The 72,089-nt window shown below is 37.6% G+C and overlaps 1 long non-coding RNA gene and 1 pseudogene across 1 annotated transcript; both read right to left on the bottom strand.

The window, feature by feature from the left end:
- Positions 1-20,826: 20,826 nt before the first annotated feature.
- LOC149197319 (calmodulin-like protein 3 pseudogene) lies at positions 20,827-21,850 on the bottom strand (annotated as a pseudogene).
- Positions 21,851-51,408: 29,558 nt separating this feature from the next.
- LOC149197318 (uncharacterized) lies at positions 51,409-52,275 on the bottom strand. Its single transcript, XR_016254177.1, has 3 exons — positions 52,003-52,275; positions 51,835-51,904; positions 51,409-51,735 (listed from the first exon to the last, which is right to left on the bottom strand). It is a non-coding gene; the product is annotated as an uncharacterized LOC149197318 (long non-coding RNA).
- Between the last annotated feature and the right edge of the window lie 19,814 nt (positions 52,276-72,089).

The following is a 72,089-nucleotide window of genomic DNA, read 5'->3' as shown; positions in this document are numbered from 1 at the left end:
CAACAAAAATCATTCTGGAAGAAGTTGCGATTACAAATACCTCGGAATTGACTTCAACAAAAATCTAAGTTGGGATGGTTGTAGAAAGAAAAAAACTTTGGGGGGTTAGAAATCATTTTATGCTTTTCAAAATAGGTGTAGAGAGGTAGAGTTATGGGACCAGAAATCTACTTAAACTCTTTTTGGGCTTCTAGTGATTCTGGTGATTCTCTATGGTTGTGAACTATGGGCCAGCAGTACATCTAACATGTAGTGGAGACAAATTGAGAAAATTCAGAAGCATTTGGTTATAAACAAATTCAAGATTGAAAGTGCAATTCCTTATGCTATCTTGTTAAGTGAAACAAGAGCTGCTCCTATTGAAGAAATTTCTATGGTGCGAGTCATAAGGTATTTAAAAAAATTGAGCAAATGGAAGAGGGTAGATGGCCTAAGATTGTCTTCAATGATAAATTGTGCAAAAAAAAATAAAAATAAGAAATTGGATGCATCAAAATAACAAATGGTTTAGTAAATGGGGTATTTTCTTGAACACATGTCCCATAAACAACAAATAGATAAAAGTTTTTGTTATGGATAAGTTCTACAAGTGCACTTGGGATAAGGAGCTAGGAAGAAAGAAAAAGTACTATATTGAAGTGTTTAATCCCACTCACAGTCATCAACCAAAAGCATACATAGAAGCCAATATCTCTTGGAGATACAAAATTCTTATCTAATTCTCATCAACTCCATTGTGAAACAGGGCACTAGAAAAGGCTAAAAGAAGTGTGGGAGGAAAGAGTGTGCATTTTTTGTTCTTCTGGAAAAGTGGAAACAAAAAAACGTTTCATTTTAGAATGTGAAGCCTTCAAAGACAACAGGGAAAGTTATGCACATACGCTGGCAGCTAGCTCTTAGGATAATCTATTTAACGAGGGGTGTTATGCAGATATGCTGGTAGCTAGCTCTTGGAGTAATCTATTTAGTGATGGGTTTGTCAAGAAGTTAGGAGCATTTATTGTGAAGCTTCACATAAAAAAGGATGAATACATCAAGTAGATGAAGAAGCAATATGTCCCATAGCTTATTTTTAACCTCAATGACGTTAACATACTTTCTTTCTTTCGTTCTATCAATAAAATGTTATTATCAAAATTATTTCAACATGCCTCCTGTTTCATCTGCATTCTTGAACTCCATGAAAACAAAGTCAACATATACGATCCAAGCAGGCTATAATTCGTACTGCAAATAACAAATTGCAATCTGCACCGCACAGCTTAACGATCCAGTGGAATTCTGCCCTTATTTAAAGCAATGGATGCACATCAACGTCACATTCACGGGCATCAAAAAAATAAAAAAAAAATAATCTAGATTTGGTTCGGCTAAAAATTCGTTAATTCGAATTGGGTACAGGGTTGTGTGAATATAAAATTTAATGCTTAAAAATAATAATAAAAAAAAATTCCCAGGTCCTTCACCTAGGGACATGTAAGGACTTGCGGTTCTTGACTCGTCCGCCGGTGCGAAGTGCGAAGGTTGGCTAGAGACAAAGTGCGCACGAACTAGTGAAGGTGACCGAGAAAACACTTAGAGCGCGCATGCAAAAAGTGTTGAGGCAAGTCACATATATTTATAAGGGACAAGCTGGGGGGTTCGTTCATAAAAGCGACGGTGGAAGGTTTGTTAGTTTGGGCATTGGCGATGAGTCGACCAAATGGGAAGACAAACGAGGAAGTCGGCTTGGCAAACAAAATGCAGGTCGACCATCAATGGCACGACCACTTATGGAGCTTATATATTATGCGCGTGGATGGATCATTTGAACCATTGATCTTCACACAAAGAACTCGGTCATTCATCAAGGATACAAGAAAGGTGCAAAGAGAAAAGTGAAGCCGCAACAAAGAGTGGCGCAGCTCTATGCGCCCAAACTTGGGCGAGGCCGCACGAGAACATCGCATAAAAGTGTATCGGGTGGAAGGCGTGGGCAAGGAGTGCCCGTTGTTCGGTGAAGGAGGGCACGGTGAAGGTGCCGAGACTTGACACGGGTGTCTCGGGTGGCTCGGTTGAGCGCCTGCCTGTCATGCAAGGATAAATGGTGGAGACTTGGTGGAGTCACCCGCCAGTGCGAAGTTGGTGAACGATGGAACGTTGGTGAAGCCGGGTGAATGGTGGAATGTTGGTGAATCCGGTTGTGCGAAGAGGGTGTCTTGGTGACTTGGTGGAATCACCCACCTGTCGTGCACGAAAACAAGGTTCGGTTGTGAAGTGTGGAAGGCAGCTCGTGTGAGGGCGCGCCCGCCTGACTTGGGCAAAGGATCTTGGTTGGCATACGAAGGTGTGACAAGTTGTAAATTTGGCTAAGTATGAAACTTGGTGTTTCCAAGTATACTTGTAAAGCTTTGTAAACATTATATAATATATTATTCGGGCAGACTCATTGTTCAGGGAGTTGCCCCTCCCTTTATACTGTGCAATTATGTTCTCTTGTATAATTGCTGATGATAATGAATGTGTATGGGTGTTCATTGGTATAAAGGAAACATAATAATTACTTGGTTGAGAAACACAAACTAAGTAGGACATATGGTTAGCCATAGTCCATGAACATAAGTATTGGTAAAAAGAAAGTGTTTGGTGGTGCCACACCTCGCCAAGAGCGGTTGAAAGACTACTACCGTCTCCGGCATCATGACAGATAGTATCAGAGCTCGGTGAAGAGCTTATCGTTGAAGCTGATTCAGGGTTGAAGAAGCTTGACAATTGGTGTTTGAGCAGGGTTGCTCGTGACAGGTACTTGCAGGTGAAGGAAGCTGGTTTCACGTACAAGTGGAACAAGATCTGGTTCATGTTTTGTAAGGAACTTGGAGAAGGCTGAAAGCCAAAGATGGTGGATGAACCTACAACAGGTGAATCTAGCCATAATGCAGGAGAAGTTTTCCGGTACAAAGTGTTGGAACAAATGGGTCGATGGAGTTCTAACTGGGTTTCGATGAAGGCTGAGAACATGAAGATTCGGGAAGGCTGTTCGGAACTAAGGAGGGAACTTGAAGAACTCAAACACCAATGCGGAAGTGCGATAGATGGTGAATTGAAGGAACTTGATGAGGAGATCCGACAAAGTGGTCTTGGTCTTCAAGAGCTCTTGGATGAAAGAGCCTGGTTAAGGAAGAAAAGTGCCATGGTGGAAGCCGAAGTCAAGCAAATTGAGGAAGAGATAAAGAAGAAGCTTCTTGGTAAGAAGGTTGTTGTAATTGAGCAGGAAGAGCTCGACTACATTGACAGGCTGGGAACTCACTACTGAGACAATCCAGAGGATGTTTGGAAGCTTAGTTCTATGGAAGTAGTCAATGGATACTTGGTTGGTGCACTTGAGCAGAATGCGATGGAGGACAAGCTTGAAGGGAATCAAGCTAGACCAGGATTGGGTTGCTTAGAAGAGCCAAGCAAGGAAGTGAAGTACCTTAGGAGGAATGTCAAGTTGGAGCACAAGCCAATTGACACTTCTGAGGCTGAATTCTTGAAGAAGGTTGCTGATGTGAGACACAAGATAAAGCCGACAGAAGGAGGTGATGCCTTGAAGCTGAGTTTTGTGCAGGTGACCGTGAAAGGCAAGAGATTTGTAGCTTTGGTGGATACAGGGGCTACTCATAGCTTCTTGAGTAGGAAGGCAGCAAAGTCTTTTGGGAAGAAAGCTGAAATGGAGAGGGAGTGGAGTGCTTTCAAAGCAGTCAACTCTACCATGAAAGTTGTTATTGGTGTGATGGAGAACACTCAGGTGAGAGTGGGCTCATGGTTTGGAAAGTTGGACTTGAGGATCGTGGACATGGATGATCATTCTATGGTGCTGGGGCAAGATTTCATGAAGCTTGCACAAGCCATACCAATGGTGGACCAGGACATTCTCTTGATCACAGCTGAAGGAAGAACCATGATGGTTCCGATGAATAGAAGGAGTTGCTTGGGGTATAGATCGAGGATGAATTCTATGACTTTGTATCCCAAAGATCCGAATGTGAAGCATGAGGATGTGGAGCAAAGAGGACTTGGGAGTATGACTCAAACAACGAAGGAAGGGAAGTTGATTGACTTCGTTGCAAGAGCGAGGAAGAATGAAGCAAGTGAGAGATCAATCTCACGAACCTTGGAGCACTTGACAGAGACATCTTCTACTGATGATCTTCACAATGGAGTTGCGAAAGAAGGGAGTCCGAGTACTACTTCAAAGGCAGTGGTTGGAGAGGATTATGAAGGTAGAGATCTGGCTGGTATAGTGGATTTTTGCAGGTATGCTATGGGCATATATGACTTTTAGTTGACGAAGGACAAGCTTAGAGAGCTTGGGTGTACATGTGAGGAGATTGAGGCTGTGCACAGATACTTGAGGACACAACATCAATCTGATACATGGGTGGATGAGAGTCAGGGAGGAAACTTCCTGGCCCTCCTTTCTCTATAGACAACCTTGGAGATGGGTTGGTGTAGGGACCTTGATCAGGAGGGGCTGCACCACCTTAAGCAAGGGGCCTTGGAAGGAGGCTTCTTTATGACAGATTGCAGACTTGGATGTAGATGACTAGATGTTGGGATGGAGTCTACATGGGCTGGACATCATGGACAACTAGAGTCGTGGACATCAGGTTGGAGACATGGAGCATGACAGTTATGCAGGAGCATGTGTAGATGTGTCATTCATGGAAATTCTATGGGGAATGCCAAAGCAAAGGATGTTGTGCAGATGCTATTGTGACATGGAGATGTATGAGCCAGTGGAGAGGTTGTACACTCTTGTGCAACAAGGCCATGGGTTGAACATGTTGCAGATGGGATGGAGTTTCCATGGACCTGAGCATGGGAATTGGACAGATTCTTGATGAGTCCGAGATGTAGCAGAAGTCAGGGAAAGACTTATGGTGGCATAAGGATGTGCATTCTTGTGGTTTGGGCGTATGGTTGGATTAGCTACCCAACTAGTTCGAGTCATGAGGGGTACCAATGTGCAGAGGTGTGTCGGCATGAGTTGGATCTACATGAGTTGACATTTGTGCAGACAGATGTCCGTATCAGGTGGAGTATCTTGACAGGCAGACTACAGGATGAGGACGAGACATGATGGAGATGGTAGTTCTACATATGTTGCAGGGATGTTTGCAGTATGTGGAAGAGTTGATATCATGGATAAGACTGTTCGGATATGAAAATCTTGATCTTGGTGGGTGGCTACTAGGATGGTATGTTGTTGAGGACAAAAATGACTTCAGGTGGAGGAGGATGTAAGGACCTGCGGTTCTTGACTCGTCCGCCGGTGCAAAGTGCGAAGGTTGGCTAGAGACAAAGTGCGCACGAACTAGTGAAGGTGACCGAGAAAACACTTAGAGTGCGCATGCAAAAAGTGTTGAGGCAAGTCACATATATATATATATATATAAGGGACAAGCTAGGGGGTTCGTTCATAAAAGCCGACGGTGGAAGGTTTGTTAGTTTGGGCGTTGGCAATGAGCCGACCGAATGGGAAGACAAACGAGGGCGTCGGCTTGGTAAACAAAATGCAGGTCGGCCATCAATGGCACAACCACTTATGGAGCGTATATATTATGCGCGTGGATGGATCATTTGAACCATCGATCTTCACACAACGAACTCGGTCATTCATCAAGGATACAAGAAAGGTGCGAAAAGAAAAGTGAAGCCGCAACAAAGAGTGGCGCAGCTCTATGCGCCCAAACTTGGGCGAGGCCGCACAAGAACATCACATAAAAGTGTATCGGGTGGAAGGCGTGGGCAAGGAGTGCCCGTTGTTCGGTGAAGGAGGGCGCGGTGAAGGCGCCGAGACTTGACACGGGTGTCTCGGGTGGCTCGGGTGAGCGCCCGCCCGTCGTGCAAGGATAAACGGTGGAGACTTGGTGGAGTCGCCCGCCGGTGCGAAGTTGGTGAACGGTGGAACGTTGGTGAAGCTGGGTGAACGGTGGAACGTTGGTGAAGCCGGTTGTGCGAAGAGGGTGTCTTGGTGACTTGGTGGAGTCACCCGCCCGTCGTGCACGAAAACAAGGTTTCGTTGTGAAGTGCAGAAGGCAGCTCGTGTGAGGGTGCGCCCGCCCAACTTGGGCAAAGAATCTTGGTTGGCACATGAAGGTGTGACAAGTTGTAAATTTGGATAAGTATGAAACTTGGTGTTTCCAAGTATACTTGTAAAGCTTTGTAAACATTATATAATATATTATTCAGGCAGACTCATTGTTCAGGGAGTTGCCCCTCCCTTTATACTGTGCAATTGTGTTCTCTTGTATAATTGCCGATGATAATGAATGTGTATGGGTGTTCATTGGTACAAAGGAAACATAATAATTACTTGGTTGAGAAACACAAACTAAGTAGGACATATGGTTAGGCGTAGTCCATGAACATAAGTATTGGTGAAAAGAAAGTGTTCGGTGGTGCCGCACCTCGCCAAGAGTGATTGAAAGACTACTGCCGTCTCTGGCGTCATGACAGGATAGGTCCAATAGTAGATGCTAAGACGACTTCTTGAACTTGCTTAACACTAAAGTTGTTGTCCATAGATGTCCAGACGGAATTAACATTGCTAAGTTATTCTCTTTAAGACCAAAAGATATGCAAAGAAATTAAATACATAAAGGTGACTTGTCAAGAATAGACGGGGAAGAAAGTGCGGGCCTATCAAATATGGCAAATTCAGAAAAAAAAACCTGTCCGATGAAAAATGATGAAAGAGATGGTTAATTCAGAAGAGCCTAGATTAATAAAGTAAAAATGATGAAAGAGATGGTTAATTCAGAATAACCTATATTAATAAAGTAAATGATGAAAGAGAAGGTTAATTTAGAAGGGCCTATATTAATAAAGTTATAATCAGTGGTAAATTATATATAAAAAAAAATATGGAATTTGGTAAAGAATTTTGTGAATATAAAATTTAACATTTTAAAAGTTAAAAATAGAAACTTTTATATTAAAAAATTATATTTTGTATTTAATTTTCTCAAGTTTTTTGGTTAATGAAAATTTTAATATTTAAAAAAATTGAAATTTCTATATTAAAAAGTACAAGTATGTAAATAGTAAATTACATATTAGCAAATATAACAATCAATTTTATATGGTAGAAAATAGTAAGTTTATAGTTACTAAAATAATAAATTTATGTAATAAAGATTAATAAATTTTTATTTATAAATATTTGTAAGATATATAATTTGGTATTTTTTCCCTATTGAATTTTATACATATGTTTTTCAAATTTGGTAACTATGCTTTGTACACTCCAACTTTATGGGTAACAAAATTAAGGTTTGGATGTGTTTCCACATGAGTAGAATGTGCAACATTTAACTAGAAAAACAAAATTAACTTTTGAAAGTGTCTTTTCAACCAGAGCCACTTTAAAAAAACTAAATCTATGAGAAGAGAGATATTAAAATTTATAATTTGAAATAGTTACTCTTTTCTACGAATAATATAGGTTTATGATTTTTTTAATAAAATTATACGACGTCAAAATTATAGTTAGCTCAGGAAGTTTCTCTCCAAGCTTTTTGAGTATAAGAATAAAATCTTAAATCAAACTAAATAATTTGTTTCTTTAGGTCCGATAAATCAAAGTCTCATCTCAATGGACGTTAACCACCACCATTATCATCATATCAAATATAGTTTTAATATTTTTAATTATAAATAATTAATTTAAAAAAATTAAAAGTAAAAATATAAATATTATTTTTTAAATAATTAAAATTTATAAGATTTATATTTCTGAATTTTTTCAATATTGAATTTTAGGTAGTAAAATTTTTTCAAATCGAATTCACTTTAGAATTTTGGAATTTTATAACAATGGAATTAGTTGGAGTGAGTGGAGCGGGATTCGGGAAAGAGTCCGAGAACGTGTGGTATCGAACTAGAGCGCCTTAGGATTCTCGATCCACGCGAAGACAACAGATAAAACGTCAAATACGTGGTAAGAGGTGGGCCCCTCCATGCCGCGTAATTCAAAAATGGCTTTCGTGTGGGACTGTGGACAGGGCTTTCCTTTACTAAAGGCGTGATGCGTATCTTTTTAATCCGTACACGAGTGGTTTTCTCGCAAAATTAATAAAAAGATTAGTAAAATATGAAAGTTTTAGCTATTATTTATTTGGTAAGTGAGATGAGTAAGAGTCATGGGTTTGGAGTATGCTCTAAAACTGCCTCTGCTTGGCTAAGAGCTCGTCTTCTTCGGACGTAAGGAAACAAGTTAACGACCCATGATTGCCTCTGGCAGGAGTGAGAACCTGCTCCCTTGGGGACCCCCTGAGGGGTTATTCCAGGGGGCGTGGTTTTCCTTGATAACAATGATGAATTAACCAACAACCGCGGATAGTAGCCAAAGATGGCTGTCCTCACTGTTGGTTTAACGAACTGAATGTGATAGGTTTTTCCACTCTTTAAAAAAAAAAAAGAAAAAAGGAAAAAAGAAAAAGAGTAAGAGCCACGGGAGCAAATAAATCTTGATCATGTTATACGGTTTTTAAAAATGACCGAGGCACAAAATATTTAATTTATTTTTTTTAATGTATTTGTTTTATTTAATATTATTTTATTTTAATATTAATAAAAGGTAAAAAAATTTCCCGGATCTGGGTGGCATAACCGCTTCCACAGTTATCCATGCAAGAAATTAATGCCCAGTACTGCCAGCTGCTTCCACAGTTATCCATGCAAGAAATTAATGCCCAGTACTGCCAGCTGCAGAGCAGCGTGGCCTCCCGGGACGTTAACTCATGCGAGCAGGGGAAGAGTTTTAATGTGAGATCGGGAGGCGGATTTGCATTTATGCTCTGCGTGGATCGACGCAAAATTCCTCCTGTTATAAACATGCCGCTCCATTGTTTTCTTACCAAGCTTGGTGCTCAGTTGCGCGATTATGGAACTTGGTCTGAGGAGGCTGTGGGTGTTGGTTTAAATTTCGTTCACGGCCACGAGCTCCAAGCCATCTATCTCCAGGGTAATTTCTCCCCTGTTCTGAATTCCTGCTCTCTGTTGTTGTCCGCAAGTTCTGTGGATGCTTATAAGCTCTGTTATACTGTGGCTGTTTACAAGCTCTGTTATTCTGTGGTGTCGGTCGAAAGCTCTGTTGGGCATCCCTCTTGCCTCATTCGTCTCTGTCCTGTTGGTCATCCCGTCCATAACCCATCTCTTGTCTATCACCATGGTTCGCTCGGGTAAGAGGCATTGTCCTGAGGGGCGTCGTGACAATCGCTTGCATCCTCCAGTTGGTCATGCCATGGAAACGGCGCCAGAACCTTTCAATCCCTCTCCCGTCCATGAAGCTGGGCCTTCTGTTGGTTCTGGTCGTAAACCTCTGCCGAATAGTGCTTTCCAAACAACGCACTTTAAGTTTCAAAGTAATCTGCATAGACCCCTGGTCACTGCCCACATCACTCTCATTCTCTCGGAAGAGGAAAACCTTGTCACCCCCTGGCCTGCATTGCCCCTGATCCTTCTCCAAACAGTGAGAATTCTTCGGACAAAGACAGTATGGAGATTTGGGAAAAAGAGAAAGCTGAACAGGAAGCTGGTCTCAACAGTCTTCCTCCCTGGAAGATACAGGACCGACCGCTGAGGACAAGATTCATGGCGAAGCTGATCATACCATAGCAATCCCTGACAGTGACTTAAGCGGCAATGAAGGTTTGAAGACTGGTGATATTGGTCGGGATGAGAAGAAGGACAACGGCCCAGCAAAGGAGAAGTAGCGCCACTTGGGACTGTCTCTTTTTGTTTCGGTTTCTGTTTCAGGCGCGTGGTCAAGTTTCTATGCATTTTTCCTACTGTTTTTTGGCTCCTAGTTGGATTCCTGGTGACACTTTATATGCTGGGTTGCATTGTTTTTTGTATCTCTATGCCGGCTCAGTTCTTCTCCTCAGCAACATTCGTCCTTCTCTATGTCTGATATCTGGTCTCTTGCACTTTGTAACTAGTCTCCTCAGCTTATGTCTGTAATGGGGCAGTTCTGTTTTGTCGAGTGCTGCCATGCCTCAACAATATGTAAAAATATTTTGCCTTTCAGTTAATAGAAGTTAGTATTTGCAGAGAGAAAAAAAAAAAAGGTAAAAAAATTGATAAGACCTTTGCACCGATTCGTAAGGTTTCTATTAAACACTGTTGATCAATTCACATATTTAGTGTCAATCGATAAGAACTATAGTTTATATTATCAAATACAATTGTATTATTTAATATTATTAATAGCTGTTTAAAAAATTTGGATAATTTTTTTAAATAAAACTATAAAATTAAATAAAAATAATGCACAATTGTATATATATATATATATATATATATATATGCCTTTTTTATTTCAAAAATGAGTAGATTTTCTTTTGAATTGTTTTTAGTAAGAACAAAACATTAAGACATAAATTTTTATTTTTTACTTGATATAATATTTTCATTATTCTTACATAAAAAATTGTCAAACTTATTATAATCAATTTCTAATAATGTTTTAAATTTTTTTATAATTTTTTCAAGTTAATTTCTTTGGTGTACATGTTTCTCCTCAATTCAATATAACTAATTTTTAGTATTGTCTTAAATTTTTCATAATTTCTTTGGTGTACATGATACTACTTACGGTTAATGAAATGAATATTGATAATTTAGTAATACAAATTTAAATAATACAATTTCATATAAAATGAATTTGATTTTAATGATAAGTATAAGTTAAATAATAATAGAAATATACAATTTTATATGTGAATTAGGGATGGATTTATATTTTTATATCTTCTTACAGTTTTAATATATACAATTTTATATGTGAATTAGGGATGGATTTATATTTTTATATCTGCTTATAGTTTATCTTAGTTAGGCAAAGTAAGCTTAGTATATATTTTAAAAATATTTATTATTTTAACATAATTTTGATATACAAGTTTTTTATAGTTATAAATAAATAATTTTGAATTAAATAGGTATAAAAGTATTTTTCAATTTAGAAACTTCACAACTTTGGTAATAAAAATGACATCTTTTGTTAAAGGTAAGAGTTATTTAGAAATATTAAAAAAATGTTGGGACACAATGTTATTTCAGTTTAAAAATAAATTTAAATTGGCTTTCTAAATATACCATGTTGCATATAATCTTTCTATATTTCCTCAATTCTTTAAATTGATAAGTGATGCACACCAAGGCTCTTCTTGAGATGGGGTTGACTAAAAAACACAACAAATAAACACTCGACAACAAATTTACAATTTTAATCATTTTTTAACCAAATTTTAAATAAAATTAATAAAAAAATGTATGTGGGAAAATCCAAAATTTAAATATAAATTATATTTTTAAACACTTTTTTAAATGAAATTTTTTCAAATTCAAAATAATAATTTTTTTTAACTACAATTAAAATTTACTATATATATCTGTATAATCCAATAAAAATAACAATTTATTTTTTAGTTGTCAAGATTTATTTAAAAACATTATTTATTTATGAGTGCAGATTTGTATAATTATTCATATTGTCAAAATCTTTCTACACAATTCATATAAAAAAATTCTGACAATTATTTATTTATTTAATTTTCAATGGTTTCATGCAAAAGTGAATCGAATGAATTTGGTTTGCTTCGCTATTTTTTCATTTATTTACTTTAATTTAGCTATATCTAAACTCTAAACTAAACAGCAAGACACGTGAACTATACAGTCTTGTTTGGTAAGTGAAATGAGTAAAAACTAATTATGCGAACTCGTTTGATAAGTGACCTGAGTAAAAGCCACAAGAGCCTAATTAGTTTAGAGAACGATGGTTGATCACATTATACGGTTTCTAAAAAGGACCACGGCACAAATGGGTCGTTGAAAACTGGTGTGGTTATAATTTTATGTTGCTCAATGCTTAGGCTCGGAAGTGGGTACAATTTATTATACTTTATTAAAGTTAAATATTAACTGTTATGTGTAAATGTAATTTTGATTTATTTATAGGCAGTGAGAAATGTAAATAGTATTTGTTAGGTGGAAATGTGAATGATAATGAGTAATATAATAAAATTGGAATAATTTTAAATCTCTAGGAAAATGGTGAGTAAGAACCCAATGAACCATTTTGCTAAATAAAATTTGTTTATATATAAATAAATGTTATAAAAATTAATGAGGAATTTATCATGGAGGAACTTATTAGAAATGGAATAATCACAAATCTCTAGAAAATTGGTAGGTGGGGAGCCACGTGGCACAAATATAATGTTTTAAATTTATTAAAAACCAATGCCACGTAACAAATTCTTTAATACACTAAATCTTTGATAAACATTAAAACTAAACATATCTCATCTTATTCCTTTAAGAATCAATCTAAATCTTCAATTAAAAAAATGCAACAAATATTTATCACCAAGATTATTATAAAAAATCTTAAACAATTAATAAAAAATATACCATTTAAAATAATTATCAAATAAAATTTCGCTTTAACGAAATGTATATTTTTTTGGGACCTTTTACCTATCTATTTATAATCCAAAAAACAAAACCCATAATTTATCAAAAACAACTTTAAATTTTTATAATTATTGTTAGGATATTCCGACACATAGGAAATAGTTAAGTATAACTTGGTCTAGTGTAGAGTTAGGTAAAGTGTGTTTCTTTACTATGTACTTTTGTAACTTACAATCCGATGGTCACGATATGTTCTAGACATGAAGTGATCTGACGGTTCATTCTCTCCTCGGTATTACTGACACTTGATCCATGGCTTAACACCTGATTGGTCCATGATCTCTATTTAAAGAGCATGGAGGGTCATTTGTAGGGTAACCATTCATGAGAGAAGCTTATGTAAATTTTCATTCTTTTATTAATAAATTGCCTGAAGTGGTTGTGTTGGCTCAGGCTGTGGATTGTTTCCCTCTTTGAGGGTTTTAACCACGTCAACAATACTGGTGTATTGATCTGTGATCTGTTTGTGAGCGGTGTTCTTTGGTGTTCTGTCTGAGGAACTTACCCTGTAAATTCCTACATGGTATCAGAGCTATTTGAGGACCGCATCTATTGGTGATCCAAATCTGAAGCGGTAGAACTGCATTTGACTGTCGTTTCCTATATATACTGTTACTGACTGCTTTTGGGCCTAGACGACTGATCTATTGTGTTATGAGCATCTGTTCCAGTGAGGAACCCCTTTCGTTTGACGCGAAAAGGTTTCCGGTAGCCCTAGCTATGTCATTTTTAAGATCTGGAGGTATGCAGTGTTTCTTTGCAGTTTTTAATTATTTTCTCTCTGTTTATTTTGGTTTATTTAGCTCTTTGTTTTTTTTATTATCATATCTATACCTTTCATTTCTACATATGCCCTTTGCCTTGCGACTCTGTGTGATCTGGGCAAATCAGAAATAGAAAGAAAATATTTTTCTCATGCATATGCTCGTTTCCGCCACGCCTTAGTGTGATCTTGGAAAATCAGAAACATTGAGGAAAATATTTAGTTTCTGGCTAAAGCTAACTTCAAGCTGTAAGGTTTGTTTTTTTTGTATGTCCGTGTTGGGTTTTGTGTTTTTTGTTTTGTAGGCAAAAAAGAACTTTCTCAAGTAAGCACACACCCCAAAGCTTCAGTGACTAAAAATAAACCCCCCTTCCTCTTTTCCAAAAATTACTAACCTTTTAATCTAGCTCACTTGGTCCAAAGCTACTTTATGAGAGTAGAGGTCTTGAGTTCACGTCTTTCTTTTTGTTGAGCTAATTAGGTTAAGTTTGGAAAGGGGGCGATTTTATTTTTATTTTAAATATAACATTATCATTCATTTCCGCCCATTCCTGCACTTCGTCGGCATCTTCAACAACTTTTCTTCAAAAGGCCATAACTTCTTCATCTGAAAGTTGTTTTCAGAGTCGTTTTTTTTAATCAGCCTAATTTTTCGAGAAATTTCCATTTTTAGTTTCAGTATCTATAGCTTCAATTTCTGTTAAAATGAAAAGTCCATGCCAAGTTATTCTTGACAACACCAACTACTTCCAATGGTGGTCCTACATTGTGGATTTATTTAGAAGTAAAGGTCTTTACAGAACAACCTCAGGCCAAGAAACCAAACCGAAAGATGAAGATAAGGCAGCCAAATGGGAAAATAGGCAAGATCAAGCATGTGGGTTGATAGGGATGTTTATTTCTCCAGACCTTAGATTCCATATTGCAGAACTTGATACTCCTAATGAAGCAATGAAACAAATCACTAAAGTTTTTGGAATTAAAAATGAACTTAGAGCCCATCAACTCGAAAATGAGTTGCTTACATTGGACCCCAATAATTTTTCTTCCATTGAAGATTTTTTGTCCAAGTTCAAGACCCTTAGACTTCTCTTGGAAGGTGTTAAGGTTAAGAAAGAAGATGGTAACCTTATCTATTCCATTTTTACTAAGTTGGGACCAGCCTACTCTGTGTTTGTTTCCACCTTCCATTCTACAAGAGAAGCATTCATTTCTCAAGGACAAGACTACAAGTCCCCTTCCTTTGATGCCTTTTGTGATTCTTTAATAAGAGAACAAGAAAAACTCTTACATCTTAGTCTTCTTAATCTTGGAAACTCTTCTAAGAAAGCTTTAGCTACTCAGTAGCAACCAAATTCAAAGAATCCTAAGAAGCCATATCCTAAAAAGAATGGTCCTAAACCAAACAAGGGTCCTAAGTAATTTTAGTCTCAAAATGAAAAATCATTTCAACAAAACGATAAGGCAAATAAAAACAAAGGGAAGAAGACTGATAGACATTGCCACTTTTGTAATTGAGATGGCCACTTAGAATCCAAATGCCTTAAAAAGATGAAAGCCTTGGAATCAGTAATGAAGAAACATAACATCCATTGGGAGCACTCTTCAACTTCAACTTCATCTTTAGAAATTAACACTTTCTGCATGTGGTTGTCAAGCATCTCAGTCTGGCTATGCAATAAATGTATCTTCTTCTTCTCATTCTCATAAGTGGCTCATTGATTATGGGGCTTCTTATCACATGGCTAAAAACAAAGCCATGTTTTCTTCTTTAAATGATTGAAACACCAAAAATATAGATGTTGGTGATGATAGATCTCTTAGTGTTGTAGGGACTAGAACTATTCATATAGGCAATGGTCAATTAATGATGTATTATGTGTTCCAACCTTATCCTGCAACCTTTTATCTGTATATCAGATAACTCATTTAGGTGAAGGTAAAATCATTGAATTTTCACCTCACGATGTTGTAATTAAGGACCTAAGAGATCCTAGACAGATTTTAGCTACTGGTATCGCTGATGATTCATCCCTCAGTATTTGTTGCTCATAACGATGAAGTGAGCAAAATTTGGCATGAGCGATTTGGTCACTTAAACTATCGCTCCCTTCAGAATCTATGTAAATAAAATATGGTGACAGGTCTTCCAATGGTATCTTGCAGAGATGGTGTTTTTTCTGGATGTATACTCAGAAAACATCATCGGGATAGTTTTGAAAAACGTGCCTCTTGGCACACCTCAACCCCTTTACAGCTTGTGCATAGTGATTTATGTGGTCCACTTCCAGTTGTTTCATTCTCTGACTACAAGTATTTCTTAACTTTCATTGATGATTTCTCCAGACGCACTTGGATATACTTCTTAAAACTCAAGAGTGAAGTATTTAACATGTTCTTGGCCTTTAAGGCCTTTATTGAAAAACAATTTGGACATCAAATTCTTAAGCTAAGATTTGATAATGGTGGAGAATATGTTAACAACAAATTCATCAACTTTGCACTGAGAATGGAATTCAAATGCAACATACTGTTCCATATACTCCATAACAAAACGGTGTAGCTGAAAGGAAGAATCACACCTTAAAGGAAATGGCTAATTGTATGCTTCAATCTAAAGGACTTAGTCTTAATTTTTGGGCATAAGCAATTAACTGTGCAAATTACATAATAAATCGCACTCCTACTAAAATTTTAAAGAATATCACTCCAGAAGAAGATGGAGTTCAATTAAACTAGATGTGAGTCACTTTCGTGTTTTTGGAAGTGAAGCATGGACCCATATTCTAGATGAGAAACATAAAGCTTTAGAACCTAAGAGTGAAAAATGTATTTTTGTTGAATATTTTGAAGATGTCAAAGGATACAAACTTATTCCACTTAAATCCAAAAATGTTATCATTAGAAGAGATGTAAGTTTGCTGAAAATATATCGGCCTACGAGCCTAGTTCGGCAGATGTGCCACCTCTCTTTATCCCTTCTACTTCTGAAAATATTTCTTCTTCAAATGATGACAGTGAAGATGACAATCCTCCCCCACCTTCGCAGGATCCTCCTTTAGCTCCTCAGCTTCGAAAATGGGTCTGTGCTACTCGGGATACAACAGGTGCTCTTGTTGGTGATCCTACAGATCAGTGTCGCACACGTTCTCAGTTCGATAGAGCCTTTTCTTTACTGGTTCAAGCTTCAGCGAATTATGAACCTGACACCTTTGTAGAAGCTTCAGGCCATCCAAATTGGGACGCAACTATGAATGAAGAATATCGTCATTATTGGCAAATGATACATGGGATCTTGTTCCTCTTCCAAACGGACGAAAACTTGTTAGATGCAAATGGGTTTACAGAACCAAGTATGGCCCAGATGGAAAAGTTGATAAACATAAAGCTCGTCTTGTTGCTAAGGGTTTTCACAAGTTGAAGGCATTGACTATATTGAAACCTTCTTCCCTGTTGCCAAAATGAACTCTATCCGCCTTGTTCTTTCCCTTGCTGCCTCTTTCAAATGGGAAGTCCATCAAATGGATGTTAAATTTGCCTTCTTGCATGGAGACTTTCAACAAGAAAATAGACTCCAGCCTTGTATGTCGGCTTCAGAAATCCCTTTATGGTCTCAAGCAAGCCCCTTGAGCTTGGTATGCCAAAATGGATAGCTTTCTTTTAGAAACTGGCTTTTCTAGGTGTCATTTTGACAATACTGTCTACACCAAGAAAGTGGGCAAGTCTCTTATCATTCTTGTTCTTTATGTTGATGATCTTATCTTTACTGGTAGTGATCCCAAACTTATAAACCATGTGAAGTCCAACCTTAAAAAGAAGTTTGAAATGACAAACTTAGGACACTTGCATTATTTTCTTGGTCTTCAAGTCTTGTAATCCAAGGAAGGTATTTCCCTTTCCCAGTTCAAGTATGCCTGTGATCTTCTACACCATTTTCACATGGAAGATTGTAAGCCAACCCCTTCTCCCTTTCAGTCTAGAGCCAAACTTTCAGTCACTTGTACTTCCCATGAAGTTGATGCTACCTTATACCGTCAAGTTGTAGGAAAACTTTTGTATCTGACCCATACTCATCCTGACCTTTCCTTTGCTGTTGGCCTTATTTATCGGTTTATGCAAAACCCACATGAAAGCCATTGGAAAGAAACTAAAAGAATACTTCGTTATGTTCGAGGTACAGTTCAATTTGGGATTCATTATAGTGCGGAAGAATCTCCTCTATTGGTTGGTTTCACTGATTCTGATTGGGTTGGTGACCCTGATGATTGGAAGGCTACTGTAGGTTATGGGTTCACTCTTGGTTCAGGACCTATTACATGGGTTTGCAAGAAAAAATGTGCCATTTCTCTTTCTTCAGCATAAGCATAATATCGTGGTGCCGTAGAAGCTAGTAAGGAGGCCCTGTGGCTTCTTCAGATCCTGTTAGAGTTTGACTTTCAGCAGCAGCATCCGACTACACTTTGGTGTGATAATCAAAGTTTCATTCAACTATGCAAAGATCTAGGCCAACATCAACGCAACAAACACATTGAACTGCAAATGCACTTCATCAGAAAGCTCATTCATGACCATGTTCTTGAAGTGCAATATTGTTCAACAGGTGATCAAGTTGCAGACATCTTTACAAAGGCTCTCAGAGAGGCGAAGTTTACTAAACTTCGATTTATGGTTGGAGTTCAGGAAGTTGTCACTAAGGGGGGATAGGCTCTAGTACCTCCTTCCTTCTCCTATTGTGTCATATTTGTACATCCTTCAATCCTATCCCAAGTTGTTCTTAAGGGGGGATGTTAGGATATTCTGACACATAGGAAATAGTTAAGTATAACTTGGTCTAGTGTAGAGTTAGGTAAAGTGTGTTTCTTTACTATGCACATTTGTAACTTACAATCTGATGGTCACGATATGTTCTAGACATGAAGTGATCTGACGGTTCATTCTCTCCTCGGTATTACTGACACTTGATCCGTGGCTTAACACCCGATTGGTCCATGATCTCTATTTAAAGAGCATGGAGGGATATTTGTAGGGTAACCATTCATGAGAGAAGCTTATGTAAATTTTCATTCTTTTATTAATAAATTGCCTGAAGTGGCCGCGTTGGCTCAAGTCGTGGATTGTTTCCCTCTTTGAGGGTTTTAATCACGTCAACAACACTGGTGTATTGATCTGTGATTTGTTTGTGAGTGGTGTCCTTTGGTATTTTGTCTGAGGAACTTACCCTATAAATTCCTACAATTATTAAGTTATTTAAACATATAAGTAAAATAAATTTAAACTAATATTTATTCACTTATTTAAATAACGTTTTATAGGTGTAACTTAGTTGGTACCTAATTGGTAATAATGTGTAGTGTAAATTAATTTCAATAATATTTTGTAGATATAACATAATTAGTAATAAAATATATTGTAAATTAATGGGTAATAAAGTGTATTATAAATTAATTTCAATAATATTATATATATATATATATATATATAAAATAATTTAAATTAGTAATCATTATATTTTAAAATTTTATTTAAATTTATTTAATAAGTATATAAAAATTTATATGGGTAATAAAATCTCTTTTATATATAATAAATGTTATACATATCACATTAAAAAATTAAATTATATAAATTATAAAATATGTTTAAAAAATTAAAGTATATATATATATATATATATATAAATGTAACTACATATATTAGGAAGATTTTAATAAAATTAAAAATAAAAATATTTCTATTTATAAAAATATTTCTATTTATATAAGTATAAATAACATTACTAAGAAGCAACATAAATCTATCTTAACTCTAGATTTACCAAAGGCTTAGAGGAATTAAACTTCTTGAGCTACAAACATTTCAAGTTTTGCACTCAAAAGAGGTTTGCATTTTAAGAGATTTTATTAATTTGAAAGCTTATTTTACTTGCATAATATCCCCCATTTGCTTCATATTTGACCCATGGAATAGGTTTTAGGTCAATTCTAATGGTCTTTGGGTCATGTTAAATTAATTGGTGTGTACCCTTGCCCTCCCATTGACCTTGTCATAGGCCAATCTAACCCCTCAAGATAATACTTTAAGTCTTTCATTATATCAATTTTACAAAATAAATTTTAGATCATATATAAATTTGATTACTCTAAAGATATGATACTTAACACAATTAGTTTCATAACTTATCTACTTTGTTCTAAACATTTCGCCCTAAATCATTTCTATATAACACTCTATCGTTATCATTTCTTGTATCAGTTTGAATGACAATAAATGGATGTCAGTTTGAATGTATAAGGTATTGAAATTTAACATTTTGTATATTAAAAGAAAATTTTGTAGGGCAATAAATGGATATCGGTTGGTAAGACCTATGTGATTCCATTTTTATTCACTAACATTTGACTTCATTTCATAGAAAGTAAGGGTTAAACGCATTTTATTTTATTGATTTTATTTTACTTTTTAAAAGAAATCTATAAATATTTAGATTCAAGATATATGTCATAAATTTATTTGGTAATGTTGGAGTGTTTCAGTCATTTTTTTTTATAGTGGAAATAGATTCATCACCATCAATAACTCTATGGTAACCAAAATTCTGAACAATAACTTATATTTAAAAAAAAACCTGCTAAATTTTATCATAATCTTACCAAAATTTCTAATATTGCCAAAACTAATTTATAAAATCTTTAAAGTATGCTCAAAATAAAAACTATAAATCCTTTGATCATTAATTTCAATCAAAAGTTTGGTATTCTCACTTTTATAAAAAACAATACATCATCACGAACAACCATGTCAATAATGAAGCCCTTTATTTTCCAAGGTTAAGACGTAGACCGTTTTCTCATTTTACATTAAATTCTAATAATTTATTTATTAAAATATAAAATTCCAATAATTTATTTTTTAATAAATAATAAAAATAATGTGAAAAGTAAAATAAATAAGAAAAATAATGTGAATTATATTAATGATACCATAAGTGTTAATTGTAATTATAATAAAAAGTGAAATATTTCAATTATTAAAATAATTTTTTTTTTTAAAATAAATTTTATTTCATATAATAATTTAAGTATCAATAAAATGTTATTATCTGAAATAATAACATTTTATTGATACGTAAAAGGCACCAATTGCCTCTGTTCTGGTTTATATATCCGCTTTGCTTGATCCTGCTTGATCCTGCTGGTTATCCGGGTTTTTCTATTCTTCTCTCATCGTTTCTTCTGTGGTTTATGTGGAACTTTTTCTACATATAGATCTTCTCTCCTTTTTGGATGGTTTTTCAAGGACTTATCATGATATATCTGTTTTGACATTTGGAATTCCTTTTGTATCAGCTCAGATCTTTTCAGCATTAGTCCTATCTGTTATTATCTACAGGATGAGACGGCCAGAATGATATGGCCTTATATGTATCAGCCCATTATATTCTCTTAATATAATATCATGATGCTTTTCTCTCTGAAAAAAAAAATGATATTATCAAAATTATTTCAAGGTGGCTCCCGTTTCAGCATTTTTGGAAATAATTTACTTCTGAAAACTAATTCCATCCTCAAACCTTCCTTATCGTATAAGATAAATTTATTTACAGAACAATCCACTTCAACAATCCAAAAAATGAAATTATATACACATTTACAAAACAATGCACTGCAACTATACAATCTGCAGCGCCTAGCAAAACCAAGGAATTCAATTCATTCACATCTCTGCTGCAACTTTCAATGAAATTTGACGGCTAAATCTTCCCAAACCCTGCACTCATCATCTCCTTAAACTCCGTATAATTGACCATCCCATCGCCATCTTTATCAACTTTCTGTATCATTTTCTTGCAATCCCCAACCGTTCGGCCTTCCTTCAGACCCAGCGACCTGAGCACGGACTGGAGTTCTCCTACCGTTATCAAACCATCTCCATTCTCATCAAAAACGCCGAACGCCTCAGCCAGATCTGCGTCTCCATCCATATGATCCGCCATAGCTTCTTCTTTTTCACATCCTTTACCACTCATCGATTCATACAGCGCAACGAACTCATCGAAATCCACATACCCGTCGCCATTGACGTCCACGGTTCGAATCGTGTGGAGCAATTCCTCTTCGCCAATGCAGAGCCTCAGCTTTTCAAAAGACTCTTTCATCTCCTGTTGGCTGATTAGCCCGTCGCCGTTCTTATCAAAGGTCGAGAAAACCCTCCTCAGCTCCTCTCCATCGACCGCATCGTCAGAAACCCTCTCGATTTTATTATCCGCCATTAAAGCTTTTTCAGAAGCTTTGCTGTCGAAACAGGGCTTAAATTTCATCGGGAAAACATATCGAAACAGCGAAGTGAAAAGCCCGTAGAGAAAAACGGTCCTGAGTATCAAGCTTAACATGCTTTGATCCGCCGGAAAGCCGAGAAACCCTCTGATTTCCGCCATTAAATCTGTATTCTTGAACCCCATGGAAAAAGAGTCAATATATACGATCGCAGCAGGCTATAATTCGTACTGCAAATAACAAACAAACTGCAGTGTGCACGACGCAGCTTAACAATCCAGTGGAATTCTGCCCTGATTTAAAGCAATGCCCGCCCATCAGCGTCAAGTTCACGCGCAGCACAGAAAATTAAAAGAATTAATTGGAATGAGTGGAGCGGGATTCGGTAATGAGTGCGACTGTGCGAGGACGTGTGGTACCGAACCAGAGCGCGTTGAGGATTCTGGATCCACGCGAAGACGGCAGATAAAATGTCAAATGCGTGGTAAGAGGTGGGCCCCTCCAAACCGCGTAATCCATAACGGTTTACGTGTGGGACAGGGCTTTCCTTTTCTCTAAGTCATGACGCGTATCTTTGTAAACCGGACACGAGACGTGGTCTTTTCGCAAAATTAGTAAAATATGAAAGTTTTTATTTATTTGGTAAGTGAGAAGAGTAAGAAGCACGGTAGCGTAATTAGTTTAGAGCAGGAGTCTTGATCCCGTTATAATGTTTCGGAAATGGTTTGTTGAATATATATATATATTTAATTCTTAGGCTGAGAATTGGGTAAAATTTATTATGATTTTTTTATTGACGAGGATTGGGAAATGTAAACTTTTATTTCTAAACGTAGATTTGATTTGTTATTTATAAATGTGATTTTATTTATTTATTTTTATTCAATTTAGAGATTAATCAATGTTCATGAATTCCAATAGATTAATTAAAAATATTTCTTTCTAATTAATTAATTAATTATTTCTTTAATTAATCTTAAAGATTCCAATGGATTAATTAAAAATATTTTGTCAATTTTAATACATGTTTGAATTTCAACCTCAATTAATTAATTTTAATGATTCCAATGGATTAATTAAGAATACTTTGTCAATTTCAATACATGTTTCAACTTCAACCTCAACTAAATAGAAGCCATTCTTTTTCTCTTTGTAATTCCATTATATTCCCCCCTTCCCCCGCAATAATGAAGATTTACACATGGATAAGTTTTAATTTCCCTCAATAATGAAGATTTACACATGCATAAATTTCAATTTTTTTTTGCTTTGATGAGCTCAACTTGGAAATAATCAATTTTCAAAAATTCCAATAGATTAATTAATCTTTTTCCCAATAAATTAATTAATTTTTAAAAATTCCAAAAAAATAATTAATCATTAATTCCCATCTTTCAAAATTTTCAGCATTAACCTCAACTTGAAGAATAATCAATATTAAAGAATTCCAATAGATTAATTAAATTATTTTCCTTAATTAATCTTGAATTCCAATGGATTAACTTCAACTAAATACAATCATTTCTTTTTATTTTTTCTTCACTTGCAAAATAAAGATTCATCACCATTGTATTTGATAATATATTTGCAAAATAAAGATTCATCACCATTGTATTTGATAATATATTTGATGATAAAGAAAAAAACAATAATAATTTATTTGCCCATTTCAATACATTTATAAACTTCAATTAAATGTAGAAAATCTGTGCTAGGTTAACCCAATAATGCAATATAAATCAAAGCAGAATACTATAACCTACTTCTACTATCAATTTGCGGAAGCTTAAAGATCGAGCTGAACAATATAACTAGAAGAAGAAGAATCAATGGCACAATACACATGAAAATACTTTGGGGAAAGTCTCAGCTAAAAACCCCACACTATTGTATTATCATACATGGTGGAAATACCTAGGAATTATACAAACACTTAGCTCTCACAACTAGCCAGCTCTCAGTACAATCCTCACAGATGCTCACAGGTAATCTTGGCTTCTCTCCAACCTTCCTCTATGCCCTCCAAGCTCCTATTTCCTTGCGCTGTTACTTTTGGATGATTCTCCTTTACCAAGTGGAAAACCTCCTTCGAAACTGCGCAATCCTCAAGGATAAATCTTTGACTGCATGCATGAGTTTTCTCCATGAGAAAACACATGCAACTGATAGTACACTGTCCTTGAACATTTATCTCAATTGGGTCTTTCTCAAAAAAGACATGTGTGAGTTTCTGATAAGGGAATCGTCAGTTAACTGGAGTAGCACTAGTTGAGTGCATTAATGCATCAACTGACTGTTAACTCACTATTAGTTTCTCAAACAATTTGGAACTAATTTAACTGGACTTAACTCAGTAAACTAAGTTAACTAATTACAACTCAATTATAACTCAATCTTATCTCCTTAATTTAAGGGATAACACTTGCATGACTTCAGAAAGACTTCTAACTTGAATTTCTCCAACTAATTAATTTAAAATAAATAAATTAATTATTTCCAAGTAGCTGTTAAGACTAAATTCGATTTTAATTCACAATTTAATTCAAGGACAAATTAAATTGGAATATTCTTGTTTCCATATTTCAACACTCCCTCTCAAAAAGAAAGGGATTATTTGCCACCCCGATCCTATCTTTATGGAACTCGAATTTACGCTTTGACAATGCCTTTGTCAAAATGGCAACATCTTGCTCCTCTGTCGAAATATACTGCAACAACATGATCCTCCTCACTACACAGTCTCTGAGATGATGATATCAGATGTCGATGTGCTTGGACCTATCATGAAATACTGTATTCTCAGAGATTTTGATACAACTCTGATTATCACAATAGATCACAGTTGGATCCATCCTCTGATCAAACAAACCAACTAGGATTTTCCACGTTCAGATGGCCTCACATGCTGCCTGACTTGCAGCCATGTATTCTACCTTTGCCGAGCTGAGTGCAACTGACCTCTGTTTCCTACTGTACCAAGAAACTGTAGCTGACCCAAGGTTGAAAATGCCTCCTGATGTGCTCTTCCGATCTGATGGACTCCCTGCCCAATCTGCATCAGTGAAGCCCTATAGCTTCACTCCCTCTGTCCGTCTGTACCATAATCCATACTGAGATGTGCCTCTGAGGTATCTCAATACATGCTTTACCGCCTTCCAAAACATCTTGGTAGGCTGAACCATCGCTTGACTCAGTTGGTTCACCGCATAGCACAAATCTGGTCGTGTGTTCATTAAGTACATGAGTGAACCCATAAACTGCTTGTACATAGTAGCCTTGACCACTTCTCTTGAAGTAACAACTTCCTTCCTCCAATTACCTGCTAGAGGAGTCTGCATGGGCTTGCACTTCTCCATGTGGAATCTCCTGAGTATCTCGTTGGCATACTTGCCCTGAGACACAAACAACTCCCCATCCTTCTGCCACACTTCCATGCCAAGGAAGTAATGCATGAGACCCATGTCTTTCATCTTGAATTCTCTTGCAAGGTCCTCCTTGCAAGACACGATCAACTGATCATCACCAGTCAATATGAGATCATCAACATAAAGTATGATGATCAACAACTTACCTTTCACCATGATGTGGTACAGGTTTGCATCCGCTTCACTCTTTGTGAAGCCCAACCCGGTGAAGTAGTTGTCTATCCTGGTGTACCAAGCACAAGGTGCTTGCTTCAGCCCGTACAACACTCTCTTGAGTCAGCACACATGCGACTCACGATCAAAGGTCTCAAAACCTTCCAGCTACTCTATGTACACCTCTTCCTCAATCTGACCATTGAGGAATGCAGTCTTCACATCCATCTGATGGATCTTCCAACCCATTTGTGCTGATAGTGCCAACATAGATATGATAGATGAGTACCTTGTGACAGGAGCAAAAGTCTCATCATAGTCAATCCCCTCGACCTGTGAAAAGTCACGGGCAACAAATCTTGCCTTATGCTTCTCCACACTATGATCAATAGCTTGCTTTACCTTGTAAAGCCAACGGGAACTCACAATTGACTTGTTCTTCGGTCTCGGAACCACGTCCCAAAAACTGTTACGAACTATGGAGTCATACTTCTCCACTATAGCATCAACCCAAATCGGCTGCTGCACTGCTTCCTCAAAGGAAGATGACTCGGTCTCAACACATTCCCCAATAAGGGCCATGTATCTAGTGTACCTCTTAGGTGACCTCCTTTGTCTGCGTTGAGAAGATGGTGCTCCCACATTCTCTCTCGCATCCTCCAACAATCTATCAGCTTCTCTTGTGTACTTTCGTCTATCTTTGGAAAAATCTGCTTGAGTGGATGTCTTCACTCCTGGAACCTCTGCATGCGGCTGCTCCACATCAGTCTGAGGCTCCTCCTCCTTAGGAACCAACAGTTCCTCCACAACTTGTAGTTGGAGCTCCCTCTCAAGGGAAACTTGCATGGCCTTCTGCTCATCAAACTTGAGATCTCTGCAAACCATTGTCCCTCGACTGGTAGGCAAGTACATCCGATAGTTGTGAGGTGTATCAGTGTACCCCACAAATATCCACAACTCTGCTGTCGGCTCAAGATTATTCCATGCATCCTTTGTCACATGGCAATATATTGATGAGCCAAATATCTTGAAGTGACCCACATCTGGTCTCTTATTGGAGAAAGCTTCCTTTGGTGTCTTCATCCCAAGTATGCGATGCGGGCTTCTATTCTGCAAATAGTCCATTGTGTTGCATGCCTCAGCCCACAAGTGAAGTGGTAGGCCTTGGTCATGCAACATTGCCCGTGCTGCCCCTACAATATTTCTGTTCTTCCTCTCGGCCACCCCATTTTGTTGTGGGTTATGAGGTGTCGTCAACTCTCATTTAATTCCTTCCATTGCACAGAAGTCCTTAAACTCTTGAGAGATATATTCTCCACCGTTGTCGCTTCTTCTGCATGAAATAAATCCAATATTTACCAGAATAGTCATCAATGAAAATCACATAATACCTTTGCTTCAATGTGGATTCCGTCGAGAATGGTCCACACAAATCAATATGAACTCGCTCTAAGATAGCCTCTGCTCGACTGTCTCGAGCATTGAAGGAAGACTTGGTGTACTTTACCAAGGTACAACCTTTTCATGTGTCAACTTGCTCAAGTTTACCTTTGGGAAGACCTGTAGATATTTGCTACATTATCTTCAAAGCCCCATTATGCAAATGGCCCAACCGCTTGTGCCACAACTCGCCAATGTCTTGGCTTTGCACCAATTCTACTTTCGTACTCAATGTTGCACAATCATCTACCTCTAGTTTATAGATATTCTTCACCCGAATCCCTATCCTCTTGGTCTGACTCGTGGCTATGTGTCTTAGGAACACCTTTCCTTTACTGAAGACAACATCGTAGCCTTTGTTCTCCAACATTGCGACTGATACCAAGTTATTCTTCAGTCCAGGCACATACATCACATCTTTCAAGGTGAAAGGAGCTCCATGCTCCCTCTGAAAAGTAACCATGCCAACTCCTGAAACACTATACCTTCCGTCGTCACCCATCTCTATGTCAATCTTGAGGTCTTTCTCCTCCAAGGCACTGAATAATTTTCTATCATTGGTCTTGTGGAATGAGGCTCCACTGTCAAGATACCAGACACAACTCATCATCGATGATACCAAGCATGCAATGAGGGTAAAGTCCATTTCGAACTGAGAGGCTAATGCCTCACCTTCCGATCCTTATGAGGAGCCCTTATTGGACTTCTTCGATGGGCAATTAGTCACATAATGTCCCATATTGTGACAATTAAAGCATCTTACTTTAGACATGTCACCCTTCTTCTGTTATGAAACCAGCTCAAGAAAAGATAGAAAAGATAGATCAACGCCTTAGAATTCAGCCTCTTTGAGGGGGAAACCTCCTTTACATTACATAAATGAAAAATTCTTGGATCATTCAAATGAAAAAACCTCCTTTCTATATATAGGAGTCTAACGAGTCACAATATAATCCAGCCGACCTAACAATAATAATATAAAGCCACAAAAATAACAATAGAGGGATTCTATGGGGCATAGTAATAACAATATGGGGGCAATAGGGGCACAACAATATTAATAAGGGGTATAACTACAATAGTAATGGGGTAATCACTAGTATTATAGGGACCCAACATGCCCCTCTCCTTAAAAAAAAGTGTTGTCCTCAACGCTTGAGTAGTTTTGGATACTTCTGCATAAAATTCTCATCCTCCCATGTGGAATCTTCAGCGGATAAGTTCTTCCACTTGATAAGATACTCTGAAATTGATCGATTTCGTAGCTGTCGAGTTCTTGTTTCTGTGACTGCTTCCGGTTCCAATATAATTTTTCCTTCCTCGTCAAGTTCTGGCAATATTGTTTGAACTGGGAGCTTGTCACCTATAACCTTCTTTAAACATGAAACATGGAAAACTGGGTGCAATCGAGAAGCTGCAGGAAGCTCCAATTTGTATGCCATAGTACCAATCTTTTGCAACACCTTGTACGGACCATAATACTTTGGTGATAATTTATTATCCTTCTTAGCTTGCTTGAGGGACATTTGCTTATATGGTTGTAGCCGTAGGAATACCCAATCACCTACATCAAAACTTCTTTCACTGCGATGTTGATCTGCCTGTTGTTTCATTCTATTCTGTGCCAACACGAGGTTATCCTTTAAGAGTTGGAGGACTTGTTGTTGATGTTCGATGTGATGTTCCACTGCCTGAACCTTAGAATTTTCTCTTAAATATGATGTGATGGATGGTGGTTGATACCCATAAAGTGCCATAAATGGGGTCATTTTTGTTGCTGTATGGAAGGAAGTGTTATACCACCATTCAGCCAGAGGCAACCATTTGACCCATTGTGTCTGTTTATCAGATACAAAGCAACGAAGATATCCTTCCAAACATTTGTTTACTATCTCAGTTTGCCCATCAGATTGAGGATGATAAGATGAGCTATGAGCTAACTGAGTACCAAGACAAGAAAATAATTCTGTCCAAAAATTTCCAGTGAAAATGGGATCTCTGTCACTTACAATAATCTTTGGGTTTCCATGTAGCTTTTGAATTGTTTCCATAAATGCAGTAGAAACTGTACTGGCTTTAAATGGATGTGATAATGCACAAAAGTGTGCATACTTGGTAAGTCTGTCAACTACCACCATGATGACACTCTTTCCCTCAGACTTGGGTAAACCTGTGATAAAATCCATTGAAACCTCCTCCCAACGTTGGCTTGGAATGGATAAAGGTTGTAATAGACCTGTGTCTTAATTGTTTCAACTTTATTTTGTTGGCAAACCAAACATTCCGCCACAAACTTTTGAATATCTGATTTAAGGCCATCCCAAAAAAATTCCTTCTTAACCCTGTGGTAAGTTTTTAAAAATCCTGAGTGCCCTCCTAAGGGAGAAGTGTGCAATTCCATAAGAATCTTTTGTTTTAGCTGGGAATTCTTACAGAGGTATAAGCGATCTTTGTACCATAACGAATCATTTTGTCAGCTAAATGTATGAGACGTACTGGAATCTTGTTGTAACTTTCGAATAAGTGCCCACACTTCTTCATCATTCTTCCATTCCTCCCTTGCTTCGTTTATCCAATCTGGTTGGATAATAGAAATGGCGCACAACAATGCTTCCACATCCTCATCCTTTCTTGAGAGTGCATCTGCCACCACATTTTGCTTCCCTTTTTTGTAGATGATTTCAAAGTCATAACCCAACATCTTTGTGACCCACTTTTGTTGCTCTTCAGAGGATAATCTTTGTTCTAAAAAGTATTTAAGGCTATCATGATCCGTTTTTACCTTGAAGTGTCTTCCCATTAGGTAGGGTCGCCATTTCTTAAGTGCATGGAGTATTGCCAACATTTCCTTCTCATAAATAGCTTTGCTTAAAAACTTTCCCTTGATTGGACGACTTTCAAAAGCAATGGGTCTTTCATCTTGCATTAGAACAGCACCAATTCCATTTCCTGAAGCATCACATTCCACAATAAAGGTTTTTGTGAAGTCCGGTGTAGCTAAGACCGGTGCTTGGCACATTGCCTCTTTAAGATGTTCAAAGGCCTTTGTTGCTTCCGGAGTCCATGAAAATGCATCTTTCTTCAATAATGTTGTTAGAGGTGCTGCTATTCTCCCATAATTCTTAACAAACTTGCGATAATACCCTGTCAACCCAGAAATCCTCGCAGATGCTTTATGGATGTGGGGATTTTCCATTCCTTAATGGCTTTAATTTTGCTAGGGTCTACCTTAACTCCTTCATGAGATACAATATGACCCAAATATTCCACCTCCTGGACTCCAAAGAAACATTTGGATCTTTTTGCATATAATTGTTTCTCCTCCAATAGTTGTAGCACCCTGTCAACATGTTCAACATGATCCTTCCAAGACTTGCTGTAGATTAGTATATCATCAAAAAATACTAACACAAATTTTCTAAGGAATGGTTTGAAAATTGAATTCATCAAACCTTGAAATGTTGAAGGTGCATTGGTAAGGCCAAAAGGCATGACCAAAAATTCATAATGACCCTCATGAGTTCTAAATGCTGTTTTCGGAATGTCTTCAATCTTCATTCTGATTTGATGATATCCTGAACGAAGATCCAACTTGGTGAAGTAAATTGATCCATGCAATTCATCCAGTAATTCATCAATGACAGGAATGGGGAACTTATCTTTAATAGTGAGCTTGTTGAGCTCCCTATAATCTGGACACATGCGCCATGATCCATCCTTCTTGTGCACCAATACTACTGGACAGAGAAAGAACTTTGACTCGGTTGAATTATACCAGCCTCTAGCATTTCTGCAACCATACGTTCAATTTCACTCTTTTGGACATAGGGATATCTGTACGGCCTGATGTTTGGAGGAACACTTCCTGGAATCAGATGAATAGCATGATCATGATCACGCATAGGTGGGAGACCTTTGGGAGTCTCAAATACCTTGGAATGATTGTCCAAGACTTTTTGGAGATCTGGAGAAATAGATGATTCATGTGGAAACATCTAGCGAACATAATTGTGCAATTACACCTCTTTGCTCCTTTTTTAGAAGCTTTGTCATACCATTAGAGCTGATTATCTTTCCTGGTTTCCCTGCAATACCCCTTAATTCAACTTCCTTTCCTTCCGTAGAAAATTTGATGAAAAGTTCTTGAAAATTAAAAGCTATTGTACCCAAGGATTGTAGCCATTGGACTCCTAGTACAACATCAGCACCTCCCATTGGAATGGAAAGCATTGGGCTAGTCAATACATATTCTCCCATGGATAGCTTGATATTATGGCACTTTCCAGAGCAATTTATTGTTCCTCCATTTGCAATCATCACTTGACACTCTGGTGCTGGATATAGGAAGCAATTCAATTCTTTTGCTACCTTACAATGAATAAAATTGTGGGTGCTTCCTGAATCAATCAACACTATTACCTTTTTCTTCTTGATTTGTCCTTCTATCTTGATGGTTTGAGGAGTGGTAATTCCTGCCAATGCATTACAAGATATGGTCGGATTTATTTGTTCTTCATCTAGGCTTTGTTCCTGGAGTATATCCTCTTCTTTTGACCTTTCTTGCTCCTTTTCTTCTTCCTCTTCACAATCTATGTAGAATAATTTCTTCTCAGCACACTTATGACCTTTAGTGTATTTGCTATCACAACTGTAACAAAGCCCTTTTGCTCTTTTTTCTTCCAATTGTTGTGGTGTCAACCTTATAGGTTGTGGAAGACTAGGGGCAACAACACTTCCATCTTATAGTTGTGAGTGGTATGCTTCCTGGTTGCCATAATTTTGCTTTCCATTTTTCTTGCTAACCTGAATGCCTTCTCTAATGAATCAGGTTCCCAAAGGCGAACATCATGTTGGATATTATCCTTTAAAGACCCTATGAACACATCAATCCTATGCTCCTCTGGAATATCTTTTACCCTTATGTTCAATTTTTGGAACTCCTCAATGTGCTCCATTATTGAACCCTTTTGTTTGAGACTTATCAATTGGCTAAAAAAGTGTTGCTTTTTGTATCCTCATAATGTGCTATCAATTCTTCCGTAAAAATTGCCCAAGTGATAAATTGTTTACGAGAGCAAAGCCATTGATACCATACAAACTGATTTGGTTCCAAATATAAAGTTGCCATACGTACCTTTTGTGTGTTTTGCACATTATTGAGATCGAAGAATTGCTCCATCTGTAATATCCATGTGGCGGGATCCTTGCCATCAAACTTCCTCATATCGATTTTTGGAACATGGTGAGTCTTCGATCCAACATTAGAGTCTATGGAATCATGATTAACATTTCTTTTGTTCTCATCATGAGTTTCCTTTAGTACCCTTTCACCCTTAGTGACCATTTCTTGTAGCAAGTTATTCATATTTATCTTCAATTCTTCCATCTTATCATCCATGCCATCAATTTTAGCGTCCATGCCATTCACCTTAGCTTCCATGCCATCCATCTTAACTTCTACGCCTTTCCTTAAACAGTCCATCTTAGCTTCTACACCTTTCTTTAAACCATCCATATTAGCTTCTACATCTTTCTTTAAACCATCCATCTTAGATTCTGTTCATTTTTGTGCAAGGGACAGTTGTTGAACTTGGTCTTGTAATTTTGATATATCATGTTGCATTTCTTCCTCTTCTTCATGAGTCATGCTAGAGCTTTCAGGTTCCTTACTAGGCGTTTTCATTTTCTTTCCTCGAGGCATCAGTTATTGATAATAATTCTCTACTATGCCCTTTGAAATCCTTCAAAATAAATTTTCAAACCAAGCTTAAGCAAAAATTTAAGAAAATCTACACACCTTTTTTCACTTTGTAGGAGCTCGATATTGCCTCTGATGTATCTCTGTACTTTGCAATCATCTAGTTCTGAATTTCTGAGCTGTAGTAGCCCTATGTGTCCTCTTTCCAATTCCACAAGTCTGACCCAAATTGGATTCTCCAAGGAAGAGTTATGTGAAATCTCCCACTGTGACTTGCTTATAGACTAGTTCAGTAGAGCGAACTTGTACGACGTGCCACGAGTCACTATTTCAACCTTTGGATCTGAAACATCCATACAAGAAACTAAAGTCCGTCCTATTTCTGTAACTTCTTACGAATTTTCAATCCGATCCCCAGAGAGAAAGTTATGACGATTTTCCCTAGGTCACCTGTTTTGAATGTAATTCAGGAGTCTGCAAAAAGACCAACTTCCTCAGAGCATATCTCCGCAAATGTCGCACGAAAAGATCTGAAATTCAGACCCAAGGTTTAGCGCGATTTCTTCTCAAATGGGTTTTTTTTGCGACTTCTGAAACGTCACAGAAAAAAAGTTATAGCGAAAATGCCACGATGACCTGTTTGGAGCAGCGAAACCCTAGAATCCAAAGCTCTGATACCAAATGTTATGAAACCAGCTCAAGAAAAGATAGAAAAGATAGATCAACGCCTTAGAATTCAGCCTCTTCGAGGGGGCAACCTCCTTTACATTACATAAATGAACAATTCTTGGATCATTCAAATGACAAAACCTCCTTTCTATATATAGGAGTCTAAGGAGTCACAATATAATCCAGCTGACCTAACAATAATAATATAAAGCCACACAAATAACAATAGAGGGATTCTATGGGGCACAGTAATAACAATATGGGGCCAATAGGGGCACAACAATATTAATAAGGGGTATAACTACAATAGTAATGGGGTAGTCACTAGTATTATAGGGACCCAACATCTTCCTCCATGAGAAGAATTCGATCTGAAATGGGAAGCCTTCCCCTTCCCTTTCCTTGCCTTAATTGTTAAGGCCAGATTTTCTTCATCATCATTCTTGGATGAAGAACCATATTGTGTGCTCCTCCTGATCTCCTCCTCCATAAGATCCGACCACAGTCATTCCCAATCCGACAATTTCTCCCTTCCATTCATAGAGTCCTGGTAGCTATTCCAACTCTTTAGAAGGCTAAGGAGAGTGAGGCTCACCATATCATCATCAGCAGTAGTTATTCCCACACTGCCAAGCTCATCTCTGTAGGTGGTGAGCTTGTTCAAATATGTGGAAATAGTATCACCCTTCTCCATCTTGATTCTTCGAAGCTTATCCTTGAGCGCCAATTTCCTCTGGTTGCTATTATTCTGGTAGAGGTCCTTCAATGTCTTCCACATTGAAAATGGAGTATCCTTCCCATGGAGACTCGAGACAATATGGTCTCAAAATCCCTCAAGGATGATCCGTCTCGCCTTCACCACACACTTCTTCCACTTAGCCAACTCTTGTGCATTAGTTGAAGCTGGCTTTGGGATTTCTTGATCAATGAATTCCTTCAAGCCATTGTCTTCTAATACAACCTCCATTCTATCTTTCCATGCTATGTAATTCAAGCTACCTTCCAAGGCATACTTGAGTCTCAAGCCATAGAATGCCGTTGGTAAACCTTGAAGTATGATATGAATTCGATTTGCACTTGCAACCTCAAACTTCAAACTTCAAATTCTCTTCTCAGTACACTGTTCACAGCTCCAATACCATGTAGAAAATTTGTGATAAGTTAATCCATAATGCAATATAAATCAAAGCCGAATACTATAACCTACTTCTACTATCAATTTGCAGAAGCTTAAAGATTGAGCTGAACAATATAACCAAAAGAAGAAGAATCAATGGCACAATACACATGAAAATACTTTGGGGAAAGCCTCAGCTAAAAACCCCACACTATTGTATTATCATACATGGTGGAAATACATAGGAATTATACAAAGCCTTAGCTCTCATAGCTAGACAGTTCTCAGTACAATCCTCATAGATGCTCATAGGAAATCTTGGCTTCTCTCTAGCCTTCCTCTCTGCCCTCCAAGCTCCTATTTCCTTGTGTTGTTCCTTTTGGATGATTCTCCTTTACCAAGTGGAAAACCTCCTTCAAAACTGCGCAATCCTCAAGGATAAATCCTTGACTGCATGCATGAGTTTTCTCCATGAGAAAACACATGCAACTGATAGTACAATGTCCTTGAACATTTATCTCAACTGGGTCTTTCTCAGAATAGACATGCATGAGTTTCTGATGAGGGAATCTTTAGTTAACTGGAGTAGCACTGGTTGAGCGCATTAATGCATCAACTGGCTGTTAACTCACTATTAGTTCCTCAAACAGTTTGGAACTAATTTAACTGGACTTAACTTAGTAAACTAAGTTAACTAATTACAACTCAAATATAACTCAATCTTATCTCTTCAATTTAAGCGATAACTCTTGCATGACTTCAGAAAGACTTCTAACTTGAATTTCTCCAACTAATTAATTTAAAATTAATTAATTAATTATTTCCAAGTAGCTGTTAAGACTAAATTCGATTTTAATTCACAATTTGATTCAAGGACAAATTAAATTGGAATATTCTTGTTGCCATATTTCAACATTAAATACAAGCATTCCCTCTTTTCCCTTTATAATTTCTATACCTTCAATTTTTTTTTAATGACCTCAACTTGGAAATTAATATATATTTTCACTATAATAGAACATTCTATTATATTCATGCGATGCTAATTAATATTGTATTAATATATATTTTCACTAATATTAATATTGTTACATGTATTCTTAACTAATACTTTATTTATTATTTATTGGGAGTACTTGGAATATAATTGATGGTAGTGGTAATATAAGTTTAATTACTATGAGTTCTCTTCTTCAAAATTTTGTGAGTTCATTCACAATTACGAGTTGAGTAAGTTCATAAGATTGTTTAAGGTAAGCAAATTCTAGAAGTGGGTAGTTAGTAGAAATATTTTGGTTGGTAATTAAATTAAGGTCATTTAATATATTAATGGAATGTTTAATAAAATTAAAGAAATTAACTAAACACTTCAAATTAAATTGGACCAAATTTTGATAATGTGATTAAGACATCTATCAATCTAACTTATTAAAAGAAAAGCTTAACACAATCATATTTATTATGAAACATGCTAATCTAATCTCCACATAATTTGAAAAATATTATCTAGTTTTAGAATTTAATAATTTGAATAATATTAATAAAATCTTAAATCAAACTAAATAATTCATTTCTTTAGGTCAGATAGACCAAAGTTTTGTTGGCATTATGATACATTTATGACACAAGTGTTTTCCTTGATGGCAACTCTCTTAGATGAAAGATCACAATATAGCAGGTAAACAGCAAGAATGAAGAAAGAAAGGTATACGAAGGTTCACTGTATACCAATTCGTGTATACATGCAGGTTCATTATATACAAAAGCGTGTATAACGTACACACGCACTTTCACAGAAGGAAAGGTGCGTACATGTCGGAAAACTAAGTTTTGGTCTGTGGTATTTGGACCATGGTATTTTGGTATTGGTCCATGGTATTTGGTCCGAGGTATTAAACCTAGGTATTGGGTCCAAGGTATCTATCCTACGTGGTTTTGGACCATGGTATTGAGAGAGGCCTAAACCTATATAAGGAGAAGAAGATCATTAGGCCAAAGTGAAGTAAGCAAGTATGAAATATTTGATGAAGTGTGAGATCAAGTATGCAGGTTATGGGTTTATGATGCTCTACTTGATCTGAACCAAGGAGGAGCCTTAGCGGTTGATGGAGGACAAGATCTAATGATGGATCAGGATATTAAGGCTTGGAAGGAATAATCATTATATGGTTTGATTATGTTTATTCTAGATTTGTATATTGATACATGTGTTGATCTGTAAATATTATGATTTGGTTATAACTGAAGTCTAGAATAGTTGCAAAATTATGAATGAATATTTACATATGTATAAGTTGGTTGACCTTGGTAAAAGCGTGTATACACGCATGTCCGACACATTGAAGTAGCGTATACCTTGTGATCTATGATTTTTGAAGTTGCAATTGGTTCTAGTTGTTGATGCAGAGTTCTGGGTTTTACATTGTGTTTTGGTGATAGTATTCTACATATTCAGATTGGTTGATTGTGATTAGCTTCAGTGTTGATGGATGAAATCTACTGATGGATCAGGATCATAATGACTTATCACTATGTGATCTGATAATGAATGGGCTAGATCTAATCACTAACACATGTTCTATCCTCTATGTATGATTATGTCTAAAGTCTGGAAGTGCAACAAAGTGTTTGCAGATCTACACACTGGTTTTCTTCAGGGAAGCTGCGTATACACGCAGGTTGGCTTCTGCCAAATAGCGTATACAATTTGAAGCATGGTTTTAAGATGACAACTGAATTTGAATGATAATGTAACTCAGAACTATGTACTGATCTATCTATTGTAGTTGATTGATTAAAGTATGAATGAATGATTGATCTAGTTGTGTCAAAGGTTCAGAGGTTGTCAGTGATTGATTGAGTTTGGTTGATTCAGATTGAGTTTCAGTAATTGGTTGATGCAGATATAGTTGATGGATATATTTTAGTGGTGATTGATTTTGAACTTCAATGTTGTTAATGAGTCTAGTTTGAAAATTGGATGAAACGTGGCCTTTAGATTATGATATTGTGTTCCTGGAGTATCTAGTTTGAAAATTTATGAAACGAGGTCCTTGGAGGATGTGATCCGGATTTAAACAGGAACGCAACAAATTACAGAGATAACCATATACACAAAGATGTAGCGGAAATAATACTTCATTTCATTAATGGAAAATACTGAAATATGCTTACAATTAGAAATGGAAATAAACCAGCTAGGGCGATGGTAGCTTATCTCTGAGAAGAGATGTGTTGGCTACATGCCTCTGAACTGTGTTACAATGAGGCTCGAAGGCCTATTTATTGTTGAGAAACAATGGAAAACCCTTAACATTCCAAAACCTAACCCTAGGAGATGAAACGCCAAACTATGGGCCCCGTTTGGGGGTAAGTTGGTACATCAACTTCCCGGGGTCGTAACTTTGGCACATGATCTCCGTTTGACGCGTACAATAGCTCATTAGAAAGATCTATCTGAGCACTATCATTGTTGGAACGAGTAACATCGGTCCATTCTATGGACCCATGTTGCCCCCGGATTCCCCAAAAAACGTTGTTTAGGGCCTCAAAACGGCTCCGGAAGTTCAGGACCCGAAAAACTACTAAAAATAGTAAGTTGTGCTACAATTAAGGAAACTGAAAATGCTGAGAAAGACAATGGTGGGGGTCCAGGTGGACTTGGCAGGTGGCCACCAATATCCACCTGGATCATTCCTCCCCCCTTAGGAAGCAATGGTCCCCATTGCGTTGAGTTCCTCCATGAGATGAGGAAACTTCTGCTGAACTTGTTCCTTGGTGAGCCACTTGCCCTGCTGAAGGAGTTGGCCTGCTTTGACAACTCGATACAGTTGGATATTCTGTTGGCGAGGGTTCTTGATCTGTGTGTCCATGATCCGATCAGTTGCAGCTTGTTCCATGCAATCTGGATTTAATTCTGTGGGTTTGAGTTGTTCTGCAATGTCGGATGTGTCTAGCAATGGTGGAAAGTATGGCCGAAGGCGGTCCACATTGAACACTGGGTGCAGGCCAAGGAATGGGGGAATGCTGAGCTCAAATGCATTGTCTCCCATAGCCTTAGTAATGGTGTAAGGACCATATCGGAGTGGTCTCAATTTCCGATAGGCTCCAGTAAGGCGTTTCTTTTGCAAATGCAACCAGACTTTGTCGCCCACCTGAAACTTGTGTGGCACCCGATGTTGATCATGTCGCTGCTTGTACTTGGCATTTTATTTCTCAAGAATGTCATGGACCTACTGGCGAATATGTTGGATGCGCTCAATGAAGCTGGTGGCCTTATCTGTTTCGGATTGGACATGAGCTGAATTCATGTGAGTAGCTGCAAGTGGCATGGCCACATCAATGGGGCATAGTGGCTGGAATCCCAAACCCACCTGAAAAGGGCTATGGCCAGTGGAGCTGTGAAGAGCTCGGTTGTAGCTGTGCTGAACATAGGGGAGGCTCTCGTCCCAGGTGCATGGATGCTTTGAGTTATACATGCACAGAATGTGCACAATCATCCTATTGACAACCTCTGTCTGGCCATCAGTTTGAGGATGGAAGGCTGTGGACTTCGTGAGTTTGGTGTCCAGCATTGACCAGAGACTGGACCAAAATGTGCTGAGAAATCGACTGTCCTGATCTGAGATGATAGACTGTGGGATCCCAAAGTGCACCCACACTCGTTCAAAGAAGAGTTTAGCAGTGGCTTCTGCTGTGATATTCTTCTTGCAGGCCACCATAATGGCCATCTTCGAGAACCTGTTGACGACCACAAAAACACAGTCATTTCCATGCTTAGTGGAAGGAAGGCCTGACATGTAATCCATGGAGATGGATTCCCAAGGTCGAATAGGGGTAGGCAACGGGGTATAGAGGCCGTGCTTCTTAATGGCCGGTTTGGTAATGGCACAGGCAGTACATGATCTGATGTACTTCCCAACATCCTGTCGAAGATTCGGCCAATAGAAATAATTTTGCAATACTGCCACTGTTTTCTCGACCTCGAAATGCCCAGTAGCCCGACTGTAGTGTGCTTCCCGAATCATCTTGGCACGCTCGCTTTAAGGAACACAAAGGTGACCGAGGTGGCATAATAGGGCATCCTGGAGGTGAAAATCTGCAACCTGCCGACCCTCCAAGAGTGTCTGGTATGTGTGGCCGAATTCTGGGTCACTTTTGTAGAGAAGTGGCCAATCAGAAGTCTCGTGCCCACAAGAGTTGAGCACGGTGGTCAGCGCCATGATCGGTGGTCGACTGAGGCAATCTGCAACATTATTGGTGCTGCCCTTTTTATACTTGATATTCAAGTGAAACTGTTGCAGGTATGTAGACCACTTCTGATGGCGATCATTCTGCAATTTCCCTTGGGTTTGTATGAACTGCAGAGGTCGGTGGTCTGTGTGGATGACCGTTTCCTTCCCCAATATGTAATGCTTCCATTGTCGGCAGGCCTGTACAATGGAATACATCTCTTTATCATAAGTGGGGTACTTCCGGACTGTGTCTGAAAGTGTTTCACTGTGATATGCCACTGGATGTCCATGTTGAGTAAGGACTGCCCCAATAGCATAGTCAGAGGCATTTGTCTCGACCTCAAATGGTTGTTGTAAATCTGGTAACGCGAGCACTGGTGCCGTGCAGAGGCGATCCTTCAACTCCCTGAATGCCTTCTGTTGAGATTCAAACCAAAAGAATTTTGCTTTCTCCCCACCCTTGGTGACTTGACTCAAGGGCCAAGAAATATGAGAAAACCCCAACACAAACCTGCGGTAGAAGTTGGCAAGACCTAGAAAGCTGCGGAGCTCTGTTAGAGTGGTTGGAGAGGGCCAATCCCGAATGACTTGGATCTTGGCTGGATCGACATGCACCCCCTGTTCATCAATGATGTATCCCAGATACTGAACCTGGGTCATGCCAAAAGTGCATTTCTCCAAATTGGCACATAGCTTGTGTTGCCGCAGTGTTTGGAGAACCTGTCGGATGTGGTGGAGGTGCTCTTCCCAACTCTGGCTGAAGATCAGAATGTCATCCAAGTATACTACTACACAGGAGTTGGTGAATGGCCGCAAGATGTCATCCATTAACCTCATAAAGGTTGCAGGAGCATTCGTCAATCCGAAAGGCATGACCAACCATTCGAAGAGGCCCTCCTTGGATTTGAAGGCAGTCTTCCACACATCAGAGGGTTCGATTGGTACCTGGTGATATCCCGACTTCAGGTCGATCTTGCTGAAATATTTTGCCCCCTTTAGTTGGTCTAGGAGGTCATCAATCCGCGGGATCGGGTACCTATTACGGACAGTGATCTTGTTCAGCGCCCGATAGTCAATACAGAGTCTCCACGTCCCATCCTTCTTCTGTACCAACACGATCGGGCTCCCACAGGGCGATGAACTCGGACGGATGTGACCTTTCTGCAGGAGCTCCTGAATCTGCCTCTTGATTTCATCGTTCTCCAGAACAGAGCGCCGATAAATTGGTCCATTGGGTAGCGGCGCACCTGGGGTCAGATCGATGGAGTGCTTGACTTGACAGTGCAGAGGAACCCCTGCCGGGGAGGTGAAGATGTCCTCGTACTCCTCCACAATCTTGTCCATCTGTAGTTGTCGTGCAGAGGGGCCCCGTTTGGAGGCCGCGACCACTGTCTTCTTCTTTCCTTGAGGGCGTATCATCAGGAAAACAAATTTCCTGGTTTTGGAAATGATCTTACTGCATTGTTTTGCAGTAATCAAAGAGAGAGCGACAGGTGGTGCTACCTTTGGTATCCTGAACAACTTATTTCCCAATGTAATAATAACAGCACGGGGCCTTGATTCATACACAGCATGTCGCTTCCACAAGTATGGTTGTCCTAGTAATACATCACAAACTTCAAGGGGAGCAATGTCACACAATACCTCATCCATGAAGGGCTTGATGTTGTATGGAAGACGACACTGCTGGCTCATGCGAAGATCTCGTCCTTGGTGAAGCCACCCAATGGTGTATGGTTGTGGATGTGCTGTGGTCGGTAAGCCCAGCCGCTTCACGACCTCTGCCGAAATGAGGTTCTTTTGACTCCCTCTATCAACAATGAACTGTATCGGGGAGCCCTTTACCCACATCTGGGAGTGGAAGAGACGCTCCTCCTCCTCTGGATCTTCGGGTTCATTTTTCTGGATCTTTGCGGTAGCAACAATGGCGCTGGGGTCCGCATCAATGATCTACTTCCCTTTCTCATACCCCTTATCGGGTTCTGACTCAGAGTCGGAACATGCATTTGATTCTGAAACCTTTAGCTCAGCCACCAGTGACTGCTTGGCCCGACACTCACTTGTGTTGTGAGTGGAGCTCTTATGTAACTCGCACCATTTTCCAATGTCCTTTCTCGGCTTCGCGGCGCTGTTCTTTGCTTGTAGCTTTGGCTGGTTGTCTTGGGCTGTCTCGCCTTGGCTTTGTCCTTTGTTCTGTGGTTTAGGGGCACCTTTCCCCTGCTTTGGATTCGCAGATCCAAAGTCTCGCTTCTTTTGTTTAAACTTCTGCTCGACCTTGACGGCATACCGGTATGCTGCGCCTAGCGAGGGGATGTTTAAGAATTGTATTTCTTCCTGGATGTACTTGTGCAGGCAGCCACGGTATTTGAGTATCAAATGTTGCTCCGAATCCTTGATACCCAACTTTGTGCGAAGGGTATGGAAAAGATTGGTGAACTCCGGCACGTCTTGGTCCCTTCCCTGCCGCAGCGTGGTCCACTTTATGTATTCATCCTCATAGCTCCCAACAGGGTAGTACTGCTCCTTGATGGCATCCCGGAATGAATCCCAGGTGGGTGCGGCTGAAAATAGTGAGCCAGTACTTTCATCCTTTTGCTCGCAGTAGGTTTCCCACCAGTCCTTGACGTGGGGGGCTGCTTTGAGGAGAGCAAAAACAATCTTTTCCCGACTCGAAAATTCATGAACAGAAAAATAACCCTCTAGCAAATTTAACCATTTATCTACGGCATCTGCATCTATCTGACCCTCGAATATGGGGATTTCAAAATTAACTTGTACCTTAAAGGGTGTGGCGTTTCCAGAGTAGCTGCTGGAAGCCGATGCGTTGCTTCTGGGTAGCCGCTGAAGGATCTGAGCAAAGTTGTCCATCATCGCGTTCCGTTGTCGCTCGAGGGCTTCTTCGAGCAAGATTTTGATGGGATCTCCTGCCCCCTCGTCTTTCTTCTCGTCCGCCATGGGAGGCCGTCGGGATTTGCGAGGCTGGTCTTGCAAAGGTTCAACCAGTTCAAGCCCTAACTCCTTATATCCCGACCTTGTTGGGGACATGCAAAGAAAAACAGAGAAAAAGCAGACCGCTCTGATACCACTGATCCGGATTTAAACAGGAACGCAACAAATTACAAAGATAACCATATACACAAAGATGCAGCGGAAATAATACTTCATTTCATTAATGGAAAATACTGAAATATGCTTACAATCAGAAATGGAAATAAACCAGCTAGGGCGATGGTAGCTTATCTCTGAGAAGAGATGTGTTGGCTACATGCCTCTGAACTGTGTTACAATGAGGCTCGAAGGCCTATTTATTGTTGAGAAACAATGGAAAACCCTTAACATTCCAAAACCTAACCCTAGGAGATGAAACGCCAAACTATGGGCCCCGTTTGGGGTAAGTTGGTACATCAACTTCCCGGGGTCGTAACTTTGGCACATGATCTCCGTTTGACGCGTACAATAGCTCATTAGGAAGATCTATCCGAGCACTATCATTGTTGGAACGGGGAACATTGGTCCATTCCATGGACCCATGTTGCCCCCGATTCCCCAAAAAACGTCGTTTAGGGCCTCAAAACGGCTCCGAAGTTCAGGACCCGAAAAACTGCTAAAAATAGTAAGTTGTGCTACAATTAAGGAAACTGAAAATGCTGAGAAAGACAATGGTGGGGGTCCAGGTGGACTTGGCAGGTGGCCACCAATATCCATCTGGATCAGGATGAGAGAAGGTTGTAGCCTTCTGTAGGTCAGTGCCTACATACTAGTAAACATATAGGCTAGTATAAGAGCTAAGGGGGTTGTAGCTCCCTTCCAGTAGAAGCTGGAGAACAAGAGAAGGTTGTAGCCTTCTGTAGGTGGAAGCCTGCGTACTGGTATGAGTTTGTGCCAGTACAATGTTGTAAAATTTTTTTCTTAATATTATAAGAAGACAGAGATGACAACAGCAGGTGGTTTTCACCCACATTGGGTTTCCACCTTAAATCATGGTGTTCATGTGTGTTTTCTTATATGTGATGATCTGTTCTATTTTTACTACACTTGGTTACTGTTTATATGATTAATGAAGTACTTATGCACTGATTAAAGATCAACATATGATGAATTAATTGAATCATAAGTTTGTTCCCTTAACTGAATACAGTTGCATGTACATGCTAGTTCCCTTAACTGAATAGCGTATATGAATCTGATTATGGAAATGAAAAAGTTATTGATTTGCTAATATTGATTCACCCCCCCCCCCCCCCCCCCCTCAGTATTATTTCCAACAATTGGTATCAGAGCAGGTCCTTTGGAAGAAGCTTGATTGCTTGAAGGAGATCCGTAGAACAATGGTAAAGAAGCTAAATAAGAAAGCACCTCAAAAGAAGAAGACATCTCAAAGGAACTATGATAGTGGGAGAATCGATTGGGGAATATGTGGAAGCAACTCTTCAGATTCAGAATCACCTCAGAATGAAAATGAACAAGCAAAAGAACTATTAGGTATGAATTTGTTATCCCCTGGTGATACATTTCTCCATCCATTTGAAGATAATGAAAGTGATAGCAAAACAACTGAATTTACTCTTTTGGGTGAGGAAGAAAGATATCAAGTAGAGGCAGAATTTAAAAGGCTTATGGACAAAATTAGAGATCAAAAAGATCTATTGGACAAAAGGGAATGTGCCTTCAAAGAAGAAACTACCAAACTAAAAGCTCAACTAGAGGAAGGAAACAAGGTAAGGAAGCAATTCAAGGAAAAGGAAGATCAATGTCAAAAGCTACAGGATGAAGTGACATCATTAAGAAATGAAGTAAATAAAAGGACCACAACAATCAAGAAACTCAGAGATAGATCCAGTTACTATGAAAGTCTTGAAGCTAAGATCCTCTCGCTAAAAAAAGATCTTAAAGAATCAAATAAGCAGAATAAAGAACTACTCCAAGCTCTTGAAAAACAAGAAAACGAAGTTTTTGAATTAAGACATCAGTTGGAAGAAGGAAGAAAAGTTGAAGGAATCATGAAGAAGCAATGTCTTGAAAAGGAAGAGCAACATCAAGTTAAGGTAAATATTCTAAAAGATAAATTAGAAGAAAAGGATAAGCTCTTACGATTTCAAGATAGTACTAAGATCTTGGATGATATTCTTAGTAGTCAAAGGTCTCCTGCTATCAAAACTGCTCTTGGTTTTCAAGAATTTATTGATGGTGAATCTAATTCACAAAGTAAGACAAGGAACTCTAATGCAAAATCTAAAATTCTCAATAAGGAGATGAAAGGTCAATCCCATCAACAACCAAGGAAAGAAATTCTTCAAAGAAAATATTTTACTCCTAACATTGGAAGTGATAGTCAGCTATTTCCTCAAATGAATAATGTTGAATGTTATGTATGTCATAATTTTGGACATGTTGCAGCCAGATTCAGAAGTAGAATGGTTCAAGACCTTCACACAAAAAGATCATCACATTCCAGGTACTTTAAGGGATATTGTTTTGCTTGCAATAGGTTTGGTCACAAAGCAATTGACTGCTATAGAAGGAATATGAGACATATGAGATGTTACGCATGTAACAAGCTTGGAAATATAGCAAAGGAATGCAGGAACAAAGTACGGGCACCATACCGAAAGGAGAAAACATCATCACACTCGAAGATATGGAAGAAGAAGGAAGTACAATCAGAAAGATTTGGCACAGCACAATATACAGACATGACAGACTCAGAAGGAGCTGAAAGTGTGAAAAATCAGTGTTCTAAGTCTCATGCGCAAGTTTCATGAAGGGAACCCACGTATATACGTGAATTAGACACTACACAGTCGCTTATATGTTAGTTTGAGGAAAATCAGTGGGACAGACTTAGGAAAAAGGGTCTGATATTGTTCAGTCAATTATTTGCTCTGTTTGATAATGGTTACAATCTGCTGATAATGTTTGGAAGTGTTGGTACTCATAAGATGTTATTTTAGAAGTGTTTTTTATCCTCACAAGATAACTTGATGTATATATGATTGATGCCTTGATACTTCTTGTTGATATATGCATGATCAGATCTAACAGTGAACAAATGGAACATGTTCAGGGGGAGAACATGCTATGCTTCTAATCAAGCATTGTTGGAATTATGTTTAGAAGTATTTGGTACCTAATCAATGATGATGATGCTCATGATACATCTTGCTATGATACAGTTATGAGTTTCACATGACAAAATCTCATATGATTCTTGGGGTCACATAGTTGGTGTTCAGATCAAACTTATGGATGATTCCTTGATGATGCATATAGTACTTACATTATGATCTTCATAAGGACAAAGAGAAGTATAAAGCTTAAGTACACAACTTCATTATTTAGTGATAAGCCACTCATTTCCTTTATGCTGCTGTCATCATAACTCCAAAGATGAGTAAAGTTCATATGGTGTAGTTATGATTTCTATAGTTCTTGGCTCTCACATGGTTAAGAATGGTTATTGTTGATGTTATCAAGAAATCTTGACAAATGACCATGAGCTCATAGTCTGCTCGATACATATTGCTATGTTGGATACATGGATGATTACTTAAGATGCATACTGATAGATATTGTTGGTTGGCCAAGGGAATGGTGTTATTATAGGTCTCATGAAGACATAGCTATTTGAAGACATGTTCGAAGACATGGCTTACTTAGTCACATAATGATGATGAGTTCTTACCTTATGATGATAGGTTGATACTCACATATTATCATTGATGCTTATCAGATATGGGATGTTCCCTAGTGATGATACATGGTTGATTGTGGAAAGATCATGTAGTTTTTAATGACGATGTGAAAGTTCATGTGATGACTATGGTGTTTTCTCATATGATATGGTGTGAATGGTTTCGTTACTACTTGGAGATGATTCATGGAAGGAAACGAAGCAAGTTGATCTCGATGAGATCAAGAGGATGAGTTGATACAGACATACTTTGTCACAGGTTGATGATATCTACACTGACATGGACATATACAGGTTGCTGGTCTACATGGTGATTGACAGATGCTGTTGATGATAGTTGTTGATAACTATCATAGTCTTGTTTTAGATATTTGGTCTCTAGGTCATGTATATATTTTAGTTTCAAGGTCATGAAATGACCTGTTTTGTTTCCCCACTATGAATGGGATGGATGATGTAATGTTCTTGTTCTAAGATGTATAAACATTTGGTGTATACCCACTTGGTTGGGTGGATGAGTCAAACTTGGTATATCCCCACTTGGTTGGGAGATTGATGTATGTATGAGTCATTGGTGATAGGAAGGTCATACTCATTTAGTTGAGTTGTAGAGTCATGTTATTTTTTTTGAAAAATATTTTTGCAGACTTGGCATGTGCTCAGGGGGAGCATGAATGGATTGATACATCTTAGCATGTGTAAGGGGAGCTCAATCAGAGATTTCAGCATGTACTCAAGGGGAGTATAGACAACAGAAAGTATATCAAGGGAGAGAATATCTTGGTCTGCCCTTTTCCCTTGATTTCAAAGGGGGAGAGTGAATTGGTGTGGTTGTTGCCATCAAGTCCAAAGGGGGAGATTGTTGGCATTATGATACAGGTATGACACAAGTGTTGTCCTTGACGGAAACTCTCTTAGATGAAAGATCACAGTATAGTAGGTAAACAACAAGAATGAAGAAAGAAAGGTATATGCAGGTTCACTATATACAAAGTCACATATACACGTAGGTTCACTATATACAAAGGTGCGTACAACGTACACACACACTTTCACAAAAGGAAAGATGTGTACATGTCAGAAAACTAAGTTATTGGTCCGTGGTATTTGGACCATGGTATTTTGGTATTGGTCCATGGTATTTGGTTCGAGGTATTAACCCCAAGTATTAGGTCCAAGGTATCTGTCCTACGTGGTTTTGGACCATGGTATTGAGAGAGGCCTAAACCTATATAAGGAGAAGAAGATCATTAGGCCAAAGTGAAGTAAGCAAGTATGAAATATCTGATGAAGTGTGAGATCAAGTATGCAGGTTATGGGTTTATGATGCTATGCTTGATCTGAACCAAGGAGGAGCCTTAGCGGTTGGTGGAGGACAAGATCTAATGATGGATCCAGATCTTAAGGCTTGGAATGAATAACCGTTATATAGTTTGATCATGCTTATTCTAGATTTGTATACTGATACATGTGTTGATCTGTAAATATTATGATCTGGTTATAACTGAAGTCTGGAATAGCTGCAAAATTATTAATGAATATTTACAGATGTATACGCTGGTTGACCTTGGTAAAAGCGTGTATACACACATGTCTGACACATCGAATTAGCGTATACCTTATGATCTATGATTTTTGAAGTTGCAATTGGTTCTGGTTGTTGATGCAGAGTTCTGGTTTTTACATTGTGTTCTGGTGACAGTATTTTGCGTATTCAGATTGGTTGATTGTGATTAGCTTTAGTGTTGATGGATGAAATCTAATGATGGATCAGGATCATAATGACTTATCATTATGTGATATGATAATGAATGAGCTAGATCTGATCACTAACACATGTTCTATCCTCCATGTACGATTATGTTTGAAGTCTGGAAGTGAAGCAAATTGTTTGCAGATCTACACGCTGGTTTGCTTCAGGGAATCTGTGTATACACGCAGGTTAGCTTATGCCAAATAGTGTATATAATATGAAGCATGGTTTTAAGATGACAACTGAATCTGAATGATAATGTAACTCAGAACTATGTATTGATCTATCTATTGCAGTTGATTGATTAAAGTATGAATGAATGATTGATTCAGTTGTGTCAAAGGTTCAGAGGTTGTCAGTGATTGATTGAGTTTGGTTGATTCAGATTGAGTTTCAGTAATTGGTTGATGCAGATATAGTTGATGGATATATTATAATGGTGATTGATTTTGAGCTTCAATGTTGTTGATGGGTCCAGTATGAAAATTGGATGAAACGTGGCCTTCAGATTATGATGTTGTGTTCCAGGAGTATCCAGTTTGAAAATTTATGAAACGAGGTCCCTGGAGGATGAGAGAAGGTTGTAGCCTTCTGTAGGTTAGCACCTATGTACTAGTAAACATATTGGCTAGTACAAGAGCTAAGGGGGTTATAGCTCCCTTCCAGTAGAAGCTGGAGAACAAGAGAAGGTTGTAGCCTTCTGCAGGTAGAAGCATGCGTATTGGTATGAGTCTGCACCAGTACAATGTTGTAAATAGTTTTTCTTAATATTAAAAGAAGACAGAGACGACAACAGTAGGTGGTTTTCACCCACATTGGGTTTCCACCTTAAATCATGGTGTTCATGTGTGTTTCTTATGTGTGATGATCTATTCTATTTTTACTGTACCTGGTTACTGTTTATATGATTAATGAAGTACTGATGCACTGATTAAAGATCAACATATGATGAATTAACTGAACCATAAGTTTGCTAGATATATGCTAGTTGCATTAAATACAATTGCATGTACACGCTAGTTCCCTTAACTGAAGTAGTGTATATGAATCTGATTATGGAAATGAAAAAGTTATTGATTTGCTAATACTGATTCACCCCCCCTCTCAGTATTATTTCCAACAAGTTTGGTCTCAGTGGATGTTAACCATCATCATCATTATCTAATTTTAGAATTTAATAACATAATATAAATATTAAAATTTAATATAATATAATATTAAGGTTTAAAATTATAAATAATTAAAGTTATTTAATAGTGAGGTTATTTCAAATTAGGCTTATTTAATATTAGAAGTATTTAATAATAACTCTTTAAAATTAGGGTAATTTAATATTAGAAATGTTTAATATTAAGATCCTTTGATAAGGATCGTTGAATATTAGTACTATTTAATATTAGGGTTTAGGGTTTAATAATAATATAATATAAATATTAGGGTTTAATTAGGATTTAATAATATAAATATTTTTATAATTTAATATTATAAATAATTAGGGTGATTTAATTTTGGGGTTTTTAAAATTAGGGTTATCTAATTATGGCTATTTAATATTGGGATTGTTTAATATAAACTTTGTTTAATATTAATGTTGATTGAGCTCCTTTGTCATATGAAACTAATGAAGAAGATGTTGAATCCCTCATACATGAAGATAATGTTGACCAAGATTTTTAAGAGTGATAATTTTTGTCCCGAATAATTCTTCTAGACAATGTTAACATTTTTTACCTTAGCAATCTTGGTTGAAGGGACTTCGATATTCATTATAATTGACAACAACAATGATGTCAGAGATATTGCAGAACATGCTATCCATTTTATAAAATATGCCTAGTACTTGGGTGTTGTTAATGACTACTCAATTGGAGAAAATTGTGTCGCCATATTCTTTATCAGAGAAACGAGTTGCTTATGATATAGTTTTATGCCACTTTGTTGATAATGGAAACCATAATCCTCTAAAAATGATTATTCAAGGAATCACTGGAACTGAAAAGTCTTTTGTTATTCATGGCATTTCTTATGATCTTTCTACTTCAGTAGTGAATATTTTCTTATTCATGGTATTTCTTATGATCTTTCTACTTCAGTAACGAATGATATAAGTATGTTGTTATTGCTCGCTCCAAGTGGTGTTGCTGCTTTTAATATGTGTGGAAAAATAATACACTCTACTTTGAAACTTCCTATCAAAGATATGAAACCACTCAATGGCTAGGCTCTAGAAATGTTTCAAGAAGAAATGAGACACATTCTATAACACCCTTGAGCATGGGATAGTTGGCATTCACTTTTACTGATATTTACTTTCATTTTTACTCTTACCATAATCATGAAACAATTTGGTAATTTAAGTTAAAAGACACTTCAAGAGGAATACAAGAAAAGAACATTGTGGTTTTTTATTTTTGGTATGTTGTTAAATTCCTCTTAGTTAAAGAAAGACGAGAACAAATTGAGAAGAGGATATTGGATTCTAGGTAGTTAAAGGAAAACAATTACTCATTCCATGGGGGAATAAAAAAGGAAAAAAAATCTCTCAAACGAGAGGGGGGAGAGAGAATTATTACAGGAAAATATCAGAAAGTATACTACTGAGAGGGGTCTTGTAGATTTGGTAGAAGCCAGTGGAAACCCTGAATAAAGTTCATTATGGATTGGACTAGAGTCTTGGGTCTTGTAATGGTTTTATCTTTAACTACTTTGGAAGGCAGGAGGCTCAGGGGGAGGCCTGGACGTGATTTCCAGACTCACAGGTTGGGTGGATAATAAGTTAATTTCCTTGTTAGATTCCATAACAAGCTGTATTAAACAAATAAGTATTATCTTCTTGAATAAACTGCTTCTTTGTTTTGTATACCTGAAATGAATGATTTCTCTGAAAGACTTGCAGGTTAGTTAGCATAATGATCCCTTACAAGAATGAGTGGAGAATATGTAATGAATGAAATAATGAAAGGTAGAAATGTGTATTATGTTTTGGAAATATATATAGGATTACTGTAAATAAGACAAAGGGTTTTATTTTAAATCTATGATGGAAGTGAGTAAATAACGTGCTGGAAAAAGAAATAATTTTATGTACTGTAACAGTAGTAACAATAATATCAAATGCTCAGACTTCTTCTTGGGTACACCAATCTAAAAATAGAAAAAACAAGAATAGACAAAACCCATAGATGATTATATTGGTATAGACAAAACTGTATCTAATAACCTATAAATAGTAGAAAGATTTTGGTTTAAAGTAGCAAATAAATTCTACAGTAAATTAAATTTCCTAAATGGTTTAGAAAGAATATTTTCCATAAGAAAGATTTCCATTTGTATACATTTTTATAAATAGTGATGAATCTGGGTAGTTCTAAAAGGACCATGGATAGAAATGTCCCAGAACAGTCCAAATTGTTAGTTAAAGAAATTATTACCCAACAACGCATATGCAGGGAAGTAACCTTGTCTACGTGAGGCTGCCTGCCTGTCAGGTGCATGAAACAATTAAAAAAAAGAGAGGAAGAATTAAAAGTCTGTAAAAAAACGGGAAACGAACAGAATCGAGGACTTAGTCAACATTATAACTGAAACCCTAACCTTAAACATTTAACAATGCCATAATTTTAAGAATAATGAGCACGGAAATCCACTTTTCTAACTATTAAATGCTAAGAATCGATGCATTTAAACTTTGTGGTCGAGCCACTGTAATAATAATAATATACCATTGTTTTCAATACAAAGAAACCGTGACATTTACAGAAAACACAACACCAAATAGTAGTCTAACTACATATTTACAAACCCTAGTTGAGGAAATTCCTATTACACTCTTAACAATAAGAACCCTAACCCGAAACTGCAAGGAACGCTGGTTTCCTTTTCCTTCAACAAATAATAGGAAAAACCTCAACATTCATGTCCAAGAAAGATTGGAGTTTTTTAGTGTAACCTAAAATTGTGGTCGAGCTAGATGCCGGAGGCTCAAGCTAGCCTATGCAATGAAGACCTTAACCTGCAAACACAAATGAAGAAACAAATTGTTACCTAAGGGAAAGTAATGCTCTCAAAAAGGAGAAATATTTTCTGTTTTGGTTATAGAATGTAAACTTACCATGACAGACTGTATCACTCATTAGAAACAACAAGGGCTGAAATAATTACACCTTCTTAGGTCGGAAACCCTGCAAGTGTAGCCAACCAAACTCAGTTCCAAGCTAAAATTACAAGCAACAAACCTAGAAATTCTTGAGGTTTTGCATTGTAGTGAGGAGGAGCTTACCTAGGCACCTCTTCCATAGTTCGCCCAACCATTCTTGACGAAAACCAAAATTTATGAAGAGTTTCAGAGCCTTCCTGGAGAGGCAAAAGGGTCGAATGACAATCCAAGCAATAGAACGGGAGGGGTACTATTACCCTAACTCCTATTCACAAAGGGAGAGCTGTCATATCATCCTATTGAATATCCATGGTGGAGAAGTGACCACGCGTCACACTGCTCGCCCTGGTTATAACCCTGTCCCAAGGACAATTGTAGGTTACCTCTGATAAATTTCGACAGTGTAAATCCCGAAAATGAATCAAATGATAAAATACCCTTGGATGTTGAGTTACCATATTTTATAACTTAAATGATTTCCCAATCGGATAGTAATAAAGTACCGACGTGACATGATTGATTAAAAGAAAACAAAAATTTAATCTGTGTTAAACCTTAGTCAATATATGGTGTATCAATGGATTACTCAAAAAGATGTTGATGTTGTTATTTGTTTATTAGAATCATATAAATGAGTTGAGAAGCTTAGTTATACCTTGTACATTAGACATTGCCCAAAGAGTTTTATTACCTAAGCATGGGTGTCAAGTTCATGTAAGGTTTAATATATATATATATATATATATTGTGTTGACATGTTACACATTCAATATATCTTGATTGATGGAATGAACTTTATAGGTCTAAGGTTATTGATCCAGGTCCAGGTGTGACGAAGGACCCTTCCAAGACATTTTACTTTCATGATGTGTTAAATTGCATTTTAAAATAACATTAATGAATACATCTGCATGCGGAAAAGAAGAGGAACATAACAATCATCAGCACATGAAAACATAAGCATTGATAACAGAGTTCGTCAAGGAGGGACTACGTCTTTGGGTCCTGGTGTCAAGATGGTGTAGGCCACTGCATTAAGTGTTGTCAATAATGGTGATGTACCCAAGGAAAAATGATCAAACAAGGAAAAATTACTTCATGTAGGAGTGGCTCTAAGAGATGTTCCAAAACTGGAATTCTCAATCAAAAGACTCCTATCAGTACGACACAAAAACATGCATGATGAACATCCTGCCAACATGGCATAAAAGGGATTTCAAAAACAAAACATGCATGATGACAACAAGATTATCCCAACAACATACAACAAGGGATCTCAAAACATAACATGATGAGTTATGACAACAAGTACATCACATGGAAGATTCCCCATCAAATCAAGCAAGGAATCATGACAACATGTAATAAACAAGATCTTGCATCAACATCAATCAAGGATTCATGCAACATAATGTAGAAGTACATGAACACATCATATACCTCACAACAAAGGGGTCATCTAAAGCTTGATGTTCATATCCTTAGCAAAAACAATCCATAATGAATAACGTTGTTCACATTGTTGATGCACAGGCAGGGCCCACTAACATTCTGGACTTTGGCTCCCCTTGCATCGATAGTTTTCTGGCTTGTCACAATCAGGGGCATCTGAAATAGAAGCTGTCAAAGTGCTGAAGCTTGCTGGACCATCGATCTCACAGCATCGATTGTAAGAAGAAGACTGCTTTGGACTCTGTAATGTAGCTCTATGGTTGTCTAGCTTTGTAGCGCTCTGGCTATGTCGCTGTAGTTTTGTGGCTCTGTCTGACCCTCTAGTTCTTTGGCTCACCTTCTCGTGCTGCCTCGATCAAGATCTGTGGCTCTGCGGCTCTTCGGCGCTCTGGCTTTCAAGCTTCACTGACTAACTCGCGTCACTGTCTACCTATCTCTGGCTTTGTCTCACCCTCTCATTTAGTAGCTCTCCGTCGGGTACAACCTCCTCCTTGGCTTTTTGGCACTCAGGTTCTCAGGCACTCTAGCCTCGGCTCTCGGCATTCATCGTGTTTTATAACATGTTTTTGTGACAAGGCTGCTTAAAACATGTAGTCTATTAGTTTAGAATAGAAGCCGTTTGAACGGAAGGTTCGGATGGCACAACAAAACCATAGAAATGGCCTTTTTTCATTCAAAATCAAAATACACAGAAAAATTGAAAAATCCGAAAAAACAGGACTTCATATTTCATGAAATAGGGCTTTATAACTCAATCGGGTTTGGCCCTTTATCGCTGTCGCTATCGCTTGTTCACTGGTCCTGTATATCGGGGGTTTCGCTGATCGCTGATCACCGATATTCCGATTATATCTGGACCGTTGATCTGTTCCTTGATCGGATGGTCCAGATTGCATTACATGTCACTATCGCATCGCCCCTTGGTATCTGGGATCGCCGATCTCCCAATAGTCGATTTAATCCTGGTCGTTGATCTATTTTCCGATCCGACAGTGGATATCGCGTGTCGTTGATCGGAATATCGCAATTGCTGTGGCCCGCGGGTTCTTCCCTTGTCATACGCTGATGCCGATCGCTGATCGTTTCAATTGTCGATATTGCAACTGCAAGTCAGCTCTGCCTAGGTCCCGATATTGCGTGCCTGCCTTCCTCCGACCCGATATATCAGAGATCGCCGATCAGGGTTCTAAAGGCCCATCCTTAAGTCCACTTTTTGGACTCCTCTGATTGTGATTTGCCTTATAAGGCTTTTAGACCCATTTTTAGAGGAAATGACTCATTTTTCAAAGGAATCAAGGAAAACTCTTTTCACGATAACTTTATCATCCGGACTCGGATTGGAGTGATGTTCACACCGTTGGAATCAGGACGATGAGATATATGCTCTGGTCTTGGGTCGACATCATTCTGAACACTTTGATTTTCGAGCATTCATAAACCCTATTTGTCCTGTCTGTCTTTCTGGAGCCACCTGGATCAATTATTTATACACATATATATTCTCTTTTGTGAGTAGCCTTCCCTAATAAAAAGTCTTCTCCTGATGGTGGTAGATCCATAATTCTTGTGGGTGACCTTGGGAATTACCTCCTGTCAAGGATAAACCTTTGTATGCAGGTAAAATAGCAGGGAAAGTGTTGTGGAAAACCTTTAACATTGTTTGTACTTTGTATAAAAATTTAGGCAACAAGAAAATGATCTGAAACAATCCTTTTTCCGTAATCTTTTAACTAATATCAAAAATGCATAACCTTTTCTGCATGATTGGGATCTTCTCATGTCATATGTTGACAAATTCTTGTGTCCAATGGAAAATAGTTTATTTGATTCTGCGGTTCACTTGTTTGCAACAAATAATTTGGTCACTCTACACAACCGACAAATGCTAAAATCATTGAATTCTCCAATTGCAAGATGTGTTGTAGAAAGCATGAGAAGAACAAAATTAGTTGACAATCACGACGATGTCTTAGAACGTGAAGTCTTATTATGTCATGGATAACGTGTCATGCTAACATGTAATTTGTGGGTTGAAGTTGGGTTAGTCAATGGTGCACTTGGATATATTGAAGATATCTTCTATATTCTTGGTTCAAAGCCCCCTCAACTTCCACTATTCACTAAAGTTATTTTTGAAAAGTACACAAGTGTTCCATTTGACAAAAGTTGTCCAAACATTGTGCCTATAATACCTGTTATTAGAGGAAATATTAAACAAATACCTTTGAAAATGGAATGGCCCCTCACTATACTTAAATCATAGGGGATGACTTTACAATTAGCTATTGTAGATATTGGAGATAAAGAGAGGCAGGGTTTGACATTTACAACTATATCAAGAGTGAAATCCATAGATGGTTTACAAATTTCGCCACCTTTCTCTTTTCAATGTTATGCAAAAATGAAAAATAGTGCATATGTTACACTTAGGAAGAAAGAGGAGCAACAATTGAACTCCATATCATTGTAACATATGTATGTTTGATTTAGTAGTTTATCATAGTTTTCAAATGATATGAATACTTTTTAATATTTCTTCTTATAACTTTCAATAATTTTTATAGATTTTAGTAAGTTATTCATTGTATTTCTCAAAAAATTCAAAAGATTTGTTATCAATCTCGTTGCATTTTGGAATAATTTGTTTAATATTTTACATGTAGTTTTATATTTCATCTTTATTTTTGAAATAAAGTTTTCCGATGTAAAGACAAATATTTTTCCAAATAAAGTTCTCATTTTTCTTTTAACGTTTGAAATCTAGATTGTATCCCTTTCATATGGTTACGTTACAATGCAAACATAGATGCTCATTGTATTTCTATGGTTGTGTTTTTAATTGACTTCCATTCCTATCAATTGAATTCTATTTATTCTTCTTTCTTACATCCTTATGTTTCAATTATATTAAATTTATGTTTTATATATATTTTTATAATTTTTTCTTTTTGTGTTATTTGTTTCAATTTCATATGTATATATATATATATATATATAAACTATTTTTTTTCTCATTGACATATAGATATGAACAATGAAGATGTTGGAGCTTTCATCTCAACAATTTGTTCTTTACTAAAGCTATAAAGGTTTATATTACCTACATTAAAAATAAGATTGATTGAAAGCTTAGATATCATGTTCAAAATGTAGCAATGAATGACTTCTTTGACTTGTTCCTTAGTCAAAGAAGCTAATTCGAACTCATTTTCATAGTTTCTTGAGTTAGCTTTTACTTAACATGTGTGATGTGGCCTATCCCTGAGTTATAGTCAGTTAATTTGAGTTAGATGGTATGCAATGAGCTGTGGACTAGTTGGTGTCTAAGATTAGCTATCCAGTGGAGTTAGATCTAGTGTTTTTCAGTTAACTGATATCTAGTTCTAGAATAGAGATAGACTTGAGTTTAGTTGAGTATTTTGACTTTGTGTTAACCCAACTTACTCTTACTTAATTACAACAACTGCTAAATTTAGCCATAGTAGGTCATGCAATTCGAATTGTTTATTGAGATTGAATGAAGGCACAAATGTAATTATTTATTGTACACAGGATTTTGTGTAGAGGCTTGAGGGTAAAGGAAAAGCTAATTCTATTGGGAATAACATAAGGAAATAAGAGAAATTCCTATTTATGAGGGGAAAATTTGTGCTGGGAAATAGGAGCTCCTAATAGGCCTTATTTTCCTAAGTGTTTGGAAAGTCTTGTAGAGGCTTATCGATATTGCAGAGAGCTTCAAGCTTAAAGAATACTCTACATAATAGATCAGATTTCTCAGTTGCTTCAATACAAGCAATTAGGGGTTTTCCCAGTTGGGTTCCCCAAATATATTTTGTGTTCTATGTGTGATTGTGTTTCTATTCATTGTTTTATTTCCGTATACTTTTGGTAGAGAAATTTTGTGTCTTTTGTGATTAGTTTGATCTCATTAGCAGTTGCAATGTTTCAAGGATTTCCTACATGGCATCAGAGAATAAAAAAATATAGAGACCAAGTTCATTGATCAGATTCAAAATGCTTTGAAGAGAAGACCAGTTTGTGCAGAAATTCTACAAGTGCAGGAATCATGTCATCCTATGGTTTGAGGATAAAGCATTCCTTAGAAGGGGCCTCAAAATTTTGTGCATGTAAGGATAAAATGGAGGCTGTGTTAGATGATAATGGGGTTTTAGAATACATCAATACTGATATTCCTAAACCTCCTGCATCAGATGCACAATAGTTGACTCAATGGAAGAAGGACATTGCCAAAGCTAGGAGGATGATCCTAGAAGGAGTCAGAGACCATATTGTTCCAAATTTTCATGGGAAGGAGACAACATTCTAGATGTGGAAGGCCCTTACTTATCTGTTTGAAAGTAGTAGTGATGCTAGAAAGCTAGCTTTGAAGGACAAATTGAGGAACATTCAAATAGGCAAGAATGAGCCCATGGTTACATACCTATCTAGGTTTGCTCAAGTGAGGGATGAACTTGGAGGTGTTGGAGAGACAGTTCCACCAATAAATTTTGTGAGCCTTGCTCTTCTCAGGCTTCAAAAATCATGGCATAGTTTCCAGGATGTAGTGAATATTGGCAGAGATGAGCTCCCTAACTGGGAGAGACTGTGTTCAGATCTTGCGCAAGAAGAGATAAGGAGGAGCACAAGGGATGGAGTCTCATCTGGGACAAAAGATGAGGAGACATTTGCTTTAGCTAGGAAAGGGAAGAAATCCAAGGGAAATAAGGCCCAAGGAAAAACTAAATCTAGTCATATTGGAGGCAAGGAAAAGAAGGATCTTAGCAAGATCAAGTGTTTTCATTGTCACGAGTTTGGGCATTATTTTAAAAAATGTCCAAAAAAGAAATCCAACAAGAATGATGTAGCAGTAGTAGGAGGAGAAACACTCTCTTCCCAACTCAAATTGGATTTCTCTTTGATAGTTTGCATGGAAAGTTTAGTTCGAGGTAGTGAGTGGTATATTAATTTAGGGGCTTCATTTCACATGACAAGGAATGATGATTTCTTCAACGGTTTGGAGGAGAAATACATGCAAATCCATATGGATCTTGGAGTGATGGAATATTTATGACCAAAGGAGTTTGTACAATGTTATTTAAGAGGGATTCTGGTTCCCTTCTCCATCTCAAGAATGTGATGTATGTTCTAGGATTGAAGAAAATCCTTGTCTCAGTAGCAGTCTTTGAAGACAAAGGGTATGATGTAGTATTCAACAAAGAGAAGGCCTACCTCAAGCATTCTACTTCAAAATAAGTCAAGCAGATTGGTGTCAAGATCGAGAACCTCTACAAATTGGAGGTTGATGCATGCACAACCTTGAGCAGTAAGGCAGAGAGTTATCAGAGTAGAGATGTGGTGGTTGAGCGAGAGTAGGATAAATATCTTAAGATAGAGCCTCAGCTAGTATCTTAGTTTCAGTCTAAGCTAGTTGGTAGCTGGGCTGACTAGCAGGATGATAATGATGAGGACCATAACCCAGGGTGAGTGGAGGCAATCACTTAGTCAGAGACTTATAGTATAGGGAAATTTTGAGCCAAGTGGGCAGAGGATTTTGTTAAGGGAGCTCATAAGAGAGTTGAGTCTCCCAGCATCAAGAAGCAAACAACTAGGTACACATGGTACATGGAATTTATGACTAATCTCGTGAACTCATAGAGCATAGTGGGAAAGAATGGGTCTTCGAAGCAGGTTTTGCAGAAGGAAGTATAGAAGTCTTCTAGTTCAGAGGGAGCAGCCACAACAATACAGAACTTGGTAGAGTTGAAGACGTATCTAGGTGGACAAGGTTATTATGAGAATCTCTTCCTCACTAATAGGGAGTGTTGAAAATGTAACAAGGAATGGATTCTTTCACTTGTGCCTGAGTCAAAGATGCTAATTCAAATTCAGTCTCATAATTTCGTGAGTTAGCTTTCAATTAACATGTGTGATATGGCCTATCACTAAGTTATAGTCAGTTAATTCAAGTTAGATGACATGCAATGAGTTGTGGACTAGTTGATGGCTAAAACTAGTTATCTAGTGGAGTTAACTCTAGTGTCTGTCAGTTAATTGATCTCTAGTTCTAGAATAGAGATAGACTTGAGTTTAGTTGAGTAGTTTGACTTTGTGTCAGCTCAAATTACTCTCAGTTAACTGCAGCGGCTACTAAATTTAGCCCTATTAGGTCATGCAATTCGAATTTCCTATTGAGATTGAATGAAAGCACAAATGTATTTATTTATTGTACCACTAGGGAAATTTTGAGGTATAAAATGGGCCTAAAAAATGTACAACGAAAATGAACTTTATCACAACCAATAGGATTCAAGATAATGATGTTAACCATGGTGGGTGATTCACCATTTTTGGAGTAAAAAAATAAAATAAAAACAAACAAAAATGAAAACAACAAAAAACAAAAAAACAAAAACAAAAAAAAGAAACTAAATTTTCAACTCATATTTTCAATTTATCTCCCTATGGTTTTACTCAAATTTCAAGCAAGAGCATTCATTAGATTTAGAATTTAATTCCTTATCCAGGGATTACCCATATTTCATACTTTCAATAGACCCTGCTAAAAAATGAGAAATACAAGAAAAACATAATTGCAATCACATTTTTCATGTTTTCTTATTTTTCGTGTAGTGAGGTCCACTGAAAGTATTCAATATGTGTACTCCATGGATGAAGAATTAAATTTTGCATCCAACGAGTGCTCTTGCTTGAAATTTGAGTAAAACAATAGGGAGATAAGTTGAAAATTTGAGTTGAAAAAGTGTTTTTTTTCTTTTTTTTCCCTCTAAAATTTGATGATGTAATATAATATTATTTTATTATTTCCACTATTATTTTATAATATTCCTTAGGAGGCCCATTTTAGACCTCAAAATTTCTCTAATGATAGGTTTTTCTATAGAGGTTTGAGGATCAAGGCAAAGCTAATTCTCTTGGGAATTGTGTAAGGAAATAGGAGAAATTCCTATTTTTTAGAAGCAGATTTGCGCTAGAAAATATGAGCTCCTAGTAGGCCTTATTTTCCCGTGTTGGGAAATTCTTAGAGAGTTGATTAGAATTCAGTTGATTCAATACAAGCAAGTAGGGGTTTTTCCCAGTTGGGTTCCCCATATATATTTTGTGTTTTATGTGTGATTGTGTTTCTATTCATTGTTTTCTTTCCGCGGTTTTTTGGTAGAGAAATATTGTGTCTTTTGTGTTCAGTTTTCTCTCATTTTCAGTTGCAAGGTTTCAAGGATTTTCTACATATCATACTCATTGTTCTGATGTCCACAGTCAAATGTCAAGTATTTATTGGATGTGCATTAAAGAGAAGCATAGAGAAACTGAAGAAGAGATTCGCTGGAAAGGTAAAAGGGTTATGAACATTACAATGTAGATTTGAATTGGTTTTTTTTGGTCATCAATTTGGTTTCATTTTTGAATAGGTTGTTTAGTATTTAGCTTGTAATTAAGTATTTAAACTTGATTTTGGAAATTCATTTTTGGGATGTGAAGACATAAATGTTTTCTGAAATAAACTTGTCTTTTTGTTTTTAACCTTTGTGCTATTGATTGTTTCCCCTTCATATGGTTGTGTAAAAATTTAAATATGAATGCCATTGATATTTATATGGTTGTGTTTTTATTAACTTCTGATGCTATTGATTGAATTCCATTTATTCTTCCATGTTACAATCTTATGTCTCATTTACATTAAATATGTAATTGAATCTGATATCTGGTTATGTTATATTTGTATTTTGAATGAAAACATGGAAAAAAAACCATATTTGAATGCCTTTATAAACAAAAAGGATGCATTTCTTTTATTTAATAATTGTATTGAATATATGATATTGTTATTTTTACACTGAAGTTATCATAGGACTGACAAATATATCCATTTTATAGAGAAAATTGATCTTCACACAATGACAATGACAATTTAAAAAGTTTAATTAAAATATTATAATATTAATAAACTTGAATATTAATAATAATAATAATACATGTGACATTGAAATGGTATATTAATTTATGCAACGTTGATGTATGTCAATCTTTGTGAGAATATTATATTAGATTGTAATTTATGCAATTTAATCCTAAGGGTTTATAATATTAATCCCAATGATTTATAATATTAATATGTTGGCCTTATAATATTAATAATCCTTTGGGTTTATAATATTAATCCCTTAGGTTTATTGATATGTTTAAATTATAATATTGGTAATCCTTTGGGTTTAAATTAATACCTTGAGAGTTTATAATATTAATCCCAAGGGTTTTTAATATTAATCTCTTGGGTTTATAATATTAATTTCAAGGGTTTATAGTCAAACATAGTCAACTACATTACTAATAATCCCTTGGGTCTATAATATTAATCCTTGATATGTATAATAATATATTATGGTTTATAATCTTAGGGTTTATAATATTATTTTTGGGTTATGTATATTAATCTTAGGGTTTTTAATATTAATTCCAGGGTTTAATATTGATCCTAGGGTTTTTTAACATTAATTCCATGGGTTTTTGATATTAATCCCAAGGGTTTTATAATATAAATCCCTTGGTTTTTTAATATCAATCCCTTGGTTTTATAATATTAACCTTAGATATGTATAAGAATACATTAGAGTTTATAGTTTTAGGGCTTATAATATTAATCTTTGGTGTTATATATTGATCTTAGGATTTATAATATTAATCCTATGGTTTAACATTAATCCTAGACTTTAACATTAATCCTTGGGTTTATAATTTCTTTGGTTTAATATTAATCCATTGAGTTTATTTTATTAATTTCTTGGGTTTATAATATTATTGTTGGGGTCTATGCATGAAGTTGGGTTACAACTTTTGGAAAGAGAGGGCATGTTTTGGGTGAAAAAGAACAGCTCGATTGAGCCATTTTAAGCACTCGATTGAACAATACTTGAGCTCTCGATCAAGATATTTGAAGGCTTAAACAATGTAACCCGAGGTTATCTAGGAGCTCGATCGAGCCATGTTTTTGGAATTTCCCACCAATATAACCCAAACACGGAATTAAAAAAAGTGGCTCAATCGAACCTTAAAGCTCGAACAAGCCTTAAAGCTAGATCGAGCTTTAAAACTATATCGAGCCTTTATTTAACCACATTAAGGGCTTGATCGAGGGTTTTTTAAACCCTCGATTGAGCTATTTGAATTTCTAAATCAAGCGCTCGAAGTGTTTTAAGCATTCGATCAAACTCTCGAGGTCCTAAAAATAACATCTTTAGAACCCCTTCTGCAAATTTCTTTGCAACCCCATTTTGTATCGTTGTGGATTTAGGGAAGAATTTCTCCTTAAGTGGCATAGTTGATCATGTTGGATTCATGAAAGAATCATCTATCCAATGACATACGGGTTTGACACCTGTTGGTGGAATTATATGTCTTATAATTCCAACATTTAATTATCGAATTTGGGATCATAAGACTTAGAGATTCAAGCAAAATAAATGCATGAATAGAGCCTATTTTAAGCTATGATAACAATTAATACTAGAAAGAACGAATCACTAAGGATTATAACTTGTCACTGGAATGTGGGATTATAATGCTTATCATGTTTCAAACCATAATCTTTCATTACTGACATAAAATGTTTATGTGGTCTTATTTATGTACCTTATTAGGTCTTGAGACTTTAGTGGTTCTAATCCTATAGTGTTGCATACAAAAACTCATTAAACACATTGTAAAAAAATAAAATGCAGAAGAGTATATGCTGGCAACTACAAGCAAAAGAATACTAAGTAAGTAAATCAATAAAAGAGATAATCATTGAAAATGAAAACAAACTCTAAGGAATCATGCATTGGGACATAAGAAGATATTAGTATTATGAAATTTTAAACATATTCTATGATTATTCATGAGTAGTTTACTTGAGTTTCCTGTCCTTCAATGGATTCCAATAGTCTTAAAAACTGCTATAAATTAAAGTAAATTGGCAACCCAAACTGAAATGGAAAATATAATGTCACTAAAAACCAAAAGCAATCAAAACAACTTGTAGCAATTGTAGATTTCTAAATCCTAAACTAAAGATCTCTCCACAATCAAGTACGACAACACTAATACGGAGAATGAAATCTATGAGAGATATATACATATTGCATGAATCTACATGTGAGAATGAAATGCTTATATGATGGGCAGTAAGAGAATTAATAAATGTAATTCTGTAATAAAGGGATGAATGTAAAATGACTCTTAAATTATTCACCCAAATACATAATTAAGGAAAAAAAGAGGAAGGGAGGAGCAAATAGAAGAAAGATAAATGTTATTTAAATAGGAAATTTAATTAAGAACACAAGCTTGTCAAAGAGGAAATGGAAAGAAGATAAAATGAATACTCTGTTTTTCGTTCTTGAAAATATTGTTTATATGTGATCTTGCTTCTAAATTTCTTTCATTTCTTAGGCAAAAAACAAAGAATTGAAGAGTGTCAATTCTTTATGCAATAAAATGTTGAAATAAGATCTTAATCCTGCACAAAGAAGAATCGATGGAGTGGAATCCACTTCTTAAACCTATAAAGAAGTAATACAAGCTAAATTGAAAGCATGAAAGTGAATAGATCTGAGTTTTATCTAACATAAATTCATTGCAAAACAAAACTAAATTTCTAGATGTATGAAAAATCTACAAAACACATGAGGCATAGCAAAACTTAACCACAATAAGGGCCCTTCTAAGGAGGTTAGTGTTTTTAAGAAAAGATCAGATCGAGATAAGAAGACGTACCAAAATTCAACGACCATCAATTCTTTATTCAAATAAAAAACTCTGTTACAAATCAACTCTCTAAATCTCTCCAAAAACTAATCATTGATCTCCTCGATTACACTAATGAACAACCCCATTTTTGTGCCCTTTGAGGCTTTATTTATACATAAAATCCATTGAGGAAGCGTAAGATCCCATCCCATAAACTCAGAAAATGAATTTACAACTTCAGAGGAAAATCTAAAAAATCTCATACTTTTGTAATTTTATACAAATTGGTGTTAAAGAACCAACTATATCTTCTTCACGACGATGTATTTTGGGATATGCTTCTATGACATATTATTTTCCATATAATCAACAAAAACATCTCTTTTAATTTCCTGATTCACTTCCATGTCTCAGAAATCACGCCCAAGGATGATTGTTTAGATACTTTTGCCAATCTGGGTTTTGCATAAATTTTGTAAAAACCTGCTTTGAAGAACCTGTTGTAACTTTGCCTGCATTGAATTTTTGGAAACGGTTTGAGATCCAAGTAAATTGATATGTTTTTCAAAATTTTTTTTTTAGATTCTTGAGATTCACCACGATATGCACAGAAATTGAGGCGAAACATGGCAGTTTCAAAAATGTTATCTATTTTTTGTTGTAATTTAAATGATCCAGGTGGATATTGGTGCCACCTGCCAAGTCCACCTGGACCCCCACCATTGTTTTTCTCAGCATTTTCAGTTTCCTTAATTGTAGCACAACTTACTATTTTTAGCAGTTTTTTCGGGTCCTAAACTTCCGGAGCCATTTTGAGGCCCTAAACGACGTTTTTGGGGAATCCGAGGGCAACATGGGTCCAATAGTGCTCGGATAGATCTTTCTAACGATCTATTGTATGCGTCAAACGGAGATCGTATGTCAAAGTTACGACCCCGGGAAGTTGATGTACCAATTTACCCCAAACGGGGCCCATAGTTTGGCGTTTCATCTCCTAGGGTTAGGTTTTGAATGTTAGGTTTTCCATTGTTTCTCAACAATAAATAGGCCTTCGAGCCTCATTGTAACACAGTTCAGAGGCATGTATCACATCTCTCTTCAGAAAGATAAGCTACCATCGCCCTAGCTGGTTTATTTCCATTTTGGTTGTAAGCATATTTCAGTATTTTCCATTAATGAAATGAAGTATTATTTCCGCTGCATCTTTGTGTATATGGTTATCTCTGTAATTTGTTGCGTTCCTGTTTAAATCCGGATCAGTGGTATCAGAGCGGTTTGCTTTTTCTCTGTTTTTCTTTGCATGTCCCCAACAAGGTCGGGATATAAGGAGTTAGGGCTTGAACTGGTTGAACCTTTGCAAGACCAGCCTCGCAAATCCCGACGACCTCCCATGGCGGATGAGAAGAAAGACGAGGGGCAGGAGATCCCATCAAAATCTTGCTCGAAGAAGCCCTCGAGCGACAACAGAATGCGATGATGGACAGCTTTGCCTAGAGCCTTCAGCAGCTACCCAGAAGCGACGCATCGGCTTCCAGCAGCTACTCTGGAAATGCCACACCCTTTAAGGTACAAGTTAATTTTGAAATCCCCATATTCGAGGGTCAGATAGACGCAGATGCCGTAGATAAATGGTTAAATCTGCTAGAGGGTTATTTTTCTGTTCATGAATTTTCGAGTCGGGAAAAGATTGTTTTTGCTCTTCTCAAAGCAGCCCCCATGTCAAGGACTGGTGGGAAACCTACTGCGAGCAGAAGGATGAAAGTACTGGCTCACTATTTTCAGCCGCACCCACCTGGAATTCATTCCGGGATGCCATCAAGGAGCGGTACTACCCTGTTGGAAGCTATGAGGATGAATACATAAAGTGGACCACGCTGCGGCAGGGAGGGACCAAGACGTGCCAGAGTTCACCAATATTTTCCATACCCTTCGCAAAAAGTTGGGTATCAAGGATTCAGAGCAACATTTGATACTCAAATACCCTGGCTGCCTACACAAGTACATCCAGGAAGAAATACAATTCCTGAACATCTCCTCGCTCGGCGCAGCATACCGATATGCCGTCAAGGTCGAGCAGAAGTTTAAACAAAAGAAGCGAGACTTTGGATCTGTGAATCCAAATCAGGGGAAAGGTGCCCTTAAACCACAGAACAAAGGACAAAGCCAAGGCGGGACAGCCCAAGACAACCAGCCGAAGCTGCAAGCAAAGAACAGCGCTGCGAAGCCGAGAAAGGACACTGGAAAATGGTGTGAGTTCCATAAGAGCTCCACTCACAACACAAGTGAGTGTCGGGCCAAGCAGTCACTGGTGGCTGAGCTAAAGGTTTCAGAATCAGATGCATGTTCCGACTCAGAGTCAGAACCTGATAAGGGGAATGAAAAAGGGAAGCAGATCATTGATGCGGATCCCAGCGCCACTGTTGCTACCGCCAAGATCCAGAAAAATGAACCCGAAGATCCAGAGGAGGAGGAGCGTCTCTTCCACTCCTAGATGTGGGTAAAGGGATCCCCGATACAGTTCATTGTTGATAGCGGGAGTCAAAAGAACCTCATTTCGGCAGAGTCGTGAAGCGTTTGGGCTTACCAACCACAGCACATCCAAAAACCATACACCATTGGGTGGCTTCACCAAGGATGGGATCTTCGCGTGAGCCAGCAGTGTCGCCTTCCATACAACATCAAGCCCTTCACGGATGAGGTATTGTGTGACATTGCTCCCCTGGAAGTTTGTGATGTATTACTAGGACAACCATACCTGTGGAAGTGACATGCTGTGTATGAATCAAGGCCCCGTGCTGTTATTATTACATTGGGAAATAAGTTGTACAGGATACCGGAGGTAGCACCACCTACCGCCATCTCTTTGATTTCTGTAAAACAATGCAGTAAGATCATTTCCAAAACCAGGAAATTTGTTTTCCTGATGATACGCCCTCAAGGAAAGAAGAAGACAGTGGCCGCGACCTCCAAACGGGGTCCCTCTGCACAACAACTACAGATGGACAAGGTTGTGGAGGAGTACGAGGACATCTTCACCTCCCCTGCAGGGGTCCTCTGCACTGTCAAGTCAAGCACTCCATCGATCTGACCCCAGGTGTGCCGCTACCTAATGGACCAATTTATCGGCGCTCCGTTCTGGAGAACGATGAAATCAAGAGGCAGATTCAGAGCTCCTGCAGAAAGGTCATATCCGTTCGAGCTCATCGCCTTGTGGGAGCCCGATCGTGTTGGTACAGAAGAAGGATGGGACGTGGAGACTCCGTATTGACTATCGGGCGCTGAAACAAGATCACTGTCCATAATAGGTACCTGATCCCGCGGATTGATGACCTCCTAGACCAACTAAAGGGGGCGAAATATTTCAGCAAGATCGATCTGAAGTTAGGATATCACTAGGTACCAATCGAACCCTCTGATGTGTGGAAGACTGCCTTCAAATCCAAGGAGGGCCTTTTCGAATGGTTGGTTATGCCTTTCGGAATGACGAATGCTCCTGCAACCTTCATGAGGCTAATGGATGACATCTTGCGGCCATTCACCAACTCCTTTGTAGTAGTATACTTGGATGACATTCTGATCTTCAGCCAGAGTTGGGAAGAGCACCTCCACCACATCCGACAGGTTCTCCAAACACTGCGGCAACACAAGCTATGTGCCAATTTGGAGAAATGCACTTTTGGCATGACCCAGGTTCAGTATCCGGGATACATCATTGATGAACAGGGGTGCATGTCGATCCAGCCAAGATCCAAGTCATTCGGGATTGGCCCTCTCCAACCACTCTAACAGAGCTCCGCAGCTTTCTAGTCTTGCCAACTTCTACCGCAGGTTTGTGTTGGGGTTTTCCCATATTTCTTGGCCCTTGAGTCAAGTCACCAAGGGAGGGCGAAAGCAAAATTCTTTTGGTCTGAATCTCAACAGAAGGCATTCATGGAGTTGAAGGATCGCCTCTGCACGGCACCAGTGCTTGCGTTACCAGATTTACAACAACCATTTGAAGTCGAGACATATGCCTCTAACTATGCTATTGGGGCAGTCCTTACTCAACATGGACATCCAGTGGCATATCACAGTGAAACACTTTCAGACACAGTCCGGAAGTACCCCACTTACGATAAAGAGATGTATTCCATTGTACAGGCCTGTCAACAATGGAAACATTACATTTTGGGGAAGGAAACAGTCATCCACACAGACCACCGACCCCTGCAGTTCATATAGACCCAAGGGAAAATGCAGAATGATCGCCATCAGAAGTGGTCTACATACCTGCAACAGTTCCAATTGAATATCAAGTATAAGAAGGGTAGCACCAATAATGTTGCAGATTGCCTCAGTCGACCACCGATCATGGCGTTAACCACCGTGCTCAGCTCTTGTGGGCACGAGACTTCTGATTGACCACTTCTCTACAAAAGCGACCCAGAATTCGGCCACACATACCAGACACTCTTGGAGGGTCGACATGTTCCAGATTTTCACCTCCAGGATGGCCTATTATGCCACCTCGTCACCTTTGTGTTCCTTCAAGCGAGCGTGCCAAGATGATTTGGGAAGCACACTACAGTCGGGCTGCTGGGCATTTCGGGATCGCGAAAACAGTGGCAGTACTGCAAAATTATTTCTATTGGCCGAACCTTCGACAGGATGTTGGGAAGTACATCAGATCATGTACTGCCTGTGCCATTGCCAAACCGACCATTAAGAAGCACGACCTCTATACCCCGTTGCCTACCCCTAGTCGACCTTGGGAATCCATATATGATTACATGTCAGGTCTTCCTTCCACTAAGCATGGAAATGATTGTGTTTTTGTGGTCGTCGACAGGTTCTCGAAGATGGCCATTATGGTGGCCTGCAAGAAGGATATCACAGCAGAAGCCACTGCTAAAATCTTCTTTGAACGAGTGTGGGTGCACTTTGGGATCCCACAGTCTATCATCTTAGATCGGGACAGTCGGTTTCTCAGCACATTTTGGTCCAGTCTCTGGTCAATGCTCGACACTAAACTCACGAAGTCCACAACCTTCCATCCTCAAACTGATGGCCAGACAGAGGTTGTCAATAGGATGATTGTGCACATTATGCGCATGTATAACTCAAAGCATCCACGCACATGGGACGAGAGCCTCCCCTATGTTCAGCATAGCTACAACCGAGCTCTTCACAGCTCCACTGGCCATATCCATTTTCATGTGGGTTTGGGATTCCAGCCACTATGCCCCATTGATGTGGCCATGCCATTGCAGCTACTCACATAAATTTAGCTCATGTCCAGTCCAAAATAGATAAGGCCACCAACTTCATTGAGCGAATCCAACATATTCGCCAGCAGGTCCATGACATTCTTGAGAAATCAAATGCCAAGTACAAGCAACGACATGATCAACATCGGGTGCCACACAAGTTTCAGGTGGGCGACAAAGTCTGGTTGCATTTGCAAAAGGAACGCCTTACTGGAGCCTATCGGAAATTGAGACCACTCCGATATGGTCCTTACACCATTACTAAGGCTATGGGAGACAATGCATTTGAGCTCAGCATTCCTCCATTCCTTGGCCTGCACCCAGTGTTCAATGTGGACCGCCTTCGGCCATACTTTCCACCATTGCTAGACACATCCGACATTGCAGAACAACTCAAACCCATAGAATTAAATCCAGATTGCATGAAACAAGCTGCAACTGATCGGGATCATGGACACACAGATCAAAGAACACTCGCCAACAGAATATCCAACTGTATCGAGTTGTCAAAGCAGGCCAACTCCTTCAGCATGGCAAGTGGCTCACCAGGGAACAAGTTCAGCAAAAGTTTCCTCATCTCATGAGAGGAGCTCAACGCAATGGGACCATTACTTCCTAGGGGGAGGAATGATCCAGGTGGATATTGGTGGCCACCTGCCAATCCACCTGGACCCCCACCATTGTTTTTCTCACATTTTCATTTCCTTAATTGTAGCACAACTTACTATTTTTTAGTAGTTTTTCGGGTCCTGAACTTCCGGAGCCGTTTTTGAGGCCTAAACGACATTTTTTGGGGAATCTGGGGCAACATGGGTCCATGGACTGATGTTGCCCGTTCCAACAATGGTAGTGCTCGGATAGATCTTTCTAACAAGCTATTGTATGCGTCAAACGGAGATCGTATGCCAAAGTTACGACCCCGGGAAGTTGATGTACCAATTTACCCCAAACGGGGCCCACAGTTTGGCGTTTCATCTCCTAGGGTTAGGTTTTGGAATGTTAAGGGTTTTCCATTGTTTCTCAACAATAAATAGGCCTTCGAGCCTCATTGTAACACAGTTTAGAGGCATGTAGCCACCACATCTCTTCTCAAGATAAGCTACCATCACCCTAGCTGGTTTATTTCCATTCCTGGTTGTAAGCATATTTCAGTATTTTCCATTAATGAAATGAAGTATTATTTCCGCTGCATCTTTGTGTATATGGTTATCTCTGTAATTTGTTGCGTTCCTGTTTAAATCCGGATCATTAAATCATGTGTCAGGATCCCACACATGTGAGATGGGTATATTCTAAGTCTTTTACCAACATATTAAGCTTGTGTGGCACCTAATTTACCATGCTTTTAGAAAGAAAAACATATTTTATAATTTTGACTTTTTTTCCTCCATTTGTGCAAATGTAGAATTAAGTACCGAATTGCTGAAGTGATACAAAGATAGAAATTTTTGTAGTGGAACATGCCCCTTGCCACATAATCACATTAGTAGGCCTTCATTGATAAAACCATATTAAAAAATCATTTAATCATTAAAAATACAAGAAATCATTATTAATTAACCACAAGGTAAAATAAATGCATTTAGTGAAAATTGGTAATATAATAGTTACAAATATGCTGTAAGAATATGAATATGGCTTGTAAATGGAGGGCTTAGATAGAAAATTCTATAGCATATATGGGGTCCAACAACACTTTCGAATTCATATGATATATTTCATCAAAGGGGGTGTATAAAAAATCAATAACATAAAATATACACAACGAAAAAATTTCAAAAAATACCGCTATCTTCGTTTACAAGTCCTCTTCAAAAGGGTACTCTTGTTTTTTCAATTTATTTAAAGAGTTGAAAAAAAATATTATACGAACATGTGCCTCCAAAATGTAATTGAAATATTACTTCGTCAACTTCGAAAAATAATAAAACTATAATTTTGCATTAAAAAAATAAAATTTTAATATGAAAAACTTAGTTCTCTTCGTATAGATCTCACACACACACACACACACACACATATTAAATTACACATTTTATACTGATTTATACTACATGAACACACACATACCTCTTAAGATGTGCGAAATGGAAAATTGAGATATTATACAACACTAATTTTTTTTGTAGAACATATCATTAGGACAACAACATAATTATCCACATACTTTTCTTTTACTCCAAAACAAAATTCATAGTGTCTATATGAATTTATAGGGCTTCAATTCGATAGAAGAGGAATAAATTGAAATTTCATTGCCACATTTGGCCTAAAAGTGTAACCCATCTTCATGCATTTACCTGTTGATTGGTTGTGTCCATGTATTTGTAATGTTGAATTGCATGACTATGGTTTACATCGACTTTGATATTTTGACCATAGATTCAGAAGCATCCTTGGTTTCAATATTTGTTGCTGAACATGATTATTCATCAACGTAGCTAAGGAATAACTCCCTTCTTTTTGAAAGAGGGTATCCATGAAAATGCACCTACAACTATTGAAGACTTGTGTCAACAACTAGGTAATTTACCTAACAATAAGTTAGCTAAGAAATTAATGCATTTTGGTTTTTCTCTTAGGGGCACATTGACCTATTAGACAAAGTGTCGTACTAAACTCACTAGCATGATTACCCAATTAGGTTGCCCAACTTTGTTTTTAATTTTAAGTGCAATAACCACAAAGTGGTTTGACTTACATAGTCTTATGCCTTCAAACAAGCATTCTACTATATGCATTATGCATTCAATATCTGCATATAGTTGC

This window comes from Pinus tabuliformis, chromosome 2_2 (assembly GCF_031772625.1).
Source record: "Pinus tabuliformis cultivar Carrire ecotype Pingquan chromosome 2_2, CPIR1, whole genome shotgun sequence".
NCBI lineage: Eukaryota > Viridiplantae > Streptophyta > Pinopsida > Pinales > Pinaceae > Pinus > Pinus tabuliformis.
Note: the sequence above shows the minus strand (reverse complement) of the source record. Positions and strands in the feature narration are given on the sequence as shown.